The sequence below is a fragment of the Mobula hypostoma genome, chromosome 11 (genome assembly GCF_963921235.1).
Source record: "Mobula hypostoma chromosome 11, sMobHyp1.1, whole genome shotgun sequence".
In the NCBI taxonomy this organism is placed as follows: Eukaryota; Metazoa; Chordata; class Chondrichthyes; order Myliobatiformes; family Myliobatidae; genus Mobula; species Mobula hypostoma.
In genome coordinates, this window is record NC_086107.1 from 89567169 (window position 1) to 89639257 (window position 72089).

Here is a 72089-nt window from a genome sequence, read left to right on the forward strand (position 1 = left end):
ATCTCGCCTTGCTTTGCCAGAAGCCTTGCCTTGTCTTGCCGGTAACTCTCGCCTCGTCTCGCCTGCAGTCTTGTCCAGGAGCCACACTGTACCTAGCTCCCTTCCTGTCCCTTGCCTCCGCCCAGGTAAGCCAGGCCATCTTGCCGTTACGTGGGGTTGGTTCTGTCCCTTCCTGTCCCTTGCCTCTGTCGGGTGGTGTTCCGTGCCCTGCACAGGAATACCATGCCCTGCCCAGGTGGAGCCTGCCAAGCCTCGCGTCAGGTCTCCTGCCTCCCGCCTCGCCTTGCATCAGGTCTCCTGCCTCCCGCCTCGCCTCGCGTCAGGTCTCCTGCCTCCCGCCTCACCTCGCCTCAAGTCTCCTGCCTCCCGCCTAGCCTCCAGCCTCGCTTCGCCTCAAGTCTCCTGCCTCCCGCCTCGTCCTTGCCTAGTTCTGGGGTCCGAGCCAGAGGCGAGACCCAGGTACTGGGTCCTTTTTCAGTCTCTGTCTCGGAGTCCATCCTGCCTCCTGCCAAGCCTCGCCTCATGCCTCAAGCCTGCAGACTCCAGCCTCTAGCCTCTTGCCAAGACAAGTCTCTAGCCTCTAGCCTCTTGCCAAGACAAGTCTCTAGCCTCTAGCCTCTAGCCAAGCCAAGTCTCTAGCCTCTAGCCAAGCCAAGCCAAATCTCTAGCCTCTAGCCTCTAGCCAAGCCAAGTCTCTAGCCTCTAGCCTCTTGCCAAGACAAGTCTCTAGCCTCTAGCCTCTTGCCTAGCCAAGCCAAGTCTCTAGCCTCCATCCTCTTGCCAAGCCAAGTCTCTAGCCTCTTGCCAAGACAAGTCTCTAGCCTCTAGCCTCTTGCCAAGACAAGTCTCTAGCCTCTAGCCTCTAGCCAAGCCAAGTCTCTAGCCTCTAGCCAAGCCAAGCCAAATCTCTAGCCTCTAGCCAAGCCAAGTCTCTAGCCTCTAGCCTCTTGCCAAGCCATGTCAAGTCTCTAACCTCTAGCCTCTTGCCAAGCCAAGTCAAGTCTCTAGCCTCTATCCTCTTGCCAAGCCGTCTCTAGCCTCTAGCCTCTTGCCAAGACAAGTCTCTAGCCTCTAGCCTCTTGCCAAGCCATGCCAAGTCTCTAGCCTCTATCCTCTTGCCAAGCCAAGTCTCTAGCCTCTAGCCTCTTGCCAAGCCAAGTCTCTAGCCTCTAGCTTCTTGCCAAGACAAGTCTCTAGCCTCTAGCCTCTAGCCAAGCCATGCCAAGTCTCTAGCCTCTATCCTCTTGCCAAGCCAAGTCTCTAGCCTCTAGCCTCTTGCCAAGCCAAGTCTCTAGCCTCTAGCTTCTTGCCAAGACAAGTCTCTAGCCTCTAGCCTCTAGCCAAGCCAAGTCTCTAGCCTCTAGCCAAGCCAAGTCTCTAGCCTCTAGTCAAGCCAAGCCAAGTCTCTAGCCTCTAGCCTCTAACCAAGCCAAGTCTCTAGCCTCTAGCCTCTTCCAAGCCAAGTCTCTAGGCTCTAGCTAAGCCAAGCCAAGTCTCTAGCCTCGAGCTTCTTGCCAAGACAAGTCTCTAGCCTCTAGCCTCTAGCCAAGCCATGCCAAGTCTCTAGCCTCTATCCTCTTGCCAAGCCAAGTCTCTAGCCTCTAGCCTCTTGCCAAGCCAAGTCTCTAGCCTCTAGCTTCTTGCCAAGACAAGTCTCTAGCCTCTAGCCTCTAGCCAAGCCAAGCCTCTAGCCTCTAGCCAAGCCAAGTCTCTAGCCTCTAGCCAAGCCAAGCCAAGCCAAATCTCTAGCCTCTAGCCTCTAGCCAAGCCAAGTCTCTAGCCTCTAGCCTCTTGCCAAGCCAAGTCTCTAGCCTCTAGCCTCTTGCCAAGACAAGTCTCTAGCCTCTAGCCTCTAGCCAAGCCAAGTCTCTAGCCTCTAGCCTCTAGCCAAGCCAAGTCTCTAGCCTCTAGCCTCTTGCCAAGCCATGTCAAGTTTCTAACCTCTAGCCTCTTGCCAAGCCAAGTCAAGTCTCTAGCCTCTATCCTCTTGCCAATCCAAGTCTCTAGCCTCTAGCCTCTTGCCAAGACAAGTCTCTAGCCTCTAGCCTCTAGCCAAGCCAAGTCTCTAGCCTCTAGCCTCTTGCCAAGCCATGTCAAGTCTCTAACCTCTAGCCTCTTGCCAAGCCAAGTCAAGTCTCTAGCTTCTAGCCTCAAGCCAAGCCAAGTCTCTAGCCTCTAGCTTCAAGCCTGAAGATTCCAGCCTCGTCCTGCCTGCCTGCCAAGCCTCGTCCTTGGGGGTCCGAGCCAGAGGCAAGACCCAGGTACTGGGTCCTTGTCCAGTCTCTGGCTCAGAGTCCAAGCCCGGGCTCCTAACTCTCTTGTCCAGTCCGGTTCCAAGTTCCTGGTTTTCCTGTCCATGTCCTTGCAGTCGCCCTGTATCCTAGTCCTGCCCCTAGTACTTCAGTGTCTGTGTCTTGCACTTGGGTCCGTTCCCAGCCACCCACCTTATGACATTGACTTGCTGCGACATAATTGCTTGATTAGATATTCTTCGCAAGCTGTGGGTTTCTGAACCAACTGTGCGGCCTAGCACTTCGATATCATGCCTGGAAGACGTGAGCCCTCGTGGCCGAGGGGTTCGAGGTCGGGGCAAAGGCCTGTGGGCGACCCAGTTTCTCGCTGATTTTGCCGACTGAAGCATCGTGAGAGAATAAAACATCGAGACAGCAGGCGGTGTATTTGCTAATCGCTGGCTGCTGTCGGAGGAAAGCTCGGAGGCGGAGAGAGATGAGGCAGAGAGAGAGAGATAAGATGAGATGAGATAGAGAGAGAGTGAGAGAGAGACTGTCGTTCTCGAGATGCGAGTCTTGGAGTAGTGACGTGGAAAACTGTAACATTGAAACAGTGAGTTGCTGGTCTCCACTCGCGTTGTTGCAGGAGTCACCTCTCTCTCCCTTGCTGGAGAGTGAGATTCTGTCTGAGATACCGAAGTGCTGGCTTGTGATCAGTAGTTTGAAGGACTCTGGATCAAGAACACTTTAGACGCTTCTGCTGCAGCTCGCATGGTGGGGGTCTGGGAGGGGGGTGTTTGTCAGTGATTCTGCTGGTGTGGCTGAGGGTTTAAGGGGTTTTGATGCATTTGCTACTGCTTGTGCAAATGGACGGAGGAGGGAGAGATTCAGGGTCACTCTATGGGGTTTCGTTGTTTCATGGATGTCTTTGAAGAGGATGAATTTCAGGTTGTCCACTGTTTTCATACTCTGATATTAAACATGCTTGAGATTTTGAACTTTATTTGCATTAACAAGCAGGTGTAGAGGTGTACCTAATAAAGTGGCAGAAGATCAAGGAGTGGCTCAGCCCCGCCCATGTTCTTGCCATCAATGCCAGTCAGAGATTTTTGAGATGAAATAAAGTCTCCATTTGTTTTTTCTGAATTTGATTCTATAGTCTTGGAAATGAAATCAATTCTCATGTGCAAGACTTACCATTGCTGGAACCTGCCTGCTAAATTTTCAGTGCAGTCCACCTCTGGCGAGAATATATGGAAGGGCACTGAATCTTTCACTGTAACCCCACTAGTTCCCTTTCACTGTAACTCTCTCGGGGCCCTTGTTCTTTTCCCCATCGTTATAACCACACAGATCTACCCCTCTCTCTGAAATTACCACCAGCTCTTACACTCCTCCTTAGCAACGTAATGTCCTCAGGCACTAAAACTCCTTCAGTGTTGTAAACTCCTCCAGCCCTGACACACATCCCTGTCTCTGTTCATGTACTGTGTTGAAATAACTATCAAGTTTAGATATGAAAGTCTCTAAGCTATTACTCTGTGTAAAGAAATGCTTCCTGATGTTGGTCTGAAATCTTTAACCAGTCTCCATCTATGGCCCATGACCTTGATGCTGAATTAATTTTGAAGTAGCAGCTGGCATCCACCTTACTTATACCCTTAATGATTTGGAACACTACTGACATGTCTTCTCTCATTCTGCGTCTACTTAGGCTGAAAAGATTTAATTCTTTCAATTTTTCCTCATAGTCCATACCCTTCAGACCTGGAATGAGTCTAGTTGCCCTTCTCTGAACTGCATCCAGTGCCATCACATCCCGCACACATGAACAAAATTATGCACTGTATTGAAGGAGCAGCCTCAAAAGCACATTATGCAGCTTAAGAAGAACATCCAGACTTGAACTCCACTGAGCACAATATATTGCCCAACATTCTATTAGCCTTCCTAATCGCTTCTGTGCATTGTCTAGATGTTGATAGTGATGACTCTACCGGATGCTCAAATCCTTCTCATACAGTGCACCTTCTAACTCAAGACCCCTATTTTATATTTTTATATCCAATATTTCCACATCCTATATGTAATAATTTAAATTTTATCTGCCATTTAACTGCTCACATCTGGATTTTGTTTAGATCTAACTGAATTGATACTCTTTCGTGAATGTGATCAGCCCATCCCTCTAGTAATGTGTGTGACGAGAATACACATAGATGTTAGCTGTCCTGTGAGATCAGCAGTTGGTCTGCCACCTGTCCTCAGGGGAAGGAGAGATAAGAAACAACGGAGCAGCGTCTGGAGATGTGTAATGAAGGGACGGGAGAGAGAGAGCTGTCTGGAACGGCTCCACCTTTGAACCTTGAACTGTTTGAAGTGATGGACAGACGATCTGGAGAGGTGTAATGAAGGGACGGGAGAGAGAGAGCTGTCTGGAGCGGCTCCCCCTTTGAACCCTGAACTGTTTGAATTGATGGACAGGCGATACCCCAGCAGGGGGATAAAAAGGGACAGGTTCGCTAAGGCAGGACACACACGACACCCGAGGTAACGAGACCCTGGAAGCCGTGCGCCTCTCACAAGTCGGTGGGAAGTATCGGACAACGCACAGGGTGGAAAGGTACGATCAGCGGGAACCCGGTGTGTGTCCGCCCTTGCTTGGGTGCCGGGTTCACTGCAGAGGATCGACCGCATCTGGAGGAGGGGTCACAGTCGGTGACCTCAGGTGACATCACCAAGGACCTGCCCAAAAGCTGCTTGTGAGCAATTATCGCCGGTCTGTGAGTGGAAGCCGTTTCTGAATGATCAGTCGTTCCCGTTCTCTCTCTCTCTCTCTCTCTCTCTCTCTCCCCCCACCCCCCACGTTGTCCATCGCCATGGCAACGATTACTGCGAACTGAACTATTAAATTGGACTGAACTTTGTGTCTCTTTGAAATTGGTCATTTATCCCTAGACAACGATAGAGCTTGATGGACGCTGTTATCTTAATTCTGTGCACATGTGTGTTTATCATTGCTGAACTGTTGCATTTATTATCCTTTCGATTACTGTGTTGCTTGTTTCTTTAATAAAACTTTCTTAGTTCTAGTAATCCAGACTCCAACTGAGTGATCCATTTCTGCTGGTTTGGCAACCCAGTTACGGGGTACGTAACATAAGTGGGGTTCTCGTCCGCGATTTTGAACGCTAAATTTGGGACGGAGTAAATTGATTGGGTTAAAATTCCCGAAAGAAAGAAAAGACAAACAGCAGAAATGGAGGCTGAGGAATTTATAAAGCGCCGACCTTGGAGGCATTAGAGGATGCCAGGAAATCGGAATTGGTAGCTGTGGTCAAACGGTTGAATCTTGCTAAGGTGAAGTCGACAATGAGGAGAGAGGAGATACACAGAGCTATTGTAGAGCACTATGTATCTAAGGGTGTGTTTCCCCAAGGCGAGCTGGGGGTGGTGTCTATTGAAAAACCTGCTGGAGACGCGGTACAGGTACAGCTACAAAAACTGAGACTCGAGCACGAGTTCCGGGTACGGCAGTTAGAACACGAAGAGAAGCAGTTAGAAAGGCGGGAGAAGGAGAGAGAGTTAGAAAGGCAGGAGAGAGAGTTAGAAAGGCGGGAGAAAGAGAAAGAGGTAGAAAGGCAAAAGAGAGAGAGACAGTTGGAGAGAGAAGAGAAAGAGAGACAGAGACAGTTGGAGAGGGAGGAGAAAGAGAGGCAATGGGAGCGAGAAGAGAGAGGGAAACAGAGGGAAAGGGAATTTGAGCTGGAGAAGTTAAAGATAAGGGCCGAGCAGGGGCTCGTGCTGAACCAAGGTGGAGGGTTCCGGGCGACCCAGGAGGTTAGGCTGGTTCCCCCATTTGACGATACCGACGTGGATCGGTACTTTCTCCACTTCGAAAAAGTGGCTATAAGTCAGGACTGGCCGAGGGATAAGTGGTTTGTCTTACTTCAGAGTGTACTGAAAGGGAAAGCCCAAGAAGCTTACTCCGTTTTGTCCGCGGAAGATGCCCAGAGGTATGAGGTGGTAAAAGAGGCCATCCTCAGGATTTATGAGTTGGTCCCGGAGGCATACCGGCAGAGGTTCCGGAATGCGAAGAAGCAGTGGGACCGCACGTATTTGGAGTTTGCCCGTGAGATGCAGACATATTGTGAGCGTTGGTGCGCCTCGAAGGGGGTAGAGGGGGATTATGACAGTCTGCTACAACTGATCCTGATTGAGCAGTTTAAAGGTTGTGTCCCTGAGGGTATGAGACCCTACCTCGATGAGAAAGAGGCAGCCACGTTAGCCGCAACTGCTAAGTTAGCGGATGAGTATGCGTTGACGCATAAAATGAAGTTTACCCCGAGTAAAGGCTACCAGAAGGGTAGTCAGGACGGCGGGGAGAGTCCGCCGGAAAAGTCAGAAAGTAAGCCGGGGACTAGTGAAAAGGATAAGGTAGACCGGGAGCAGTCTGGTAGGAAGTCTCCTGGGGTCGCCTGTTATAATTGCGGGACAGTCGGACACTTTGCGTCCAGGTGCTTTGCCCCAAGGAAGGAGACGGGGAAAGGAAAAACGGAAATTTGGAATGGCTGTATCGAGCTGTTAAGCGAACCGCTAGGGAAGGACAGGTCTGAAAAAGTCCAGGAAGGGCGCGAGAGGTTTATCTCGGCCGGATTGGTTTCAGTGAAGGAGGGGTTAAAACCAGTTCCAGTGTGGATCTGGAGAGACACGGGAGCGTGTCAGTCACTAATACTGAAGAGTGTATTAGAGTTTAGCTCAGAGACCCAGACTGGGGAGGTAGAGGTCAAAGGTGTTGGGGAAGGGACAGAGTCAGTCCCTTTGCACCAGATACACTTACAAAGCAACGTGGTCTCTGGACTAGTCACGATCGGGGTGCGGTCCGAATTACCGATGAAAGGCGTGGAAGTCTTGCTCGGTAATGACATCGCCGGGGGAATCGTGTTCCCAATCGTGAGATTGACAGGTCAGCCTGCCAGCAGTGAGGCCCCGCCCATGGACTCAGGGGTTCATCATGGGGCTGCGGTGGTAAATTTAGCTGAAATGTTTCTGCCAGTCTTGTACGAGACGGGGGTGGAAAATGAAAAGAAGGAGTGTAGTGAGACAAGAGATAGTGAGGGAGCTGGGACAGACGTAGCAGTAGCCAGGAAAGAATTTGTGCAGACGCAGGAGCGAGACCAGGGGCTGATGGTTTTGGCAGAGACAGCTCTCTCTGACACAGCTTTAACAAGGGAACTAGTAGGCTATTGTGTGGAGGAGGAAGTGCTAAGGAAAAAAGGGAAATCAAGTACAGTACTCGTAGATGAGGAGTGGGGGGTGGTGCAAAAGAGTTATGGGGATGAGGTTTTTAACATGGCCCACGAGGTACCCCCCGGTGGACATTTTGCGGTGCTGGAGGAAACAGTTGGTGGAATCATGAAAGAGATTTACCGGCTGCCCAGGGGGAAGAAGGTTATTGATCATGACCGACGCGAACTGAGATGGTCACCGGCTTTTGATATGCTAACAAACCTAGTCGGTGTTAGTGTGGAAATCAATGAAGCTAGGAGCCCCCGATAAGAGAAAAAAAACATTTTGAAAAGATTAGTATGGGATCGATCAGATGGGAGAAGGCTATTGTTTTGGCCAGGTCTACTGATAAGGTCTCTCCCTTAATCCCCGAACAAAGCGACTCTTTAGGAGAAATTAAACGACTCGCACCCGTGTGGTTGATTGTCCCGAAGCGATGCAAAGAACTGGGACGTTGGGTGATGTCTGTTACAATAGGTCAACCTAGCAAACAACAGCCATATATAATGAGTAATTCAGTGACTAAAGGGCTGATGAACACAGAGGTGTGTATTGGCAATTTAATCCGGCTGTCTGAAGCTAGTTTGATAGTGAACCTTGAAAAAAATAAGTGCGGCCACGTGAAGGTCACTTACCTGGGAATTGTGGTGACACAGGGGCAGCTGGCAGCGATGCAAGCTACAGTGCGGGCTATCTCTGACATCCCAACCCCGACAGACAAGAGGGCCCTCAGAAGGCTCTTGGAGATGGTGGGGTACTGTAGGAAGTTTTGCCATAACTCTGCGGTCACTACCCCTCCCCCTCCTACTAAGCCCTTGCGAGAGGAAACTAGATCGGAATGGGACGACCCTTGTTATTGTGGTCCGGGACAAAGCCAAATGAGAGGTTACATTGATCGCAATTCATCAGTGTTTTTGGCCACTATGAAGTTTGCTGAGTTGGAGCCTGGTCTAAGGAATTATTAATAACACCTACAAAAGGAACAGAAAATGTGATGACTGTCTGTCAAGGTGTTGACAACTTCAAATTCCCTGTATTAGCCAAATAGCTGATAACGATGTATATTTGTGTGTATCAAATAATGTATTCATGTTTGTAATTTTTACCTCCCGGTAAAAATCCTTAACGGGGGAAAGTGTGACGAGAATACACATAGATGTTAGCTGTCCTGTGAGATCAGCAGTTGGTCTGCCACCTGTCCTCAGGGGAAGGAGAGATAAGAAACAACGGAGCAGCGTCTGGAGATGTGTAATGAAGGGACGGGAGAGAGAGAGCTGTCTGGAACGGCTCCCCCTTTGAACTTTGAACTGTTTGAAGTGATGGACAGACGATTTGGAGAGGTGTAATGAAGGGACGGGAGAGAGAGAGCTGTCTGGAGCAGCTCCCCCTTTGAACCCTGAACTGTTTGAAGTGATGGACAGGCGATACCCCAGCAGGGGGATAAAAAGGGACAGGTTCGCTAAGGCAGGACACACACGTCACCCGAGGTAACGAGACCCTGGAAGCCGTGCGCCTCTCACAAGTCGGTGGGAAGTATCGGACAACGCACAGGGTGGAAAGGTACGATCAGCGGGAACCCGGTGTGTGTCCACCCTTGCTTGGGTGCCGGGTTCACTGCAGAGGATCGACCGCATCTGGAGGAGGGGTCACAGTCGGTGACCTCAGGTGACATCACCAAGGACCTGCCCAAAAGCTGCTTGTGAGCAATATCGCCGGTCTGTGAGTGGAAGCCGTTTCTGAATGATCAGTCGTTCCCGTTCTCTCTCTCTACCACGCCCCCCCCCCCACGTTGTCCATCGCCATGGCAACGATTACTGCGAACTGAACTACTAAATTGGACTGAACTTTGTGTCACTTTGAAATTGGTCATTTATCCCTAGACAACGATAAAGCTTGATGGATGCTGTTATCTTAATTATGTGCACATGTGTGTTTATCATTGCTGAACTGTTGCATTTATTATCCTTTCGATTACTGTGTTGCCTGTTTCTTTAATAAAACTTTCTTAGTTCTAGTAATCCAGACTCCAACTGAGTGATCCATTTCTGCTGGTTTGGCAACCCAGTTACGGGGTACATAGAAACATAGACACATAGAAAATAGGTGTAGGAGTAGGCCATTCGGCCCTTCGAGCCTGCACCGCCATTTATTATGATCATGGCTGATCATCCAACTCAGAACCCCGCCCCAGCCTTCCCTCCATACCCCCTGACCCCTGTAGCCACAAGGGCCATATCTAACTCCCTCTTAAACATAGCCAATGAACTGGCCTCAACAGTTTGCTGTGGCAGAGAATTCCACAGATTCACCACTCTCTGTGTGAAGAAGTTTTTCCTAATCTCGGTCCTAAAAGGCTTCCCCTCTATCCTCAAACTGTGACCCCTCGTTCTGGACTTCCCCAACATCGGGAACAATCTTCCTGCATCTAGCCTGTCCAATCCCTTTAGGATCTTATACGTTTCAATCAGATCCCCCCTCAATCTTCTAAATTCCAACGAGTACAAGCCCAGTTCATCCAGTCTTTCTTCATATGAAAGTCCTGCCATCCCAGGAATCAATCTGGTGAACCTTCTTTGTACTCCCTCTATGGCAAAGATGTCCTTCCTCAGATTAGGGGACCAAAACTGCACACAATACTCCAGGTGTGGTCTCACCAAGGCCTTGTACAACTGCAGTAGTACCTCCCTGCTCCTGTACTCGAATCCTCTCGTTATAAATGCCAGCATACCATTCGCCTTTTTCACCGCCTGCTGTACCTGCATGCCCACTTTCAATGACTGGTGTATAATGACACCCAGGTCTCGTTGCACCTCCCCTTTTCCTAATCGGCCACCATTCAGATAATAATCTGTTTTCCTATTTTTGCCACCAAAGTGGATAACTTCACATTTATCCACATTAAATTGCATCTGCCATGAATTTGCCCACTCACCCAACCTATCCAAGTCACCCTGCATCCTCTTAGCATCCTCCTCACAGCTAACACTGCTGCCCAGCTTCGTGTCATCCGCAAACTTGGAGATGCTGCATTTAATTCCCTCATCCAAGTCATTAATATATATTGTAAACAACTGGGGTCCCAGCACTGAGCCTTGCAGTACCCCACTAGTCACCGCCTGCCATTCTGAAAAGATCCCGTTTATTCCCACTCTTTGCTTCCTGTCTGCTAACCAATTCTCCACCCACACCAATACCTTACCCCCAATACCGTGTGCTTTAAGTTTCTACACTAATCTCCTGTGTGGGACCTTGTCAAAAGCCTTTTGAAAATCCAAATATACCACATCCACTGGTTCTCCCCTATCCACTCTACTAGTTACATCCTCAAAAAATTCTATGAGATTCGTCAGACATGATTTTCCTTTCACAAATCCATGCTGACTTTGTCCGATCATTTCACCTGCAGGGTACGTAACATGTGTCATCGGCAATCTTTACTAGTTTAGTTGTTATGTTCATCCAAATCATTACTGTAAAATAAAAACAGCAGTGACCCCAAAACTGATCCCTGCAGAACCCTCCCTCTGACATCTTCTAGGTGTGAAAACAAGCCTCACCATATCTTGTTGTTTTCTGTTTTTTGAGCCAATCCTGCGCCCATTTGCACACCCAACCCTGAATCCCTATCTCTTGTAATTTGATTATTAACCCCTCGTGGGGTACCTAGTCAAATGCCTTCTGAAAGTCAAAGTAAATGTATCAACCGCTCTATTGTTGTCAAAAAAATTAGTTGCTTGTTCATAGAAGTTCAGCGTATTTGTAAAATGTGATTTCCCTTTTCTGAACCCATGCTGGCTTTCTGCTAACATGCCTGTTGTTATCACCTGCTTTTCCAGCTCATTCTTTGTAATTGTTTCCATTATCGTACCTACGATACACGTTAAACTTACTGGTCTATAGTTACCAGTGTTAGTGTGATTACCCTCCTTGTAAACCAGGACAGTGTTAGTCTTCACTGTCATTTCAAAAATAAGTGTTAGAAGTTTGTACATATAATCACAGACCTCTTTAAGTACCCTTGATATATGTTGTCTGGCCCTGGAGATTTATTAACTTTCAGCCTTATCAGTTGAAGCAGAATTTACACTTTCTAAGTCACTTAAATCAACCTTTCTTTTCTACCCTTACTGGCATATTGTGATTATCTTTGCAGGTGAATACTTCCACAAAATATGAGTTAAGAGTATCTGCAATGTCCTTCTCTGCATAATTCATCACCCTACTATTATTCCTTATGCATTTAAGTTCCTCTTTGATTTTTCTTTTACTACAAAGTATTGAAAAAATCCCTTGGGTTAACTATAGCATTATCACCAATCTGCTTCTCAACCTGCCTTTTGGCAATCTGAATTTCCCTCTTGACTGTAGCTCTCATATTTTATATGCCCTATGGTTAACATTATTACTATTTTTTCTGTATTCCTTATATAGCTGTATTTTCTTCAATAATTTTATGTATATCTTTATTCATCCATGTAGTTGACCTATTGATTTTATTGCTTTGTCCGACCTTCGGTATGTACATTTCCTTCACTGTGTATTACCTCTCTAAATTGACCCCATTGTTCCCCAACTGACTCAACGTCAACACTTCCTTCCAGTTTATTTTCTGAAGGCTTTGTCACGTCTGCATAAACTTTGCCTTTTTGAAATACAATTTGATGGCTTTGGTTTTTACTGATATACTCTCCCAAAAATACTTTGAGACTAACAATATTATGATCAGTTGTTCCTCAAGGCTCAATGACTTCCATACTCAAAATTCTATACTGATTGTTACAGAATATCAAATCTAGACAGGCCTCCCCTCTTGTTGGTGCATTAACATACTGAGTCAAAAACAATCATTCAATAACTCAATTAATTCACTTTCCTGTAATCTATTAGTCATTAGGTTCTCCCACTCAATATTTGGGAAATTAAAGTCACCCATAACCATAACATCACTCTCAGAACTTGCTTTTCTCATATGGTGTTTTGATAGTTTTTTTTATTAAAATCACTGTTAGCATTAGGAGGTCTATAACATGCACCCAGTGTTATTCCTTTACTCCTATAGTTTTCAATTCTCACCCAGATATCTTCACTAAGTCTTGATCAGCCTCAAGTTTAAATTCTCTCATGTATATGGCTACTCCTCCATTATTTACGATCTTACCTATCTTTACCAAGTAATTTTTTTTCCTTTAATACTATATTCATCAGCACCCTTTGAGGTCAGCCTTGTTTCAGTTATTGCTATTATATCATATTTATACACAAACTACCAGCTCATTTATTTTATACTTAGTACTTCTTGCATTTGTACAGGCCATCCTTAGACTATTACTAATGTTTTTCATCCTAATCCGACCCATTTTTATACTCTTAAAGCCTATAATTAGATTGTGTCATAACATGTTACTCTCCACTGAGGTGTTTGAACAATTGAGCCTGGCCTGTTCTGTGTTCCCTGTCCCACCCCATTCCGTAGTTTAAACAGTCCTCAACTCACTGAAACATAAGCCTGTCGGTACATTAGTGCCCCTCCGGTTCAAATGCAACCCATCCCATTGGTACAGGTTCCATCTGCCCCAATAACCCATAAACCAATGCCCCTCTAACCTACACCATGATCTGAGCCACACGTTAAATTTTCTAATCTCCTCCATTTTACCTGGACCAGCGCGTTGCACAGGAAGAACTTCCGAGAAGACCACCTTGTCAGTTCTGTCCCTAAGCTTCCCACCCAACTCTTTAAATTTGCCTGCCTTTCACGATGTCATTTGTCCCGATGTGGATAATAAATGCAGTACTGTATCTTCCCCATCTCTGGCCAAGAGCTTATCTACTCGTCCAGAGAGGTCTGTAACTTGTTCTCCAGGTAGGCAACACACTGTACGAGACTCCTTGTCAGTACACATCTGATTCTTAACCCCGCTGACAACTGAGTCCCCTCCTGAGTCCACTTCCTTTTTACGAAGTTTTGGTTTAGGATTAGGATCCTGTGGGGCTCCTCTGTTCTGCCTATCATCTCAGAGGCTGCATGTTGGTTCTCTAGCATTGTTAGATGTTCTAAATGTTTGAGCATTTCCAAGTCTGGAGATGATGCCCCCGGACAGTGTGCACTTCGTACCCTGCGCTTCCTTCTCACGGTCACCTACCTCTCTCTCTCTGGTCTAGAGTCTCAAACCCGTGGTTCTCTTGGGGTGCACACTACTTCCCTAAAGGACGTCTGGAGGACTTCTGCCAATTCTCTACAACATCGCAGGTCAGCTATCCCCTTCTCGCGTTCAGCCAAACCTTGTTCCCGAGGTGTTGGATAAGCGGACATTTCTCGCATATGAACTCTTCAGAGAGCAAACTGTCCGTGAGTCCGAATACAAGGCAAGACTGACATTGTAGAGACTGCATATGGGGCCGGGTAACTACTGAGGATTAGTGTTTGTATTTATTTAAATTCTTAAATGTAAACTACCACTATTACCAATTTGCTCCCGATGTACCAGATAACGCCGAACGCCGAGAGTGTGCTTGGATCTTCTACATATGCGTCCCCTGATCGATGAGCATTCTCCGCCGGAAAACTATACCACGAAGTGACTCTTGGTCCCGCCATGTGAGGCTTACAACAACTTCCCCACTATCTAAATATCGGCTCAAGTTAAGCGCCTGTATTGCCGCTAGCACTAGCGAACAGTTTATGCAAAGGCGAAAAAAAGGCCCGTCCAAAACAGGGGATAGGCGGGGAGGGAAATCCTTTACGAGTCCTGTAAGGCGACCAAACACAAGTTATAAAAGTAGCCGCGACCAAAATTTAAAACGGAACAAATGAAAACAGAATAAATGAGCGCCACAACCAAACTTTTTCTTAAATTCTCACACTGAACCAATCAGCGCCCACGGTATGGCTACATCAAAAACAGCACAACACGGAAGTGCCGGGAGAGAAAATACAGTACTGTATCAGCATTAAATTTCCCTTCTAGTTGACTCCACGCTAGGTTCCGAGGGAGAGAAGCTGCCGGCAAGAGAGCGCGTTGTCTTTATGTTCAAGATATTCAGGTGAGAGAAGCACGAAAAATTATCTCATGGATAGTCTAATTCAGTGTTTCCTAACCTTTTGTAGCATAACGCCCCCTAAAGCACTTTCATACTTGCCAACGGCCGAAGCATAATATACATTCCGGGCCCCTATAGTGTAAAAATATGTTTACCATATACAGTACTAGCATGAGAAAAATTATTCTGCTTTAAGTTTTTGTCTTTAAGCCGAATTTACGCGGTACCTATGCGTTTTACAGCAACTTCAATATCGATGTGATCCTTGAGCTTGATGGTTTTAGCAAAATTTGAAATATCTGGTTCAATTTGTGACAGCAAAAGCCTTAACTCCCCACATGTAACAATGTCCAAGCGGTTTCTGTTTTTGTTTGTAAGTATGCGGTGCACTGTATTGAGTCTCTATCAATAAGGAAGGAGGACGGAAATACAACGAAGAGCAGTTTGGCTCTTCTGCAAAGACCAGGAAACTTCCTGTCACAGTGTAGCCACACAGCACAAAAGCTGACATTTCTGAAAAGCATTTTTACTTCTTCATCATTCTGAATTTTGATCATTTCCTCTTGCAAGCTCCCTTCCTGTTATTCCACCTTGCAAAGAAATGGGTTAATTACCCAGTCCGGAATTTTCAGATGGTTCAAATCCTCGAATCAATTCAGAAAATCCTTCTTCAGTGACTGCAGGTGCCAGCAGTAATCTGGCAAATCAACGTCTGTGAAAGTGAGTGTCATACTTTCCATGCAGGGAAACTGAGAACATCCTCTCCCAATGTTTTGCTTCTACATTTCCTGTTTGAAAAAGTAGCTGGATAAGATGTATGGCTGTGAGATGTTGACAATGATTCACCCAATGAATTGCAAACAGACTTGGAATTTCTTTTTTTTCGACTCGACTTCCGGGTCATCAAAGGAATGGCGGCCTAAGGAAAAGGTCTCTCGACAAAAAAGAAGGTAAACGGCCCCAAAATCGAAATTAGACAAATACTTAATATTGTATAAGTATATCAATAAAAGGGGCAAGGATTATGTCTAAGAACAAGATTAAAAAGTCCACTCAGAAGGCTGATAAACACAAAGAGATGCAGCAAAGCAACGGGCCTAGCTCCCCCATGGCAAGCCAGGATGGAGATAATGAGGAGGAATCGGTGAATCTGTCTTTGATTCTCAGAGAGATTCGCGAGTTCCAACAAGATAACAACAAACAGCTGGAAGATATTAAAGGAGAAATAGTAAAAACTAATTCGAGGATAGATGAAGCAGAAGCGAGGATTGTAGGAATTGAGGAGAAGCTACAAAATGCAGAGGAAGTGATAGCAGAAATGCTGAAGCTACAAGACCAGCTCCAGTGGAAGTTAATAGACCAAGAAGGCCACTCAAGAAGGGAAAATATGAGGATCTACAGAGTTCCCGAAGGAACTGAAGATAAACCCAGATTGATGATTCCCTTCGTGGAGAAGCTGCTTAAAGAGAACCTTGATATACCGGCCGCAAAAGACCTACAGATAGAAAGGGCTCACCGCGCGTTGGCACCACAGCCTCCGGCAGGCGCCCAGCCCAGATCGATTCTGCTCAGATTTCTCAGTTACAGAACGAAGGACGAGGTGCTTAAACGGGCATGGCAAAAGAAAGGTTTCTTGCGTAGCAACTGTAAAATCAGTTTAGACCACGATTACGCACCAGGGATCCTTGCCAGACGGCAGGAATATGCAGAAACGCGGAGGGTCCTGAAGGAAAACAACATCAGATTTCAGACCCTGTATCCAGCTCGGCTGAGAGTCTTTTACGATGAAGGGACAAAAACTTATGCTACGGTGGAGGAGGCAACATCGGACTTGGCAGACCGGGGACTACCTATTAAAGTTATCACCCAACCGGAGTCGCTACTGGAGAGGATTCGGCTGAAGTCGTGGCAACCAGTGCGGCGAGAATGCTCCACACGAACCAGAATGTCAAACTACAAGGAAAAGCTGCAAATATTCAGATGCGAATGTACAGAGAATACAGATTAATTAAGAGAAATGACTGAAAAGAGTAAATCGGACTTAAAGGTAAAATGAAAGCTGGCAACTGAAAATAAACTAGACCGAATAACTTGAATGATAGCAATATGGTTGAGACATAAACAGGAGAAAATTCTCTATGATTATTCAAACTGCGGAGGGCCCTCTAACACAAGGTAAAGATAGAGGTTATCCCTCTGAACTGAGGCGGGTCGGTGCTCAGGCCTCACTGTAGGAAGTCGGGAAAAATTTTCAAATGTTATACGTTCAAAAATGTCTAGGGTGTGGTTATATGTCTTGGTTCACTGTTGAGAAGGGATTGCTTACTGTTTGGTTAGAAAAGGAGAGTGTTTTTTTTCTACTAGAGAAAAATGCAAATTGAACTGGTAAAAATAATTTCCTATAATGTTAATGGGGTTTTGAATCCAATTAAAAGAAATAAGATTATGTCTAAATTGAGAAAAGAGAGGGCACAAATAGCTTTCCTCCAGGAAACACATATGAGCCAATCCGAACATGAAAAATTAAGAAGAATGGGCTTTAAGCATGTATTTTATTCATCATATAAATTGAGTCACAAAAGAGGGGTAGCTACTTTAATATCAAGTACTCTTAATTATGAACATATTTCAGAGACTAAAGACAAAGATAGAAGATATGTAAAAATTACAGGAAGAATAGAAGGTACAGAAATAACATTGCTGAATGTTTATGCTCCTCCAGGTTGTGAATGGTCATTCTATAGACACATTTTTGACCTAATGGTCAGTTCTCAAGGGGTAGTAATCTGTGGAGGGGATTTTAACATTAGGTTAAATCCTGCATTAGATTCTTCAAGAATAGTTACCCAGAATAAACCTCTGACTCGGAAAATGAATTTATTGATGGAAAAGTTGGGAATTATAGATGTGTGGAGGGAATTACACCCCACTAGTAAAGATTATACACATTACTCTTTCCCTCATTCAGCCTATTCAAGGATAGACTATTTCTTTATATTTAATACAGATAGACTCAGGATAAAAGACTGTAATATTACAACAATTGATCTGTCGGATCATAGCCCAGTCTCTATGTCTGTAATCCTGGAAAGGAAAATGAGGAAAGCACTATGGAGGTTAAATTCACATATACTTAATAACCCAAAAGTAATGGAGAGATTAAGGGGAGAAATCAAAGAATACTTAGACCTTAATGACATGGGAGAAATATCACCAGTGATCTTATGGGATACATTGAAAGCTGTACTGAGAGGAAAAATTATTTCCATTACCACTCACACGAAAAAAATCAGTGCACAAAAATTAGCAGGCCTTCAAGGAAAATTAAAACAATTTCAAGTTGTAGATAGCAACAAAAGTAATTCTAATTTAAAGCAGGAAATTAAGAAATTGCAAAGTGAAATTGATGATATTTATACATTGGAAACTCAAAAGAAATTTTCTTTACCTGAGACAAAAGAATTATGAAGCAGGAGGTAAATCAGCTAAATTATTAGCATATAAATTCCGTAAACAACAAGCAGACAATACAATTCATAAAGTAAAGAATCCAAAAACAAAGCTTCTGGAGAGTACAATAGGAAAAATTCAAGAGAGTTTTGAAACATGTTATCGAGAGCTGTACTCTCAACCCCAGGCCTCCAGTGAGCCCTATATAGACACTTTACTGAATTCTTTAGATCTACCCAAGCTTACAGATTTACAAAATGAATGCCTATTAGAACCAGTAACTGCCAAAGAACTGAATGCGGCCATCTTTAGATTAAAGGCTGGAAAGTCTCCAGGTTCTGATGGGTTTACCTCAGAGTGGTACAAATCGCTGAAGTCACAGTTAGCCCCATTACTACTTAACACCGTTAATTGGATCTTGCAGAGAGGAGAAACTCCACCTTCCTGGAAAGAAGCGATTATTTCAGTTATTCCTAAAGAGGGTAAAGATAAACTAGAAATGTGGTAATTATCAGCCAGTTAGCATTCTTAATTTAGATTACAAACTATTTACATCTATATTAGCACGCAGATTGGAAAAACTTTTACCTGGCCTAATCCACTTAGACCAGATTTGATTTATTCAACAAAGACAAACACAGGACAACATAAGGAGGACTCTACACATACTAGAACAGGTTACTAAGAACGGGACAGAGATAATGGTAGTGGGATTAGTCGCTGAGAAACCTTTTGATACAGTTAGTTGGGTATTCCTATACAGAGCGTTAGGAAAACTTAGCTTTCAAGAAAAGTTTATTAAAGTAATCCAGACTTTATATGACAGCCGTACAGCTTGAATTAAGATAAATGGGGACCTCTCTGACTCCTTTATTTTAGAGAGAGGAACTAGAGAGGGATGCCCAATTTCTCCTCTCCTTTTTGCTCTATACATTGAACCGCTTGCCCAACTAATAAAGACAGTGCAAAATTGTAAAAGGTATCAAGGTGGCAGGGATTGAACAGAAAGTGGCCTTATTCGCAGATGATGTTTTAGTCTATCTGAGTGAACCAGAATAGGATTGTTTACACTATTGGATGACTTTGGGGAAATATCAGGTTATAAAATAAATGTAAAGAAAATGCAGGTTATGTCCCTAAATTATACACCATCCAAAAAACTGCAGGATACATATGATCTTAAGTGGGAAGCTAAATCATTAAAATATTTAGGAATAACCCTGCCGAAGAATCTTTCAACGCTGTCACAGGTAAATTATGGGCCATTAATTTCAGAGATAAAAGCAGATGGAATCTTATCCCCTTTTTAAGTTTAAATTCAAGGATAAGTACCATAAAAATGAATATTCTCTCTTGGTTACTCTATCTTTTCCGGACTTTACCTGTGGAGGTGGATGATAATCAATTCAGGGAATAGGACAAATGGATTTCCGGCTTTATCTGGCAAGGAAAGAAACCTAGAATTCGATATAACACCTTACAGTTAGGGAAGAAAGGAGGAGGTATGGTACTTCCTTGCTTGAGAAATTATTTTTATGCTTCACAGATAACCCCTTTGTTATATTAATGTAATAGGGAATATAAGGCTAGATGGAAGGAAATAGAAATTGGATTGGTTGACAGTTTTCCTCTACAGGCCTCGATAGCTGACAAAGGATTGATGGCCCAATTGGAAAAGTTTAAAAACAGCTAGATAGACCTTACATTAAGAGTATGGCAGAAGGTGGTTAATTCATGTGGAATCAATAACATGTTAAAACCTTTCAGAAGGTGTGCATATGATACCGAATTCCTTCCCAACAGAGGAGATAAAAGATTTGAACTATGGATAAAGAAAGGTCTTACAACCTACCTCTCATTTATACATAAAAGAGTATTACAAAGTTTCCAATTCCTGCAGGACAAACATGGCCTAGAACACAATGACTTTTTTGGGTACCTTCAAGTACGACATTATGGAAACCAGAGTTGTAGATATACAGATTTATCAACAGTAGAATTAGAATTTTTCAAGATTCTGAATTTGACTTACAGTTCAATACCAAGTAAATCAGTTTCTCGATTATATAATGCACTCTCCCATGCTAAAAATGTAAGCACATTTTATATTAAAGAGAAGTGGGAGAAAGAAGCGAGGTTGGTACTTCCAGAGGAGGCTCGGGAGAAAATATGCAGCTTTCAGTGGTCTTCGACTAACTCTTTGATTCGGAGAGAACATTGTTGGAAAAATATTATAAGATACTTCAAGACCCCATATCAGGAAAAATATAAAGACACAAACGTGATGTGTTGGAAAAGGTGCAGCTCCAAGGAGGCAAATCATTTCCATATTTTCTGGGATTGCCATAAATTAAGTTTATGTTGGAAAGGTATTCAATAGAACATTAGTTAAGGTACTTAACCTCTGAACTTTGAGATGCTCTATTTGGGGCATGTATTGTTTTTTGAACAGAAGAAAGATATAAAGTTGCTGCAGGCCCTTTTAGGGGCAAGTAAGAAATCAATCCCTAGAAAGTGGCTAAATCCAATACCACCTACATTAGAAGATTGGCACAAAATTATCTTGGAAATATTTAAAATGGAAAAGTTGACTTACTCTCTGAGAATTCAAAAGGAAAAATTTTATCAAATTTGGAATAAATGGATTGAATATATAACCCCAAAGTGAGCAGACTTTAGATGACTCTCCTAATGATTTATACTGCTCTCCTCATCAACACAGTAATATTGCTAACGTAAGCACCCTTGGTCCAAATGTTTACTTTTTTTTTCTTTTTTTGGAAAACGGAGAATTAACACAAGTAAAGGAAAAGATTTGGGAAAGGGGAAAAAATGATAAAATTAATTAAATAAGTACAAAGTGATTGGATAATTATGTTTGGGGGTAGGAACAAACATGAATGAGTTAGGATATAAACACCTGCAATGGTAGTTACATAGGCTTACATACAATATTTTGGACCAGAAAGAAATGGTCCACAAGGGATATATGGAAATTATTATTAATCCACTATTATTACTATTTTTCTTAACAACTAATATTATTACTTAGCCTAATAGAGTAGAACTACAACTGCACATAATTATCTATTTAAGTGCCTAATTACTTTTTATATCATCTCAATGTATACTTAGGAGTGTATAAATAATTATAGATTTATACATGTATAAAAAAATGGAAAAGGTTCTACATGTGAAAAAAGTTCATGATACTTGCGAATTCCTTATCCAAATAAAAATAAATTTTTTTCAAAAAAGAATTTCTTCTTTTTCATAAATGCCACTAAACCAGCATGACGATCTGCCATGTGTGGTGCTCTGTCTGTTGCACAAGAAACCCTGTTCCTAATCGGAATACTTTTATCCTCAATATACATTTTATACATTGATTGTTCGTTGATATTTGTTTTCAACCTTTTGTAAAAGAGAATCTCTTCATAAACTTTTCCATTCTTGATAAACCATACATAAGCCTCGTTGTCTTGCACACTTGACTTATCCAGTTGAATCCCAAATTCTGTTTTTGTAGCTCTGTGCATAGTTGATACTCAATATCTTCACTCATTTCATCAATACGACGAGCTACAGTTATTACTTAGAGGAATTGATTTTAAAATACTGGTATCCATTTTGAGAACAATGGTGAGCACTTCTGAAACAGCAGGCATTATTAATCTTTCACCAGTTGTATGAGATTTTCCACACTTTGGAAATGTTAGAAGAAACAATGAGACCACGATCAAGCTTTTTTTTAGCTTTCCTGGAAAATGACTGGAGTGTGCAACGCTTTTCAAATGCTTTTTTTTCATCTTCCGGAACTGAGTAACACCATAAGTAGTCTTTTCAGGGTGTCTTTTGCAGAAGTGTTCCTGCAATCTTGATGGCTTCATTAGATGTACACTATTACAAATTAGACACATGGGACATTGGTGCTCTGATGGGAACAGACTATAACCATACTCCATGGACTTAACATTGTATTGACACACTTTCTGTAGTTTCTGTTTCTGAGCAGGATTAGAATTCAAGGCTTCACTGCCTTCAGACTTGTAGAGATCACGCCGAACGTCTTTATCCATCATTAACGCGGCTAAATTAAAATAAAAAATAAGCCCAAACTGGGAATTCCTATCGGATGTTAATGATGGCAACGAGTTCACACGAATGGAATGATGGTAGTGGTACGCAAAGGAACGGCGAGACAAAGATGAAGACGATCACATTCGCAAAAATTACGTTGACAAGGATTCAGATTCGAATCTGAATGTTAGTCTGGATAGAGCTAACGTTCGGCAAGCTACCTTTGTACTATTCCAGTTAGCACGATGGACCAATCACGTAAGGTCTCGTAATCCCCAGTGAGATTTCTTGACCGCTTATATGAAGCCGAGGTCGCTTTGAACGCCTCAATATGAATCCTCGGGGAAGGCAGGTTCACTAAGGTTTTACCGTTTGGCTCTGGCCAGCGCTGTATCGTTGCGCGACCTATTTTCCATAGATCTGAAGAGAAAGGTGAGAGGGTGTACTTGACTTACCAACGGTTAAATTGCATGAACTCGTTCCGTGTCTTGAGTCAAGGGGAACTGTTGGGCTCCATGGCTGCTAATTTAAGCATCCCCAGTAATGTCTGTTTGGTTGGTAAAGTCGGATGAGATTAGCGAGTTTCAGACGAGTTATGACGATGAGTGCTCACTGACTGCAGAGCTATGCTTTTTTTCCTGTATTCCAGAGCCATGTACTTCTTTGTAAGTAAGTGCTCTACTAATGGTCGGTCAGGTCTCTTGCCTCAACTTTGGCTGCCGCTTACCGCCCCCTCCCCCAAGAATCTTGAATGCTCCTTGACGACGTCTATTTCCCCCGAATAAGGGAAATAGGACACGTAACCGCTTCCGCTGGAAATCACTGATCTCAGTCCATCCCTACATATGTAGTTAACCGGCTATTTAACGGTTAACCGGGTCTGGATGACCTGAGTTATAAGGACAGATTATGTAATACTCTCACCGGGGCTAGTATACAAACCCGGCTCGTTAGGCAACTCTACCAACAGCTGCCTCACTCAGCTGTGAGAAGGTCACCTTTCGTAAGCAATATACATCTTGGGTCAGTATGATTTGGGGTTCAATCAAACAGGAAAGTTGAGGTGTTCCGGGGAGGAACATTGATTGTAGCAAATGGTGTGTATGTACTGTTCCATGTAAAGTTATCACTCGCCCGAAAACTAACAGATCGTATTCCGGCATAAAATTAAAACGGAAATATATTTACCAAAATTTTAACTTCAACAGTTACGGAAAAGGAAAAGAAAATTAAAAGCACCCATTAAAGTTAAACGTTGAAGCTCATTTCTGGAGAAGTCAGGGTTATCGCTTTACTCGCGCTCTGAACCCAAGTTCTGGGTCAAGGACAGCGGCCACAGTTCGAACTTCCCTCGAAGACCATCGCAAACGAACTGGCTCTCTCAGGAGTATTGGCTCTTCCTCCTTGGAGCCACTCAGCTGCACAAAGCACTTCTTACAACGGGGTCTCTCCTTTGAAGGGTATTCTGTGGCATCTTCCCTTGTGTCCCGCAAAGACCCCAAACCAGAGAACTGCCCTTCGATCTCACCCAGCTCTCCCAAATCTTCCACTCAGCTGAAAGTTACAACACGTATCAAGACAGACCTGCTTGACTGACACAACATACCTAAGTTGGACAGCATGGCTCTTTATCTTTAGCCAAAGCCAAAACACTATCACCAACAGGACACACTGCTTTTGCAGAAAACTGCTAATTCAAAACTTGAGAGCCTGTGTTAAGTATGGCTCCAGCATCGACACCTTCAATCAGTATGGGTACATCAGAGCTTGGTTCCAGAATCCTTCAGGAATAGCGTTTTGCCTTTAATACACTGATTGGAACGTGTTCTCTCCGAATTGTCAGGCCAATCCTTGACTGGGTCCCTCAGTAGTTTTGCTTCTTGGTTAACCGCTGACTTACTTTCCAAAGATTTTCTTGTCCCTCACAGTCTCGCGAGAAATATTTACTTCTCCACATTTGTCATAGAAAGTACTGGTCGCTCTTTAGGCAAAACACCCTTTTCAGCAGCATTACAAGTTCTACAGGTGGGCTGGGTTTCTCAACAGACGTGTCATGTTCAGTTGAAACATTATCGAGTAAGATTAGCTCGACAGGTTTTCACCTCATTCCTGAGAGGCTCTATCATTGTGGCATCAGGAGTCCCTTTAGCAGCAGAGTTGACCACTGAAGACATTACTCAGCTTTCGGAAATGTTCCGCTCCTCAGTCACTGCACTCCGAGTAGCAGTTCATTGGGAATTGGAAAATCGACCCTGCACAGAACAAAAGCATTACTTGTGGATATCTTCTTTGAATTGCACCAAACCTTAAGGCCCACAACATCCATAATAAAGTACCTTAATTAGTACACACCACACTTCCCACAAACACCAGTTAGAACACTAGCTCAGCACACAAGTAAACAACTAAATGAATCTGTCACGGTCCGGTCCATCAATCCGTATTCCAGGTTTTCCTGTTTTCCCCGTTTCTGTTGGGTGCTCTAATTGAGGCACATGATGCTTTTTTGGGCAGACACATAAATACCTCTGGAGACCAGGGCTTGGCTGCTGGATTGTTCCTGTCCAAACCCCCTGTCTGAATCCCTTCTCTGCTCCTTCCTCCTGAAGTCTTGCCATGCCCCTGCAATCTGTGCCTGGAGACTCGCCTCGCATGTAACCCTTGCCTGCAACTTTCGCCTGCACTGTTGTCAAGTTCAACAGGAAAATCAGGAACTGTCTGTTGTTGTTTTGAACTGTCTCTGTGTCCATGCCTTCACTACGTAGGTCTGGCCGTATGCCACTACCTAGTGTTGGGAACTGTCTCTGTGTCCACGCCTTTGCAAGGTAGGTCTGGACGTTTGCTGCTACCTTGTGTTGCAAACTGTCTCTCTGTGTTCTGTGCATGAGTCCCGGCCCTAAGTCCTGCTCCCTAGGAGGGGTCCTGACTCTGAGTAGAGCCCCGGCCACAAGTCCTGTTCCCAAGGAGGGGCCCTGGATCTGTTTTCCATGTCTCTGCGTTCCTGTCCTCTCAAGACCAAGGACCTGCGTTCCTGTCCTTCCTCAACTAAGGTTCTGTGTCCCCGCCTCGAGGAGCCCAGGCCTTGTCACATCCCTGCCTCGAAGAGCCCAAGCCATATCCAGTCCTGTAGCCACGTCATGTCCTCGCCTAGTTCCGGGGTCTGAGCCCGAGACAAGACCCAGGTTTCAGGTCCTTGTCTAGTCTCTGGCTCGGAGTCCAAGCCCAGGCTCCCAGTTCCCAGTACCTAGTCCTGGTCCCGCTTACCTAGCCAATGTCCTAGCCCAAGTCTGTGTTCATGTCCCAGCTGCTAGTCTGCATCCAGTCACGTCCCTAACTCTAGTCCTGTCCTGTTCCTCGTACTTCAGTGTCTATGTCTTGCATTTGGGTCCGCCACCAGTGCCCCCCTTATGACTGAATCCTTGTACAACATTCAAGCATTCACACGGCAACTGAATCCCTGAAGAACCCCCACAAATGTAACCCCCTCACTGGGTCTCATATACAAACTTACAGTAAAGGAAAAGAAAATTAAAAGGGCCCATTACAGTTCATCCAGTGCAATGTGCACATAAACAATGGAGCTCATTTCTGGAGAAATCAGGGGTATTACTTTACTCACCCGCCAAAGCCAAAACATTAATATTGACAGGACACAGTACTTTTGCAGAAACCAGCTTAAATAAAAATACACAGCATAGCAGTAGAAATTTTAACCAGGGCATTATAACTAAATAGATTAGGACTGTGTTCTTTAGGACATAGAAGATTGAGAGAAAATTTGAAAGAGGTTTATAAAATCTGCTAAGTTTTTTGCACTGGAGTTGGGTGGGATAACAACCAGAGGACATGGTTTAAGGGTGAAAGGTGAGTTTTCAGGAGAACATAAGGGGAAGTTGCTACACTCGGAGGTTGTGTGAGTGTGGATTCAGCTACCAGCACAAGCGGTGCATGTGAGCTCAATTTCAACATTTACAGAATGTATGGATTGGTACATTGATAGTAGGGATATGGCACACTATAGTCCTGGTGTATGTTGATAGAAGTAGTCCATTTAAATGTTTTATCCATGAATTAAAAGGGCCTGCTTCTGTGCAGTACTTCTGTTTGACTCTAAAACTGGAAACGTTTCAAACAGCAATTAAGTATATATTTAGCAGCAGGTAGAGACAGAGGGGTGGAGGAAAAATTGAAAGTGTCTATCTTTCTACACTTAATTGGTGAAGATATTTTGGCATCTACAACAGCTTTCAAATTGATGAGACAAATTTTAAATTGGACACTCTGATGACAAAAATTAAGGAGCATTTTTCCCCAGTAGAAGAGTCATGTTTGAGTGATACATGTTCTTTTCCTGTTAAAAGAAACAAGACATTAGATTTAACCAATACTTATCTGCGCTTCACACACTGAGGTAGTCTTGTGAGATTGGAGATGGCAGAGACTCTCAGATGGAATATAGGAATTTGCTCCTCCATATTGTGGGCGTCCTCATCTTGGCACAAGAGCAGGTCATGGATGGATTTGTCAGAACAGGAATGGGAAATGGAACTTAAATACTTGGCCACCAGAAAGTACCATATCTGGCGGATGGTGAGGAGGTGCTCAATAAAACTATCCCAAAATTTATGCCAGGTCTCACCAGCTGAGAGGAGTCCATGTCGGAAGCAGTGGACTAAATATACCAACCGAGCAGATTCACAGATGATGTGTTGCCTCACCTGGAAGGACTGTTTGTGGCCCTGAATGGAAGTAAGGGTGGAGGTATATGGGCAGGAGTAACACTTAGGCCATTTGCTGGAAAAAATGCCTTGAGGGAGATTGCTGGGGAGGGAGGAATAGACAAGGGAATCAAAGAGACAGTGATCCCTGCAGAAGGTGAAGAGGAGAAAGTAAAGATATGTTTGCTGGTAACTTCCCTTTGAAGACAGCAGATGTTGCAGTGGATATGTTGGATACTCAGGCTGATGGGGTGGTACACAAGGACAGGAGGAACTCTATCACTGTTAGGTTGGTGGGAAGACAGGGTGAGCTTGAACGAATCAGTAATGGAGATGTGGGTGAGGGCAGCATCAATAATAAAGGGAGGAAAACTCCAATCTTAAAAGAAGGATGACATCTCTGATGTTCTGGAATGGAAAGCCACATCCTGGGAACTGGTGAGGCAGAAGCAAAGAAACTGAGAAAGGGGAATAGAATTTTTACAGGAGGTATTTTTAAAAGAGGTATATGATATAGAAGAGTACTGCACAGAAACAGGCTCTTCAGCCGACAATGTTGTGCTGAACTAACTAAACAGCAAATCAGAAAAAAACCCAAACACTAATTCCTCCTACCTACACCATGCCTATATCCCTTCATCTTCCTTCCATCCACGTGCTTATCTAAATGTCTCGTAACAATCTGTAATGTATTTGCCTTTCCCACCATACAAGGCATTCACCACACTCAGTAACAAACCTACCCCCTATATATCCTTTGAACCTACCCCCTCTCACCTTCAACACTTGCCACATCCCATTCCCATTCTGACATGTCTATCCACGGCCTCCTCTACTGTAAAGATGAAGCCACACTCAGGTTGGAGGAACAACACCTTATATTCCGTCTGGGTAGCCTCCAACCTGATGGCATGAACATTGACTTCTCTAACTTCCGCTAAGGCCCCACCTCCCCCTCGTACCCGATCTGTTACTCATTTTTATGCACACATTCTTTCTCTCACTCTCCTTTTTCTCCCTCTGTCCCTCTGAATATACCTCTTGCCCATCCTCTGGGTCACCCCCCCCTTGTCTTTCTTCCCGGACCTCCTGTCCCATGATCCTCTCGTATCCCCTTTTGCCTATCACCTGTCCAGCTCTCGGCTCTATCCCTCCCCCTCCTGTCTTCTCCTATCATTTTGCATCTCCCCCTCCCCCTCCAGCTTTCAAATCCCTTACTCACTCTTCCTTCAGTTAGTCCTGACGAAGGGTCTCGGCCTGAAACATCGACTGCGCCTCTTCCTATAGATGCTGCTTGGCCTGCTGCGTTCACCAGCAACTTTGATGTATGTTCCCTCTTATTTCAACCCTGTCTATTTTATATATGCCTCTCATATTCTTATGAACCTCTATCAGATCTCCTCTCAGCCTCCACTGCTCCAGCGAAAGCAACCCAAGATTATCCAGCCTGTCCTGATAGTACATGCCCGCTAAACATCCTGGTAAACCTCTTCTGCACCCTCTCCAAAGTCTCAACATCTTTACTATAATGGGGTGACCAGAACTTAATGTAATACTCCAGATATGGCCTCACCAGAGTCTTATAAAGTTGCAACACAACCTTTTGACTTTTGAACTGAGTACCTTGATTAATAAAAGCAAACATTCAATAGCCTATTTAACCACCATATCGATCTGTGTCGCTACTTTCAAGGAGTTATGAACTTGGATCCCAAGATCACTCTACACAGCAGCACTGTTAAGGATCTTGCCCTTGACACTAAACTATCTCCTTACATTCGCCCTACCAAGATGCAACACCTCACACTTATCTGGGTTAAACTGCATCTGCCAATTCCCTGCCCATATCTGCAACTGATCTATGTTGTACTATGTTCTTTGCCAGTTTGCTACACTATCCACAACTCCACGAATCTTGATATCATCTGCAAATTTACTAACCCACCGAACTACATTTTAATCCAGGTCAGTTGCTGTACATACTTCACAAACAGCAGAGGCTCCAGCACAGATTCCTGTGAAACACCACTAATTACAGACCTCCAGCTCGAGTAAGCCCCTTCAACCACTATCCTTTGTCTCTTATGCACAAGCCTGTTCTGAATCCAAACAGCCAATTTGCTCTGGACTTCATGCAAATGAATCTTCTAGATTAGTCTTGCATGAGGGACTTCATCAAATGCCTTACTAAAATCCATGAAGACATCATCCACTGCCCTACCGTCATCAATCTCTCTTGTCACCTCAAGAAAAAATCAGTCCATTTAGAAAGCATGATCCGTACCGCACAAAGCCATGCTGGCTCTCTCTAACAAGAGAAAATCTGCAGATAATGGAAATCCAAGTAAGGCATACACAAAATGCTGCAGGAACTCAGCAGGCCAAGTAGCATCTATGGAAAAAAATACAGTCAACATTTCAGGCCGAGACCCTTCAGCAGGACTGGAGAAAAAAAGATGAGGATTAGATTTAAAAGGTGAGGGAGGGAAGACAGAAACACAGGTTGTAGGTAAAACCAGGAGGGGGAGGGATTAAGTAAACAGCTGGGAAGTTGTTTGGAGAAAGAGATACAGGGCTGAAGAAGGGGGAGTCTAGGAGATGAGGATAGAAGGCCATGGAAGAAAGAAAATGGGGGAGGAGCACCAGAGAGTGGCGATGGGCAGAAGGAGATAAGGGGAGGGAGAATAAGGGGGGATGATAAAGTAAAGATCTGAGAAGTTAATAGGTGAAAGGGATAGAAGGCCAAGGAAGAAGGAAAAGGAGGGAGGAGCACCAGATGGAGGTGATGAGCATGCAAGGAGATAAGGTGTGGGAAAGAAAAGGGGATGGGAAATGGTAAAGTTGGGGTGGGGTGCATTAATGGAAGTTTGAGAAATCCATGTTCATGCCATCAGCTTTGAGGCTCCCCAAATGGAATATAAGGTGTTGTTCCTCCAACCTAAGTGTGGCCTCATCACAGAGGAAGAGCCCAAGGATGGACATATCAGAATGGGAAAGGGAAGTGAAATTAAAATGGGTGGCTACCAGGAGATCCCACTTCTTCTGGTGGGCAGAGTATAGGTGCTCAGCGAAATGGTCACCACAACTACATTGGGCCACCCATTTTAATTCCACTTCATATTCCCATTTCTATAAGTCAATTCATGGCCCCTTTCTATTGTCGCGATGAGGCCACACTCAGGTTGGAGGAACAACACTTTGTATTCCATCTGGGTAGCCTCCAACCTGCTGGCATGTACATTAATTTCTTGAACTTCCAGTAATGTCCCCACCACCCTCTCCTTCACCAGTCCCCATCCCCTTTTCCCTCTCTCACCCTTATCTCCTTGCCTGTCCACCACCTCCCTTTGGTGCTCCTCCCTGCCCCACTTGTCTTTCTTCCATGGCCTTCTATCCTCACCTATCAGAATTCCCATTCGCTAGCCTTGTAACTCTTTCACCAATCAACTTCCCAACTTTTTATTTCATCCCTTCTGCTCCCAGTTTCACCTGTCACCTTGTGTTTCTCTCTCCCCTTCCCCAGCTTTTAAATCTACTCCTCATCTTTTTTTCTCCAGTCCTGTTGAAGTGTCTCAGCCTGAAATATCGACTGTACTTTTTTCCATAGATGCTGCCTGGCCTTCTGAGCTCCTTCAGCATTTTGTGTGTGTTGCCTGGCTCTCTCTAATTATGCCACGAGTTTCCAAATGCTATTCCAAAGAATTTTCTCCAGCAATTTCCCTACAACTGACATGAGACTCACTAGTCAATAGTTCCCAGGATCTTCCTTTTTTCCCTTCTTAAATAGTGGTACAGCATTAACCACTCACCAGTCCTCCGGGATCTCACCTGTGACTGGAGAGAACATGAAGATACTGGTCAAGGCCCCAGCAATCTCGCCTCTTGCCTTCTTCAATAACCTGTGGTAAATCCCATCAGATCCTGGGGACTTACCACCTTAATGCTCATTAGCAGACCCAACACTTCCTCCTCCTTGACCTATAAATGCCCTAACATATTTATGTTCTCAGCTCTGATCTCCTGGTCCTCTGTGTGCTTTTTTTTTGGTAACTATTGAGGCAAAGTACTCACTGAGTACCTCACTCACATTCTCCGCATCCAAACATGATATTGGTTCCCCTCCAGTTCAGGTGCAACCCACTCCTCTTGTACAGGTCACTCACTCCTTCCCTAGAAAATGTTCCAGTGATCCAAGAACTAGAAACCCTGTCCCCTGCACCATCTCCTCAGCCATTCATTGATCCGTGGTATCACCCCATTCCTACATGCTCTAGGCATGACACCGCTGGTAATCTGGAGATTAGTACCTTGGAGATCCTTCTCTTCAGCCTCTTTCCTAACTATACGTACTTACTAAATGGGATCTCTTTCCATTTTCTGCCTCTGTCAATGATGTGAATATGCTCCACAAGCTCTGATTGTTCAGCCTCCCCCAGGGAATATCCTGCTGCCATTCCAATACATCCTGGACCCTAACAGCCTAGGGTACACACAATCCTGGTATCTTTTTTGTGGTCACTGAATCTCCTTTCTGACTCCTAATGAGTCCCCGATCACAACCACACTGCCTGACTTTAATGTCGGCTGTTTACTCTTTTCCATGGATGCTGCTTGGCCTGCTGAGTTCCTCCAGCATTTTATGTGTGTTGCTTTGATGACTAGCATCTGCAGATTTTTTTCTTGCCTGTAAAGCCAAAGCCTTCCTACTCTATCTCTGGCACACTCCAATATTAGCCACTCTGCTTGACCTGATCTTCATCGATCTGCAGCTGAGTTTAAGCCTCTGATGCCAACACTTACCATGTCCGTGAAGCCAAGAAATATTGTCCTAACCCAAATCTGCACCTCCTATATTCTCTCTCCCAAATTCCATACGGCTCTAACGGTAACACTCATTGCGCCTGAGCCACTGAAAAAGTAAAGTCAAGAATCACTAGGTTTATAAAAGATGTTGGTTGTCAGTTTCTCTCCAGATATGGAGACAGGGAGAGCAAGAGAGTGAAGAGAGGTGTCAGAGATGGACCAAGTTAAATTAAGTGTACGGTGGAAGTTAGAGGCAATATTGATAGAATTGACAAGCTCAGTATGGGTACAGGAAGCAGCACCAACATGGTCATCAGTGATGTGGAGGAGGAGTTGGGGAGTAAAACTGGGCAAGGTTTCAAACTTAAACTGTTCTACATAGCCGACAACGAGGCAGACCCATGCAAGTGTCCATAGCTACCCCTTGGGTTTAGCGAAAGTGGGCATTCAAAGTTCAAACTGAGTGTATTATCAGTGTACATAGATGTCAGCACATACAACCCTGAGATTATTTTCCTGTGGGCATGCTTAAAACATCTATAGAACAGTAACTGTAAAGATCAGGAACTGCAAACTGGAGGAGCTGAAGGGGGAAAAAATTTCAGGATGAGGACCAGTTCTGTCAGACAGAGGAGGGTGGTGGTGGAGGAGAATTGGCTGTTTTTTTTTGGCAAGAAAGAAGCAGGGGGCTTTGAGGCCTTCCTGATGAGGGATAGACGATTATTGACAGTCTCTAGGTTGAACAGGCCTGGAACTGGCAGCCACTCTGGCCGAACTTGGATACTGCCTACTGGAGTATGACAGTTTCTGCAGAGTGGTGAGGAGCTCCTGAAGCATGTTGTCAGGTCTGCCTACAGTTGCTCCCTGGTAGGACAGTGTGGTTTACAGACATTCGTACTTTGCTGAGTTCATGATGGCTCAATCATGCTGTAACGAGAGACCTATTGATGGTGATTAACCCAAGTGCAGAGTAAGGTCCAGAATTAATTCAGACTCAAAATAAGCAAGATGATACAAACAAAATCCAAAGGCAAAAATCACAAACAGTGGTACTAGAAATAGAACTCCTATGATTGAGCACTGAGTGTTCAGCATGAGGCCTAGAAGTACGGACGTTCCATGGAGGAATGTGCCAGCAATACTTGGCAGTCTGAGTCTCTAAAGGACAGTGGCAGATAACCATACTCTGGGGAATTGGAGCGCTGGATCTTGGATGCCTGCTGCTGTTCAGTCAGGACCATGACAATATCATAGCAGATTCCTTGGTTTGGGGTTTTATATTGTACAACAACAGACAGGAGTGAGCTACAGGCTGAGACATAATCCAGGGGTTTGGAGGTTTCTATATAGAAAATAAACAGATCACTGGGAGTGCTTTAGAGGTATGAATCTAATGCAGGGATTTGGGGAGATTATATGTTGAATAACAGATTCCTAGGTGTGAGTTATAGGCCATAGGGAGTTCTAGGTGTTCAGAGGGAGTATATATGAAATAACAGATCTCGGTAGTGATGTAGAGGCTGGGTTACAATCCATGGTTTTCGGGATTGGTATGTACTGTAGGTATCAGATTCCAGTGTGTAAATTCAGGTTTGGGATCTACTCCAGGGGCTCAGGATTAAGATGCAGCTGTTTTGCTGACGTGCTCTGTATTTTGTCTGTTACATTTATTCTGATTCAATCAGCATGTGATTCCCTTGCTCTGATTTTGTAGACACTTCGGGAAAGAACTGTCTGATGTCGGTAACCAGGGACCCTGATGCCAACAAACAGAAGATGGAGAAACCTTTGCAGCTGGTTTGTAACAAGGATGGGAAGCTGCAACTTAACCCAGAGGCTCTGAAGGTCCTCCAGTCCATCGAGGATCCAATGGTTGTTGTGGCTGTGGTTGGTGCTGCTCGTACAGGGAAGTCCTACCTCATGAACTGTCTTGCGGGAGACAAGAAGGGTAAGGGCAGTGGCTGTAAACTTCCACCTCTAACCTTTCACCTCTGTTTACTATCTGTCTTGCAGAAATTATCCTGAGACCTGGGACACACAGAGCACACTTGCATTGTCAAGCTGTCAGTAGTGGGAGATTTACTGGAGACATCTGTTTATGTTGGTGTTCCCATCACTGTTTTGGACAATGGATCTAGAGAGATCTGGGGAATTTAAACTGCATGCTTGCTACATACCTCGGATGCAGAGAGCAAACTGGCCTCGTTAATGGCGACCAGAGTTACTTGCTGTAAAACTGACTCTGTGCCAACCATCAATCGTTCTTTTTCACAAATTCTACAACAATCCAATTTTATTCTTCTCATGTTCCCAACAATTCTGCCTAACCCTCATTAACTATGGATTGGGTACTCAGAAACTGCATGTCTTTGGGCTATGGAAGATCATAGATCCACTTATGTTCTTGCAAAGTTTACCTCTCTGCCTCTCTCTCTCTCTCTCCCTCGGCAGGATTCTCAGTGAATTCAACTGTCCAGTCTCACACCAAAGGAATCTGGATGTGGTGTCGATCTCTCCCTCCGAGACCCAATGAGGTCCTCCTGTTGTTGGACACTGAGGGTCTGGGAGATCCCAAGAAGGTCAGTCCCTCTCTCACAACTATCCTCCTCCTCAGAACAGTGGGTTCATTACCAATTGGGTAACCCACAGACAGAGGAATGATCCACAGACCAGAGTTCAAATCTCACCAGAGGCAGTTTGGATGGTTAAGTGCTCAAAGTTAAACTTAATTAAATTTGTTGATTAACTAACATTGTCATTACAGGTACATATTCTGCCATAATTCTGCCATATTTTTCATTGGAACTGTATGTGATCCAAAACCATTACCCACTCCATTTCCTGTCCAATCCACACCAATTTCCATCCCCATCCTCCCAAATGAAAAGGATGTTAAGGTACCATGACAGTGTGCTCTCCCGCAGCACTGTATTGGTGAGCACTGGCTGAGACTCGGGTCTGTAAGGCTTCCCTTGGCCATACACCTGTCACTGGTGGCATTGACAGGAAGGATGCTGTGGAGGGAAGCCTCACCCACTAACCTCTGTAAACACTGAGCAAGAAATGTCCAGAAATGGGATGGTTATTTATTCGACTCATCTCTGAGCAAAAGCTCTCACTAACTGCTCTGTTCTACCTGCAGGGAGACAGCCACAATGATAATTCCATCTATACACTGGCTATCCTTCTGAGCAGCATCCTCATTTACAATGGTCAAAAACAAATAGACCAGCAATCTCTGCAAGACCTTCAGTATCCTTTCAGCATGATATCTGTACAGCGTCTTTCAGTTCCTCTCTCTCAGGAATACCTGCACAGTGACCAGTGTCTGTCAGTTCCTCTCTCGGGAATGTCTGCACAGTGACTGATGTCTCTCAGTCCCACTCTCTTAGGGAGATATTGTAGTCTGATCAGTTTATCTCAGCCCCTGTCTCTCTCAGTGGGATATCTGTGCATGGACTGATGTTTCTCTGTCCCTTTCTTCTGGCATATATCTGCACACTGTTGTCTCTCAATCATGGAGTCATTGAGCTATACGGCAGGAAAAGTATCCCGTCAGCCATGCTTGTCTATACTGACTAAAATGTATTCTCAAACTGATCCTGCTTTCCAGCACGTGCCCATAACCCTCTGAATTCTCGTCATCTTCATACCTGTCCACATACTTCGTAAATGTGTCTCATGGACGTGCCTCACCCACTTCCTCTGCTGGCTGTTTCAATATAATCATCATCCTTTGTCAATAAAGAAATGACATCGCAGGTTCTTATTAATCATTTCACTCTAACCATAATACTATATCCTGTAGTTTTCATTTCCACAACCTTGCAAACAAAGACCACTGATCCTATCAATGCCCTTCATGATTTTGTTATTACAGCTGTGAAATTACCCCTCAATCTTCTATGCTCCAAAGAATAAAGGCCACTCTGTTCCCAGGCTCCTGGCAACATCCTTCAAATGTTTCTTTACTCTCTTTCTGGTTTAATCACATCTTTGCTATAACTGCATAATCAGAACTGTACACAGTACTGCAAGTGTGACCACACCAACAGTCTGTACAATCAAAGTGTAACCACCCACTTCAAACTTAGCACACTAACTGATGAACGCCAGCATGCTAAAAACTTTCTGCACACCCCTATCCTCTCAACATGCAAGTCCCCTTTAAGGGACTCCTGCACCTCTACACTGAGCTCTTTCTGTTGTGCAAAGGTGCCTGGAGCCCTTGCAATTAATGTAAAAGTCCTACACTGAATAGTCCTTCCAAAATGTAACTCTACTGTTACATACTCCGTAACGGGTTAAAAGAACCAGCAGAAATGGAACACACCTGGAGTCTGGTATTGCTGTTACGTAAAGCTATTCTATTAGTAACTACACAATACAGTAATATAAAAATCAGATAAATCAAACAGGTTAGCAGAATTTATGCATATACAGGTGTGTAAATATAAAAGCCAAGCTTCTTCAAGTTTAGGAGGTAATGGATACAGTCTTACGATGATGGGTAAATGAAGTCAGTTCAGTTCGTGTTATTGAGTTGAGTAGTGTTGGAGAGAGAGAGGTGTTGTGGTTGTCCAAGTAAGCCGATGCTGTCGATCCTCCATTGTCCTCCGAAATCCTTTAAAGTCACCGAATGTGACCACAAAAAGGAGACCATCTTCTGTGGCAAAGTTATCCACCCAGGTGAGGGTTGGACACACTGATAACTTTCCACCGGTCACCCCTTTACACACTGTGAGAGCCACTGATCGATTCTCCTGATCGATCCTCCAAAACCCACCTTCCTGTGAGCACACAAAACTCATCCAGTGTCCGAATCCGTGTGTGTCTGTCAGACAATCAGCTGACCTTGTATTTATTCAAGCATGCTGAACACCAGCTGTCCATCAATTGACACCGCCGTCAGTCACCATGGCGACTCACGAGCTGCTCGTTGTTCTCTCTCTGTAGGAACTCACAAGCAGGCAGCGTCCTTGTATATTCAAAACAAACTGCAGAGAAACCATAACATCGATTGTCCATCAAATAACTCCACCTATCTCTCTCTCTCTCTCTCTCTCTCTCTCTCTCTCTCTCTCTCTCTGGAGCAGCTCAAACAGTGTCCGAAAGTCAGTCTCATTCTACCGACGTTTTAAAGTGACAGTCCACAGAAAATATGAACCCTAGTGGTACATAACAATACGTACTTACCTGAATTCCATTTGACATTCCTGAGCCCAGCTGCTCAGCTGCCCAGCTGACTGAGATTCCATTGTACTTGCTGGTACTCCTCTTCACTGTCCTCTGTGACAGTGAAATAATGCTTGAGAACTGTGCCCACCTCTAGCAGTTCCACAAATACATTTCCATCTTTTAGGGGCCCCATTCACTCCCATGTTACTGTTCTTTCATTAATATATTTGTAAAATCACTTAGAATTCTCCTCAATTTTCTTAGCTAAAGTTACCTCATTCTCCCTTTTGCCCTCCAAATCTCCATCTTGAGTTTACTCTGGCCTCCTCTATATCTATTCAATGATTCACTTGATCCCATCTGCCTGTATCTGGATGAAGACACCTCCTGTTTTCCTGAGCAAAGTTACAATACTTCTTGACATCCAGGGTTCTCAATTACCGGCAGCTTTGCCTTTTACTCATCGAGACCCCCTCTCTCAGGGAGCTATCTCCACAATGACATGTGTCTCTTAGTCACCCTCTTTCTGAGGGGGAGATCTGTACACTGACCACTGTTTCAGTCCATCTTGCCAAGGGGAGGTCTGTACACCAGCCAGTGTTTCAGTCCATTTTGCTGAGTGGGAGATCTGTACACTGGCCAGTGTTTCAGTCCACCTTACCAAGAGGAAGATCTGTACACTGACCAGTGTCTCTCAGTCTGTCTCTCTCAGTGAGATATCTCCATAATGACAGGCATCTCTGAGCACACTCTCTCAGTCTCTCTCTCTAAAGGGCAGAGATGTACTCTGACAAGTCTCCCTCCCTCTCTCCCCCTCCCCTCCCCCTCTCTCTCTCCTCCTCACTCCCCCCTCTCTCCCCCCTCTCCCCCCTCTCTCCCCATCTCCCCCTCTCTCTCCCCCTCTCTCCCCCTTCTCTCTCCCCTCCTCTCCCCCCCGTCTCTCTCCCCCCTCTCTCTCTCCACCCTCTCTCTCTCTCCTCCCCCCCCTCTCTCTCTCTGCCTCCCTCTCTCATTTTTAAACTGACTCGTGTCTCTCAGTGTATCTGTCTCGGGTGCAGATCTGAACAGTGACTGATATTCCTCACTACTTTCCTGCCAACCCTTCATTCCTTTTCCTTGATGTTGCTCCCAGTTTTGTGACTGAACAGTGTAAGCTGATCCAGATGAAGTCTCAGCCCGATGACTATGACAGATGGGACTTTGTCCGTTTCTTCCCTGAATTTGTCTGGTTGATTCGTGATTTCACTCTGGACCTAGAGATCGATGGAAAAGATGTGACTCCGAATGAGTACCTGGAGCACAGTCTGAAACTGAAGGACAGTGAGTATGTGGCAGTGCCAGTCTCTGAGGAGATAGGGTGAACTTGGAAAGGGGCCAGAGAAGGGAGGGAGCAGGGTTGAATTCAGTGTGTGAGGGGGTGGTGGAGGAAGGGGCAACCTGTTACCTTTGAGAATCTGTGCACACACACAGTCCAGTGTTTCCCAGCCCCTTCACATCTCTCATTCCCCACTTACTCTGCATTCCCCTGCCCTGTTCACATTCACATTACCTCACAATTCCCTGCAACAACTTAACACCAATGTACACTGTCCTCTGGTTTGATGATATAAATGCACCACTCTCACCTAGCTGACAATGCTTTCTCATCAGAGTTTCATTTGATTGGCAGGGTGTCACTCTCCCACACACACCCCTCAATCAGTATGACCCTCAACTACCCTTTCAATGTCACATCATTCCCCTCCATGACAAGTCACCCATGACCCAACTACAATGCACTTGATGCCCCTCCCACACATCCTGTCCCTCACCATCAGATCTCGCAAACTGCCTCCCCCCTGTTTCCTTCCATTCCTTCCCCTATTCCTCCCCACAGCCCCGTGGGTAACAGTCACCATGTTGGGAATGGGAGAACAGACTCAGTAAGGGTGACTCCTGCCTGATTCCTGGTTCTTTTTTACAGGTGAGGTCAGTGAACAGGACAAGGAATATAATGAACTCCGCAGGTGTATCCGTGATCATTTTCCCTCACTTTGCTGCTTTGCATTTCGACCTCCCGCAGACTGGAAGAAACTCAAGCATCTCCAGGAACTGGAGGACAAGGATCTGGATGAGGATTTTGTCAAGGAGCGGAAGAACCTCATTCATTACATTCACACCCACAAGAAAGTCAAGAGAGTTCTTGGGGGTCAGCTGGTCACGGGCAGGAGTGAGTAACCTGGCAAAACCTCCCACCTCTCTTCAGTATAACACACTAACCTTGCATGAGAAAATCTGCAGATGCTGGAAATCCAAAGCAACACACACAAAAAGCTGGAGGAATTCAGCAGCCCAGGCAACATCTATGGAAAAGAGTAAGCAGTTGATGTTTCATGCCAAGACCCTTCATCAGGACTGGAAAGGGACGGGCAAAATCAGAATAAGAAAATGGGGGAAGGGAGAAGAGGAAAAAGTATAAGTTGGCAGGTGATAGGTGAAACTGGGAGAGGGGGAGGGGTGAAGAAAAGAGCTGGGAAGTCGATTGGTGAAAGAGATAAAGGCAGGAAAAGTGTGAATCTGATTGGAGAGGACTGAAGACCATGGTTGAAGGGGAAGGGATTGGAACACCAGAAGGAGGTGATGGAGAGGTGAAAGGAAAGTGTGAGAGGGAAGAAAGAATGGGGAATGGTGAAGGAGATGAGTGGGGGGTATTACTGGAATTTAGGAAATTGATGCTCATGCAATCATGTTGAGCACCTTCACTCCGTCTGCCACAAAAGGCGAGATTTCCTTTTGGCCACCTATTTCAATCCTACTTCCCATTCCTTTCCAACCTGTCTGTCCATGGCCTCTTTTGCCCCGAGGGGGCCAGGCTATATTCTGTCTGCGTAGTCTCCAACCTGATGGCATGAAGATAGATTTCGCAAACGTCTTACCTGCCCATCACTTCCCTCTGTTGCTCCTTCCCTTTCTTTTATTCCATGATCTTCAGTCATCTCCTACCACATCCCCTCTACTCCAGCCCTTTATCATTTTCACCAATCAACTTCCCAGTTCTTTACTTCACTCCCTCCTCCTTTCCAGGTTTAACCTATCACCTGCCACCTTGGACTTCTTTCTCCCTCACCTTCCTATCCTGATTTATCGTCTTCCTTTCCAGCCCTGGTGAAAGCTCTTAGTCTGAAACCCTCACCTGGAATAGGAACATACTATCAGAGTATATGGGAATGTGGACAGTGGGACTGAATGGGAAGGGAATTGGATGCCATTAGAAACGTGTATACGAGGGAAGTGAACGGGAAGGGGTTGGGATCCCATTGGGAATGAGTAGGATGGTGTGGGATACCAGCATGTGCGTAGAGGGTAGAAGTGAATGTAAAGAGATGGAGTTCACTACAAGTGAATGGGGAGGTGTGGGGACCCATTGGGAATATGAACTGTGTGTTTGAATGGGAAAGGGGTAGGGTCCCATTGGAAATATAGTCTGTGAGATTGAATGAGAAAGGTTGGGGTCCCATTAGCAGCGTGGACTGTGGCATTGAATGGGAAAGGGGTAGGGTCTTATTGGGAGTAGGAATGATGGGAGAGAATTGGAGGGAATGGGATCCCATTGGAAGTGAATGAGAATGGGTTGGGTTCATTGTGATATGGAGAGTGGGAATTGAGAGTGTGATCAGATCCCCAGGCACTGACCTCCAGAAACATACCACACAGGATTTGTTGAATTGACGAAGATATACGTGGGCATGATGGTGGATGGGGTCCTACCGTGTGTGGAGAGCTGTGTCGCCAAATTAATGGACGTGGAAAACCAAGCAGCAGTAGATGAAGCCCTGAAATTCTATGATGATGAAATGAAAAAATTCTCAGAATCTGACGATGTTACTATGAACAAACTCACAGAGTATTACCATATGAAGAGCAAAGCGGCATTCAATATCTTCCACAAAAGTTGTATGAACAACAGTGACAAACACATCGAACAGCTGGAGGTGAGCTTCTAATGTTCAGTGATTTCCAACTGTCTCAACTGTACAACAGTCCCTGGATCCAACTCTTAAGAGTGAGAGACAAGGAGCACAGATACTGTATCATCCTGAACATGAAGGACTGAGAGACACCGGATAGTATAGTTCACTTCAAGTGAGAGTGGCAGAGAGTCACCAGTTTGTATACAGGTCACTCCTGATCAGTGTGTAGATCTCTCCCTGAGAGAGAGTGACTCAGAGATATAATTAGTGTACAGATGTCTGAATGAGAGAGATTGACTGAGAGACAGTGGTCAGCGTACAGATCTCTCTCTGAGAGACAGCGACTCAGATCTCAGATATATAGTTTGTGTGCAGATATACCACTGAGAGAGAGGGACTGCGAGACACTGGTCAGTGTACAATACTTTGTTTCCTAGTTTACTGTACATCTTTCCTTCATTCCCAGGAGATAATGAGTTCTATTTACAAGTCTCTCATGGTGAGGATGAAGAAAAAGTCACAAGAGAAATGTGAGGCACATCTAAAAAAAGTAATGTCATCAATAAAAGAAAACCTGACATCTGAACATTACCTGAGTCCTGGCGGTTTCCAGGCACTGAAGAAGGATCTTGATAAGGCCATTGAGGAGTATGAAGAAAAGACCAAGGATGAAATGGAGGTGTGATCAATATTTTACAGCAATGTGTTTACTTTTCAATTCTCATGGCTTTTCCTTCCCCTGCCTTACATGGATTCAGAAAATTTCCCCCCCACCCCCACCACCTTCTTCCATTAACCCAACAAAATTGAATTTGATTTCCGCTCTCCGTATCACCTGGAATGGGATTAACTGGGTAGATTAGGTCTATAACCGAGGAATGAGTGTTATAGGTTGTGGGAAGATTTTCAGTGGGTGGGGTCAGTTCCTGTGAGGCTGTGGGAGGGAATTTCATGGGTCAGGAGAGTTTGTGATGGGGAGATGTTCATGGGATGCTAGAGGGGATTCAGTGGTTGGAGAGTCAGTAATGGGGCTGTGGGAATTATCTTTTAATCCTAGTTTTCAAGGGCCTTCCAATCTCTCCCTTAAAAATCCTAACTCTCTGCTTCCACTGAGCTTCAATGGAGAGTTCAAAAAACTAATCACACATTGAGAGAAAAATGCTTGTCTCATAACTTGGTTGATCAAGCTACCTGTTTATCTCACTCAGCTTTGCGACTCACGACCTTCTTCCCTACACTAACCATCCAGTCTGTGACTCCTAGTTCTGGGCTTTCCCACAGAAGTGTCTAGACCCAGCCTGTCCTACCTTCTTGAAAAAGGTAATCTGTGTTTCCAGGTATGAGTCTAAGACCCATCTCTAATCTGTGTCCAGTGTATTAGTGTTAAAGCAGACCTATACTGTCTATGTTCCAGATGTCATCTCACCAAAACCAGATATAACTGAAGTATTTCCCTTCTGATTTTGTTACACACTCCACCTCTCCCATTTAATTGCACACAAACATTTTGCAAATCTTGCACTAGGATCCCTCTGCATCTCAGAACATCGCAAATTCTCCCATTTGGATAATATGCTACTATTTATCTTTCTGCCACAATAGATATTTTGCATTATCCCACATTGTGCTCGATTTGCCTGATCCTTGTCCATTCACACAATCAATTCTCTGTACTTTTTGTCACCTGTGTGTGTCATTTTTACAATTTAGCCTTGTGTCATTGAAAAAAAAGGATTCTGCCTTCATTCAAAGCCCTGATATAAATTGTACACAGTTTCCAGTTGTGGTTTTACCAACTTCCTGTAGATTGGTAAGAGGAGCTCCTTAATTGTTTATCAGTCCCCAGCACTAGTTATTTGATCTCCTTTGGTCTCCTGTGGACTGCTGTGATGGGAGAGAGTGGGACATGAATGATTGTATCTTCTCTTCTCTGTAGGGCTGGGCTGTCCTCACCCACTTCCTGGGAGAGGAAAAGCCTCATCTAGACCATGTACAGAAAATGGACAGCAGCCTGACGGAGGAACAAAAGCATGTCTCTGGTGAGAAAATAAACAAAACGTCAAGATATTTTGGTCAGGGTGTATCTGTATATTTAAAATTAACTCTTCAAGTCTGAAAACTAAAAATGTGATACACTCTTGCTGGGTACTTCACCTCAGAGTTCATCAGAAGCAGCAAAGTCACAGTGAGATCAGGGAGAGGTGTGTCGATGTTCTTGGACATGTTCACATGAAGAAGTTGATGTTGGGTCTCTCAAAGAACATAAACAGAAATCCAGATTAGGTTGCCCAATAGTAGGAGCTAGATTTGAGGCTGGAGTAGGGGTCATCAGTGAGGAGTGGGTAATTCTTGTTGAAGAGATATAGGTGCAGGGAAAACAGAAGGGCTTGGCATATGATGTCAGTGGAACTCGAGCATAAGTACCTACATTTATACAAATGGAGAGTCAATAGTTTGATACAAGATCTGGTGTATTATGCCGAAACAAGGGAGAATACCACAGAATGACAGAGGAGTTTGATAGCGTAGATTAGAAACACGGGCTGCATGGTGGGATGATGGCTGCAGGAGTCAGACCCCAGCATTTACCCCGATCTTGGTTGTGGGTGATGGGAATGGAAAAAGGCCGTGGAACACTGAACCCTCTCATGAGGTAGAGTAAGGATGCTCCTGTGGTTGGGAGACCTCCCAGTGATGCTGCTGGGGCAGTGAATGGGGTAACAAGGAGGACGCAGACTATAAAGGTTGTGTTTTCTGTTCAGACTCCAGAGTAAGCCAAGAGCTGCCCATTTCTGAATGAGGAATATTTTCCATGGACTTGTTTACCAGGTTTCAGAGACTGTACAAAGGGTTGCAGTGAGGAGACTTGCTCCTCTCTACCTCAGGATGTGGCTCTGCATGAACTTCCAGAGCCAGGAACAATGATCCATCCTTCAGTCTCATGCCTGTTGTGGAGAGGGTCCCTCTCCTCTGGTCAGCAAGAGGTCCAGATTCCCCTGAGGTGCCTCAGGATTCCTCCACCACTGATCCTGGGGTTAGGATTGTGTTGGAAATGGAACAAGCTGGTGGGTTTGGGACACGCACTGCAGAGAGAGGAATGCACGCATCAGCTATGAGTGCCTTCTGCCTGGAGGGGGACAGGCACTTATGGTAGTTGGGGAGCTGGGGTCCACACTTACCCCATCTTCCTGCAGGTTTAACAATGATAGAGTTCCTCTTGTCCTTACCTATCACCCAGGAGTCTCTGCATCCAACACATCATCTTCTGCAACTTCCGCTATCTCCAAAGGGATCCTACCACTAAACATATATTTACCGCCCTCTCCCTCCACCTTCTGCAGGGATTACTCCCTCCACAATTCCCTTATCCATTTGTCTCTCCAACCCCTCCCCCTGCTCCCAAATATTTCCCACCTGGCACTTAACCCTGCAAGCAGTCTAAGTACTACACCTGCCCATACACCTCCACCATCATCTCCATTCAGGACTGTCCTTCCACGTGAGGCAAAACTTCACCTGCAATTCTGCTGGGGTCATCTATTGTGTCTGGTGCTCCTGATGTGGCCTCTAGATTGGTGAGACCATTGTAAATTGGAAGACTGCTTTGTTGAGCACCTCCGCACTACCCGCCACAAGCAGGAATTCCCAATGACCGAACATTTTAATTAGAATTCCCATTCCCATTCTGACTTGTCGGTCCATAGGCTCCTCTTGTGCCAAGAAGAGGCGATGCTCAGAGTAGAGGAACAACACCTAATATTCCATCTGGGAAGACTCTAACCTGATGGCATGAATATCGATTTCTCCTTCGGGTAAACAAACTTTTCCCACTCTTTCCTCTATTCCTCACTCTGACCTTTTACTTCTTCTCACCTGCCTATTACTAACCCCTTCTCCAGTAGTCCACTCTCCTCTCCTATCGGATTGCTTCCTCTCCAGCCCTTGACCTTCTTTACCCACCTGCATTCACCCATCATGTTCCAGCTAGTATCTTTCCCCTCCCCCCACTTTTTTATTCTGACATCTTCCCCCTTCCTCCTCAGTCCTGAAATCAGAACTCAGGTGAAATATTAATTATCTATTCATTTCCATAGATGCTGCCTGACCTGCTGAGTTCCTCCAGCATTTTCTGTGTGTTGTCTTAGGCTGAACAGTGAGTGAATCTCCTTCTCAATGTCCTGTCTCACACACACCTCGAGAAATGACCCCTTCACCACTCTCTGCACGGACTAACCAATTCATCCTCTGCCCCTTTTGTCAGCTTTGGAAGAGGAGCTCTCAAGGCTGAAACAGGAGATGAAGATGATGGAGCAGAAGAGGAAAGCATTTGAGGAATGCAGGAATAAGGAGATCATGGAGCAGATCAAGAAGAGGTTTGAGGAGGGTAAAATGTGCAGCGTGGAGGAGCTGAAGGAAGCCATGGAGCATATGAGGAGTGAGATGAAGAAATATGAAGTTGAAGGCAGGATGGAGGATGCAGTAAGGGCTCGGCAGAGGTACGAGTACCTGAAGAAGAAATATGAAGAGGCAACAGGATCGAGTTTCATGAAATTCATAAGGAGAGTGCTGAGATTATTTCAGATCAGGTAACTGTGGTAGGCGCTGTGGTAAAATTGTATCCATAGCAGGAAAGCAGTCAAAAAATGCATGCATTTAGAAATGTGTCCGCAGCACCAATCTGTGACATCCCGAACAGCTTCCACCCACTACCCTCCCCAGTCTGATCAGTGAACTGGACCCCAAATATTGTCCACCACACACATTCCACATCCAATCCAGAGCCGGATATCAGAGACACACACTGGAACATTTAAAGTGGGGTCAGATTCCAGCTGGTGAATCTCAGAACCCCAGGGATGTGACTGAGCCAGTGTAATATGTCCCACTCACTAAATCCCCTCACACAGCCCACGGACACTCTCACCCATGACCGACTCTCCCCACTGACTTAATCCCCTACCACAGTCCATGCACACTCACCCCCACTCACTAAATCCCCTCCCACACCCCATGGAAACTGTCCCCCATCACTGACTCCTCTGCCCATGAAACCCCCTCACACAGCCCGTGGACATTCTCCCCTATCACCGACTGTCCTCACCTACCGAACCCCCTCCCACAGCCCATGGACATTCTCCCCCATCACCGACTGTCCTCACCTACTGAACCCTCTCCCACAGCCCATGGACATTCTCCCCTATCACCGACTGTCCTCACCTACCGAACCCCCTCCCACAGCCCATGGACAATCTCCCCTATCACCGACTGTCCTCACCTACCGAACCCCCTCACACAGCCCATGGACATTCTCCCCCATCACCGACTGTCCTCACCTACTGAACCCCCTCACACAGCCCATGGACGCTCAGCCCAATCACTCTCCCACCATCCACTGAACAGACCCCCACAGCTCACGGACAATCTCAGCAATTACCAATTCCCCAACCCCCACCGAATCACTTTGCACATTCCATGTATGCTCTCTGTCATCACCAACTCTTCCCCCCAACTCACTGAATCCTCTCCCCCAGCTGACGGACATACTCTCCAATAACAAGCTCTCCCCACCCACTGAACCACTCCACAATCTCGCAGACTGTCTCCCTCATCACCAACTCCCCTACCTACTGAATCCCCTCACACAGCCCACAGACTCTTCCCAATTACCAACTCTCCCCATCCACTGAATCCTCTCCTGCAGCCCACAGTCACTCCCCCACCACCAGCATTTCCCCACTCACTGAATCCTCTCCTGCAGCTCACAGACACCCTCCTCATCCTTGAATTCCCTCCGACAGCCCGTCTACATTCTCCCCCACCACCTACTTCCTCCACTCCAACCAATGAATTCCCTTCCACAGCCCATGGACATAAAGCTATAAAGCTACATGTCCAGTTCTTGTGCATGTTTTATTCAATTCTCTCATATACCTGTCCACACTGTACCACAATTACCTGAACTATCAATTATAAGGAGCTCTGTTTATCCTTGAGCAATTCATCAAACTCTCCTTGGCACAGAATGTCACCTCCCACAATGTCCTTATCAGCTGGTTCAGTGTTCTGGGTCAGCGGTCAGCTCTATTCAATACTGACCTGTGTTGATAATGTGTCCTTCCTCCACTCTGCTCTGTGTTCTGTGGATCTCTGTCTCACCAGCAGAGTTTCCTCCCAGATGCTGATGGGAGCTTGTCATCCCCCTCTGGCTGTTACATTCCCACCATCAATCCACGATCAGTGTGATTACTGGATCACACTAATTATCCAGGCAATAAATCTGACCACCAGCAATGAACAATTGGAAGCTGAAATGCAGGAACAGATGTACATTCAGCAGAGATACGTGAGACTGCAGGTGCTGGAATCTGGAACAACAACAGGAAGATGGAGGAATCTCCAGTGGGTTGAGCAGCATCTGTTGGTGGGGGTGGGGGTAAGGAATTGTTGACACTGGGTCAAGATCACGTATTAGAACTGATAGAGGTATCCTCAGCACAGGGTCTCAGCCCAAAATGGTGACAATTCCTTTCCGACCACAGATACTGCTTGATTCACTGAGTTCCTCCAGCAGGTCATTGCTTTATACACCAACATTTGTAAATTGAGTAAATAGTTTTAGCTAATAGATTTGTTAAGTAACATAGTTGCTACATTTAACCACAATATAACTTTATGAACAAATCAGTAATCTTTCCAATTAGCCAAATCAATGTCACTGCAATAATAAGAATCAGGATATATACGCGTGGATGAACTTAGATATTGAATCCTTGTCCCAACACATGGAAGTGTGGATTTAAATGCTAGCAGTTTGTATATGCTGGTAAATCTGTGAAATTTCAATAAAACTTCTGTGAAGAAGAAAGTTGTTCTCTATTGCACTTAGGACATTCTGGGAGTAGAAGAATGTGATGGCCGTACCTTTGTAGGCAAGATTAGAGATTATTGGTTCAAAGCTTCATTTATTATCAAAGCACGAGGGGTGATTGATAAGTTCGTGGCCTAAGGTAGAAGGAGATGAATTATTAACTTCAAACTTTCTGCATAATCACTCAAGGAGTTGACCTGCATGTGCATGTAATGAGAGCTGTATAACTTATTTCCTTCTACCTTGGGCCACGAACTTATCAGTCACCCGAGCTGTGGACACTTTCTGGAGGTCCAAGATCCATATACTCCACGACCGCTGGACTAAGTGTGTAAATGTAGGAGGGGACTATGTTGAAAAATAAATGTGCTAGGTTTTCTAAAATTGACTCCTTCTGCTTTAGGTCACGAACTTATCAATCACCCATCCTATGTATGCAGTATGGAACTCTGATATTCTTATTCTCAAGATAACCATGAAACAAACCAAAATGCATGACCATACACTTCCCAGCACTATATTCCATCTGCTAATACTTTGTCCATTTCTCTCATCTAAGTCTTTCTGCAAATTCCCTTCCTTCCTCATTTCAACCAGCCCTCCACTTATCTTTGTATTATCTGCAAACTTGGCCACAAAACCAACTATTCCATCATCCAAATCACTGACATATAACTTGAAAAGAAGCAGTCCCAACATCAACCCCTGCAGAACACCACTAGTCATCAGATCATTGCAAGTATCTCCACAATCTCTTCAGCTACCTCTTTCAGAACAGTGGGGTGTCGTCCATCTGGTCCAGGTGACTGATGCACCTTCAGATCTTTCAGCTTCTCAAGCAACTTCTCCTCAGTAATAGCAACTACATTCATTTCTGCCACCAACACTCTCCAATTTCTGGCACAGTGAAGACAGACACAAAGCATTTAGTAAATCTGTCCATCATTTCTTTGATCCCATTACTACATCCTCAGTGTCGTTTTCCAGCGGTCCGATATCCACACTCTGCTCTCTTTTACTCTTTATACAGTATATGTGAAAAAAATTATATCCTCTTTTATATTATTGGCTAGCTTACCTTCATATTTTATCTTTTCACTCCTTATGGCTTCTTCAGTTCCGTTCTATTGATTTTTAAAAGCTTCCCAATCCTCTAGAATCACAGTAATTTTTATCATATTACATGCCATCTCATTTACTTTTATTCTGTCTTTGACTTCCCTTGTCAGCTTTGGATGTGTCATCCTCCCTTTAGAATACTTCATCTTTGGTCTGCATCTGTCTGCACTGTTACAAGGATCATCCCTTGTAATAATGATTGGAGAGGCACAGAGAGAATCTGTGATTACCAACAAGCACCTTCATTGTCTAAACTAACAAACAAACAAACAAGTACCTGCGTGTCCACACACTCGGTTTCCTGACTCTCCTGAATAGCCAAACAGCAGAAAGGGTCTGTGCAGGCCAGGTGTTCCTTGTAACCCCAATCCACTCTCCATGTGTTCCATGTAGGGTCTCTCACCCTTGTTCTGTGATGGTTAATCTTCGAAGTTATCACTATTTTGCCTTTGAAAGCCTCTGCTTTTATATTCATTCCTTATCAGATGTTACACTTCAGTGTCATTGGCTATGGATCATATGACTGACCGTCAACATCTTCAGGCCAGTATCTGTTTCAAAGATTCAAAGAGCATTTATTATCAAAGAATGTATAAATTGTACACCTTGAGATTTGATTGCTTACAGGCAGACACAAAGCAAGAAAACTGAAGAGCACAATTTAAAAAACGACCATAACCACTGCACTGAGAAAAAGAAAATAAAACACGCACACACACCATGCAAACAATCGGAGCAAACGACAGCATTCCGAACCAGACTGAGTCCTTAGATCCGCTCCCCGGAGCAGCCAGAGCAGCCCCAAGCCTTGATCTCAGTTGTTCATCTCTCACAAACTCTCAGATTATCAGCTCACAGCCTCGGTGCCGCAGAGGGAGGAATGAACACCACAGGAGAGCGAGCAAAATCAGCCAGACCCTCGCCTCTGGTCCTGACATTTGGACTTCCCAGTCTAAATGGACCATCGATTAAATCTCCAGGCACCGGGTAGTACCTCGCTCTAGGACCCAGATCCCAGTGCAGCGACAACCTTGGGCTACACAGGCCAGAACTGTACTCATGCTCACCAAATTGGCTCAGCATTTGGATCAATCCAAGCTCACACACTGATTAGATGAATGGGCATTGAAACACTTTCACATCGACTCCTCTCCGAATTGCTCACTCTAACTCCAACAGCGTTACCAAACTCCAGCCGCACCTTGGCTTTGAAATGCACATGCACGGCCCTTCCTTTCAATCAGCATCACCTCTTCACCATTTTTTGCTTCCTAATTAAATCCAGTTCATTACATAGCACCCAATCCAGAATGGCTGATCCTCTAATGGGAAATGGGAGCAATCATGAGCTGCTCTAGAAAGCCATCTCATAGACATTCTACAATTTCCCTCGCTTGTGATCCAGGACCAACCTGATATTCACAATCTACCTGCATATTGAAACCACGCCCCCACCCCCCCCCCAAGACTATCACAACATTACCCTTCTGATGTCCCTGTTCTATCTCCCATTGTTATTTGTAGCGTATATCCTGGCTACTGTTCTGAGGCCTGTATACAACTCTCAGCAGGTTCTTTCTACACTTGCACTTTCTTAACTCCAGCCACAAGGATTCTGCATCTTTAAAAAATGAAATTAAATCTTTAGAAAGAGGTGACATAGGATCAGAAGACAGAGCCACGCTACCCATCTTCCTCACTGCCTGTCATTCTGATCCAATATGTATTCTCTGCAGTGGTAAGTGAATATCATGCAAAGGCCACGGATTGGTCACTTCATCGCTCATAATATGTGACACGACTGCACCTGTAAGACGAGGCATCACAGGCAAGCTTCTCTGGACGATGTGGATCATAATGTGTCAGTACAGTGTCTGATATCACCATTTCCTTTACCTGTTTGAAAGCCACCTCACATTGCTTTGTTCGTTGCCATTTCTTCCAATCTGCAGTAAGCGAGAAGAGGGGAGGATGAGGGGAGTGATGGGGAAGAGGAGGAGGAAAGGTGGGGAGGATCAGGGAGAAGGAGGAGAAAGGGTGGGAGGAGGAGGGGGTAGGATGAGGGAGAGAGATGGGGAGGATGAGGGGGAGAGATGGGGGATGAGGGGGAGAGATGGGGGATGAGGGGGAGCAGGGAGGAGGAGGGGAGAATGAGGGGGAGGATCAGGGAGAGGATGGGGGAAGAGGGAGAGGAGGATGGGGAGGATGAAGCGTAGAGAGGGGGAGGATGAGGGGGAGAGATGGGGTGATGAGGGTGAAAGATGGGGAAAAGAGGGTGTGATTTAGAGAAGGGGAGGATGAGGGGGAGGAGGGGGTAGGATGAGTGGGGGGAGGATGTGGGGAAGAGAGGGGGTGGACTGGTGGAGAGAAGGAGAGGGTGAGGGGGAGCGATGGGGATCAGGGGGAGGGGAGGAGGAGGGGGAGGATGGAGGACGATGGGTTGAGGGGGAGAAATGGGGAGGATGCAGGGTGAGGGAGGGAAGGGTGATGAGGGGGAGGATGAGGAGGAGCAGGGGAGGAAGAGGAGGAGGAGGGGAGAGGATGAGGGAGAGGAGGGGAATGATGAGGGGGAGGAGGGAACAATCAGGTGGAGGGATGGGGAGAATGAGGGGGAAGGATAGGGAGAATGAGTGGGAGAGATGGGGGACGTGGCAGAGAGATCGGAGAGGAGGGGGAGGAAGAGTGGGAGGAGGAGGGGAGAGATGGGGAGGAGTTGGGGGAGATTGGGAGGATAAGGGGGAGAGACGGGGAGGATAGGGAAGGATGTGGGGGAGGATGAGGGGGTGGATGGGGAGGACGAGGGGTAGGAGAGGAGGATGTGGAGGAGAGGGGTTGGATTGGTGAGAGATGGGGGTATGAAGGGGAGAGATGTGGGATGAGGAGAAATGGGGGATGATGGGAGAGATGTGGAGGGAGGGAGAGATGTTGAGGATGGGGAAGATGATGGGGAGGAGGTGAGAATGAGGGGGAGAAGGGGGGAATAGCGAGGATGAGGTGGAGAGAATGGGAGGATGAGGGGAGAGACAGGGAGGGTGGGGGAGGATGGGGGATGAAGGGGAGGAGGGGAGGATGTGGAGGGGAGAGGGGTGGATTGTGAAGAGATGGGGAGGATGAGGGGGAGAGATGGGGGGATGAGGGAGAGGAGGGAGAAAGAGGGGAGAATGATGGGGTGGGGGAGGATGAGAGGGAGGTGGGGGACGATGAGGGCGAGAATGAGGGGCAAGAGGGGGGAAGGAGGGGGAGGATGAGGGGTAGAGAGGGGGAGGATGAGGGTAGAAGATGGGGATTGAGGCGGAGAGATGGGGAGGATGCAGGGTGGGGGAGGGAGATGTTGATGAGGGGGAGGATGAGGGGAAGCAGGGGGAGGATGAGGGGAGGAGGGTGAGGATGAGGGGGAGAGATGGGGGATAAGGGGGAGCAGAGAGGAGGAGGGGGAGTGAGGGGGAGTAGGGGAGGATGAGGGGAAAGAGGGGGAGGATGAAGGGGAGGAGGGGAGGATGAAGGGTAGAGGGGGAGGATGAGGGGGAGAGATGGGGTGATGAGGGGAGGAGATGGGGATGAGGGCTGAGATAGGGGTTGAGGGGGAGAGATGGGGTTTTGAGGGTGAAAGATGAAGGGGAAAAGAGGGTGTGATGGAGAGAAGGGGAGGATGGGGAGGGGAGGGGTAGGATGAATGGGGGGAGGATGTGGTGGAGAGAGGGGGTGAATTGGCGGAGAGAAAGAGAGGGTGAGGGGGAGAGATGGGGATCAGGGGAGAGGGGAGGATGAGAGGGAGGAGAGGATGAGGGGAAGGAGGGGGACGATGAGGGGGAGGGTTGGGGAGAATGAGGAGGAGCAGGGGAGGATGAGGAGAAGGGATAGGGAGAATGAGTGGGAGAGATGGGGAGGATGCGGGGGAGTGAGGGGGAGGATGTGGCAGAGAGATCGGGGAGGAGGGGGAGGAAGTGTGGGAGGAGGAGGGGAGAGATGGGGAGGAGGGGGAGGATAAGGGGGAGAGATGAAGAGGATGATGGGGAGAGACGGGGAGGATGGGGAAGGATGTGGGGGAGAATGAGGGGGAGGAGAGGAGGACGTGGAGGAGAGAGGGGGTGGATTGGGGAGAGATGGGGGATGAGGAGAAGAAATGGGGGGTGAGGGGAGAGATGAGGAGGGAGGGGAGAGATGAGGAGGATGGAGAAGATGATGGGGAGGAGGGGAGAATGAGGGGGAGAAGGGGGAGTAGGCAGGATGAGGGGGACAGATGAAGAGGATGAGGTGGAGAGATGGGGAGGATGGGGGTGGATGAGGGGGAGGAGGGGAGGATGTGGAGGAGAGAGGGGTGGATTGTGGAGAAATGGGGAAGTTGAGGGGGAGAGATGGGGATGAGGGTGAAATATGAGGGTAAAAGAGGGTGTGATGGAGAGAAGGGGAGGATGAGGGTAGGAGATGGGGTTGAGGGAGAGAGATTGAGAGGATGCAGGGTGGGGGAGGGAGGGGTTGATGAGGGGGAGGATAAGGAGGAGCAGGGGAGGAGGAGAGAGGATGGGGACGATGAGAGGGAGGAAGGGGACGATGAGGGGGAGGGATGGGTGAATGAGGGGGATGGATGTGGAGAATGAGGGGGAGGGATAGGGAGAATGAAGGGAGAGATGGGGAGGATGCAGGGGGGAGAAAGGGGGAGGATGAGGGAGAGTATGGAGGGGGAGGAGTGGGAGGGAGGAAGGGGAGGAGGAAAGAGCAGGGGGAGAGAGGGGAGAGAGGAGGAGGCAAGCAGGGGACAGAGGAGGGGAGAGCAAAGGGAGGAGTTGGGGAGGTTTGAGGAGGAGGTTTGGGAAAACTTCTCTGGATGATGTGGATCATAATGTGTCAGTACAGTGTCAGATGTCAGCATTTCTTTTAACTTTCTGAAAGGGGTAGAAAGGGGAGAAGAGGTGGAGGGGGGAAGAGGGTGGAGGGGGAAGAGGGGGTAGGGGAGAAGAGAGAGAGGGGGAGAAGACTGGGGAGGGGCAGGTGGGAGAAGATGGGGAGGGGAGAAGAGGGTGGTGGGAGAAGACTGGGGAGGGAGAGGGGGAGTTGGGTGAAGGGGAGGGGAGAAGAGCGAGAAGAGGGGGAGAGGGGAGCAGGGGAGGAGGTGAAGGTGGGGACAAGAGGGGGAGGCAGGGGAGGTGGTGGAGGAGGGGCGAGGAGGGAGAAGAGGGGGAGAGAAGAGGGGAAGGAGGAGTTGAAGAGTGAGGAGGAAGGGGTAGGAGGGAGAAGAGGGGGATAAGATGGGGTCAGAGGAGAGAGAAGGGGTTAGGAGGAGTAGGAAGGGTTAGGAGGGGAGGAGAAGGGGATAAAGGGTGAGGGTGGAGGGGGAGGAGGAGGGGAATAGAGGGCGAGGGGGCAGGTGGAGGAGGGTGAGAGGGAAGGACGGCAGTGGGGGAGGGTGAGGAGGGGTGAGAAGGGGGAGAGATGGGGAGAGAAGAGGGTAGAGGGCGATGCGTGAGGGGGTGTGAGGGGTGACGAGGGGGAGAACAGGTGGTAGGAGGGTCGGGGAGAAAAGGAGAGAGGGGGAGTAGAGGAGGAGGAGAGAGAGAGGTAGAGGGGAAGGAGGGGGAGAAGAGGGAGAGGAGGGGAGAAGAGGGGGCGGAGGGGAGAAGAGAGGGAGGAGGGGAGAAGAGGGGGGGTGATATAGTATGTAAAAGAGTTAACACGTTAGTTAAACAATAGCAGCCTGTTCTTTCTGAAAGAAGCCGCTGATGATCAACAGTTGTGCTAAACTATGCTGAATCATGCTGAGCCATATTTCTTCTCGGAGTTAGACAGTGTTTCAAGGTCTTTGTCTCTTTGTGCAGTCATGCGTAGAGATAGGACAACTCCAGCCTGTTTGTGCATGAGGCCATTGTACCGATTCTGCAATTTGTCTCTCGGTACTGTCAAGCAATAGGTAAGTCTGACTCCAGCTTGGTATGTGTGGGGGTATCTGAAAACTATATCCCTTCTGTAAGGGGAATTGTGAGTTAGTTGGTGGATCGGGCAGCAACAGTCATAGACTTTTCCTGATTGAGCGACTAACTGAGTAAGCCCGGGTGTTTTGAGTAAAGAGGTTGTACTTATAGGGTCTCTGAGTGAGTTTATCCGGATTCGACTTCCACATTTGACGTTGCGAGCAGGGTACCAACACAGGAACTGTGACACGGAAGCGGGACATCCTATTTTCGGGGACCGATCGGGCCCGAAAAGACGAATTGTCTTTGTCGCTCCCTGCGATACCGGTGTGAGTATCTGCCCCTCACCTGGACCTCAGCACAGGACCTTGACGGGACCCGGATCGAATCTGCTGAGATTATAAGGTAGGACAATTATTTGAAAATTGTACAGCTGACAGGTGTCGGGCAAAAGTTAAAATCAGGTAACAGTTAAAGTCGAGCAAAGAAAAACCAGGAGAATTGAACAGTAGACACCATGTCTGGAAAAAAAAAGAATAAAATTGGACAGGTCGGGTGAAATTTGAAGTCGTCTAAGAATTAAAGTTGGGTAAAGAATCAGGAAATTTGAACAGTAGATACCATGCGCAGGTATGGGGTAAAAAGTTAAAGTCAGTTAAGAATCAAGATCTGGTAAAGACACCAGAGAATTGAGCAGTAGACACCGTGCCTGATAAAAAGACAAGAACATGGGACAAGACCTATCGTGTGATACAGGAACTTCACTAGGCAAAATGTATGAGTTGTTTCATGATAAAGAGAGAGAGTTACGTGTCTTTAGTGGTATTTTACGGAATAAATTGGGGGACGAAGTGTGGCCATGGGGAGGGACTTGGGATGTGACAAGCTGTGACCGAGCTGTAAAAATGGTCCGGAAAAGATCAGTCGTAATACCTTGATCAAGGAACAAAACCGAAGGCTAAAAGCGACACACGCAGGGACAAATGGGGAATGAAGTACGGGATCCCGGGAGCATGTCTGGCTTACCGACCCTGTTTGATGAAAGTGGTCGCGATAAAGACTGACTAATAATAAGCCCCGGGGACCTGAAATTTCTCCGGGGTTCTCTGATACCGTGGGACGATGGGTGAAACAAAGGGGGAGGGGGAAGACAGAGCCCCTATATCCAACCATCTCGCGAGGTGATACTGAAGAACGGATAAGCTCAGTCCCCGAGAAATGTCCCCCGCCCGAATCTCAGAGACAGTAACCTACCCGAATGATGCCTTACCCCAGGTCGGGGGAGCAAGATCAGCCGGCGGTTATCCCTGTCTGTGCCCCATGGAAGCCACAAGAGATGATCAGGATAAAGAATCGGGCCCCTGACAGAAAGGAGAAACCGGCGCTTTTCGCCCAATATGCAAGGAGCACAATTCAGATGTATAACGCTACCCCCCAGGGTCTTTTCGGACCTTGTTGCATGATATCATCTGCGGACGAGGGGCAGAAATGGAACGCAGAACTGGGATACCAGACTTGCCAAGAACTGAGAGAGGGGTTGCAAAACGATGAGGATCAGACCAACCAGATAATCCAGGGCTTGGAAAGGCCACCCCAACGACCTTATCCCTTTGAGCGAAATAAAATGCGCCCATGCCTGGGGGTGGTCAGCCTGGACTGTGTTTTAACTGTGGCCGACCAGGACACTGGAAGGTAAGGGGCCCCTGTGACAGCAGAGACACCCAGTTTCAAACCGGACAGTCACCCCATTTTCCATGAACAGTCTTTATGCTAACTGACCCTCGGAAATGTTGCCCGTTGTAAGTAGCGACCCGCAAGAGGAACCCAGCATAATCCTTCAGCTAGCTAGAATTCATCTTCCATTTATGATTGATGCGGGGGCAACCACTTCCACCCCCGATCATGAGATAGTATCGGAACATGGATTCCGGCTTTCCGGGGCCACCATTGCCCTCTCGGGGTTCGAGGGGTCTGAACGAACATACCAACGGACGCGACCCCTATGGGTGAAGTTGCAGGGAAGGCAGTATATACCCTGGTAACTGCGGCTTCTAATATTACCCTACATCATTCCGTAGATGTGCTCTCTTTCCACTCAGTGGTGGAGCTTTTGACCTCTCGACAGACACAGCACTTCACTCAGGCACGACAAAATCGCTATGACACAGCTTTACTGAGCAACCCGCTGCTGACATTTTCTCACCGCTCCACTTTAAACCCGGCCACTTTCCTAAAGTCGCCACCCCAGGTTGCAAACGATTCTGAACACGATTGCGTGCTGCGAAATCAATTCCTTACCACAGCCCACGAGGACTTCACGGACCAACCGTTACAGGACCCCGACATAGCCTTGTATGTCGATGGTAGATCTTCCGTTGGTCCTGAAGTTCAGAGATATTCTAGCTATGCTGTGGTCACAGGTGATACGGTGCTCGAGCAGGCAGCCTTTCAACCAGCAATGCCAGCACAAAAAGCTGAATGAATTATTTGCCCTCATTTGTGCATCCTCGCCGCTAGTTAAATGACGAAATCTGCAATCCCTTATCCATTAAACAACAATTCCATCGCTCTCACCATCCCCAGGCTGCAGGTATAGTGGAAAGGGCAGATGGCAAGTTAAAAAAAAACAAATTGGCAAAACTTACGGAGGAAACGGGGTTTAATTGGTTAAAGGTATTGCCCTTAGCATTATTCCATATGAGGGTTACCCCCGAAAAAAAAAACGGGATTGTCACCAGCTGAAATCATCTTCGGGAAGCCCCTTAAGGACTCCATGGAGTTCCGCGCGGCCTTCCACTCTTGATATAAACGGGCTACCTAACTGAGACTCTCCGACCCTTACATTCACAGGTGCGTCAGGCATACAAGGACGAAGACGATACAACAAGAGAAGGCGACTGCCCCAACATTGAACCCGAGGACTACGTTCTGGTTAAGAACTGGAGCCGTGGCAAATTAGAACAACGACGGAAGGGACCATTCTAAGTACTGCTCACCGCGCCCACGGCAGTCAAGTTGGAAGGACAGCTGCGATGGTGCTGACTGTAAAACACGATGGACCAAGGAGGCTATTACGGACTTCACCGTGTACTGGGACGTTGTCTTTTGCCTTCTTTTGCGGACTTCCAGTCAACTCGAGTCATGTATAAGGGCCCGAGCAGTGGCCACCGAAGACGTGGCAGCTCCCCACAGGTTAGAAGCATCTTTTTCCCCAAGGCCCCCACACGGAGTAGTTCTCCAAGTGCATTGGCCGAAACATCCCTTGCTGTCTGATTTTGCCCATAATACTTTCCTGTCCTTTTACCACAACTATACCAAACACTGAGAAGCAGGGGAATGTTGAATATGTGCGCAACTACCCTCGCATGGACAGACTATGGTATAGTTGTCAGTGATCCCCCTCAATTCCAGTGAGGAACTCTCTCTGCTTGGGGATTCTCTAATAACACCCGGGGTAGTGGTCCAGAATTGCAAGGGGACCCTGAGCGGTTGCAAATGTCAGTATTTTGAAGGGTGGTACCTCAGGTCCCCATTGAATATGACCTCCTCCCCTGAAGCCTCTTGGCAACACTTACGTGTGCCCCGTGCCCGAGTGACAAATACAACTTGTTACTGTAATCGCCATTGGAAATTTTTCCTGGGAAACAGCACTTGCAGCATCTATAATTATAATGTTAATGGCAGGCTCCTCCCTCGGCCTTTGAATAGCACCTATTGGGTTTGTGGGGATAAAGCCTACTTGTGGCTACCCGGGGAAGCGACCAATAGGTGGGACCCGCAGCCGCCCCAGAAGAAATGGAGTGGGTGCTGTTATCGAGGTTACCTAGTTACCAACCTAAAAGTAGTGCCCGAGCTGCGGGATCATCCCCACTGGCAGAGGCAGAAACGGGGAATCACAGAATCAGAGAGGTTCTGGATGATTGCCTTCCCATCTTAGGCCACGACTAGGAACTCCCAAGAAATCATTAAGCTGGCAGCTGCCCTGGACGAATTGGTAAATGAAACTGCCAGTGCTCTGTTAGGCACCTAGACTCAGGTGGCTGAGGTGATCACGGAAATGTTAGCCAGCCGACAATTATAACCAGTTCAAGTCTCTGCCGCGTTTGTGATACTTTGTGACATACTAGTGACCGACCTGAACAAATCCAAATGTGAGTGCTATCTTTAAAAATACTCACCCACTCAGACTGCTAAAATTGCTGCCACACGATGGATTACAGATATATCCTGCATGAGACCCCAGATGCTGTAGAGTGAACAGTTCCTGGAGAGACACTGAAGCTAGTGACTAGTGGGTATAGAAGAGTTTTATTCAGCAAAATCATGCAATGGGCTTCATATTCAGACACTTTTGTAAGAAGAGGCCTGCTCGATCCACTATTACATGATGTTTTTATATGCTGATAATCAAAGGAAACAGCAGGATGATTCTCTAGTCACAATGTACCTACAATGCTTCCTTTGAATTACATATAGTTTCAAACACCTCATTCTTTGCACCCACACTCCAGTCCCACAAAATCAATGTTAATCCCCACTAACTTTTGGCCACATTCATCCATATGCAGGCATCTGAGGTCTAATTGTTCTGAGTGTCACAACCACAGATTAGGCAGCACAGCATGTACGGCAATTGCGCTCATGAATATACATGTGTCAGCTAATTATTATTTCATTGTGATATTATTTAACTTCATTCATTCTGTCGTAGTATTTGTCGAGACTTGGACACAGCAACGCTTCGCTACCTGCTTGCATTCCGCCTTACTGAGAAATTGGGCTGTCAAGTCAACCGACTCTGAAGACTAGCAGAATTCATTCTATTCTTAGTAGTTCTTTTCAGCTGCACTGTAGGCTTCATTTTCCATTTGAGAGTTTCAGCTAACGACCCTGTTTGGCCTAGCATTTATTGTTTTCTTTTCCCTTTAGCACTGTTCGCAATAAAGTCTGTGAACTATCGACCTGCTTCAGTGTCTCTCACTCCACACTTGGGCCATATCCGAACCTGGTGACACTGTGTTATGTTTTAATTTGAATCTGCAATCTACATTCAAATCTGGAAATTGGTTGCTGGTGAAATTAATATTTCCTATATACCCTAACTCCAGAATATACCAAACAGAGGAACATCCATTTTGAAAAGAGATGATGAAGAGTTTATTTAGCAAGAGCGTGCTGAACTTGTGGAATTGATTGTCACAGGTGGCTGTGGAGGCCAGCTCGTTAGATGCATTTAAGGTAGAGATTGATAGGTTCTTGATTAGTCAGGGCGTGAAAGGTTATGGGGAGAAGGCAGGAGAATGGGATTGAGAAGGAAGTGAATCAGCCATGATGAAATGACGGAGAAGACTTGATGGGCTGAATGGCCTAATTCTGTTCCTATGCTTTGTGGTCTGTTAGTTTAAGAACGCTAAACATAGAACATAGAAAAGCACAGCACTGTACGTGTCCCTCAGTGTTATGCCAAACTATATAAACCAATTCCACAACAAATCTAATCCCTGCTCCCACATAGCCCATAACCCTTCATTTTTCTTACATTGAATTCCCTGAGATCCTCTTAAATGTCCATATTGCATATGGATATTCATCCTTCCTGAAGCAACAAGAACCAAATGCAATGATGTTACAGTATGTAAGATGTTGTTGAAGTTGAATTTGGAGTATCTTGTGCAGTTTTCAACACCTATCTACATGAAAGACATCAATAAGATTGAAAGAATACAGAGAAAATTTACAAGGAAGAAGATGGTACCAGTGAACAACGTGACTAAAGACAACATCTCCAGAAGGTTCATGAAACTGCTTCTTTCACTTCTTTTCCTTTCAGAGGTGGTTCTGTTATTGTTGGAGCTTGTCATCTACATGCTGGTGGCATGTTTTTGGGCCAATCGAGTGACTTGGCACTTTGGTGTCATTGAGGGATTTCGGTGAGGTGTGTGCCCTTGAGGGCAAGAAGCCTGGAGACCGGATCAGAGCCCATGATCGAATCCATTTCTTACCGATTAAAGCATTGAGAAAGATTGAAAACATCGAGGACAAGAGCAGAAGGCGAGGGGGTGGCCAGCACCCTCTACCAGCTTCTCGCTCACTGCTACCAGCAGAAGGTCCGTGCTTTCGAATAGTTTCTTTCTCCCTCATACTTCATGCTGCCAAAGGATCGTGCTAAAGACCACGGTCCTGGGCAGTCTTAATCAACATGTTATGAATTGGACTCTGTAGTCCGTGTTATGATGTGGTTGTGGTTCTGGTTTCTGGTCGCTCCTTTCCTGTTGCTGTTTTGGATGACTTTGATCGGGGGGCCTGCAGGTGACAAATGAAGCTGAACAGAATTTGCCTGGACTCTTTCAATTTTGTGTTTTATATTCTATGTTTCTTTCTCATTTTTATTTCTTTTTTTTCCTGTTTGCACAATTACTTTTTTTCATGTGGAGGGTGTGGTTTGATGTTTTTCTTTGAACAGGTTCCAGGGATTTCTTTGTTCCAGGTCTGTCCGCAGGAAGATAAATCTCAGGGTTGTATATTGAATACATACTTTGATAATAAATGTACTTTGAATCTTCTAATCTTTGTCTGTTGCTGGGACTTCGGGACCTCAGTTATAGGGAAAGGTTGTGTTTTTTATTTTATTATCAGATTCCTTGTGTTTTTTTCTGTGCTGCATCAGATCCAGAGTTACAATTATTCTGTTGTCTTACACTTGCAGGAGAGGAGAATGAGGGCAGATCATGATATCCCTGCACACTTGTGTACTGGAAATAACATTAAACAATATTGAATCTTGAGAGGTACAAAATTACGAGAGGTACAGATAGGGTGAATGCATGCAGGCATTTTCCCCCTCAGTTGGATAAGACTAGATCTAGAGGTCACAGGTTTAGGGTGAAAGGTGAAATATTTAAGGGGAATCTGTTGGGGATCTCCTCCACTTTAGAGAGAAATCAAGGTGGGAAAAAGAAGTATGGTATAGATCTGGAAGGCAAGGTTAAGGAAAATTCCAGGAGATTCAACAGGTATATTAAGAACAAAAGGGAGGCTACAGAGAGAATAGGGCTCCTTGAGGATCCTCATGGCTGTGTCTGTGTGAAGCCGGAGGAAATGGATGAGATTTATTAATGAATATTTATCATCAATTTTTACTGTGGAGAAAGTGGAGAGTGTGAAATAAGTGAGGATATGAACATTGACGTCCTGGACCACATTTGAATTATCGAGGAGTAGGTATTGGAGTCCTTGGGTACATTAAAATGAATAAGCCCCAGAGCCTGACCAAGTGTATCGTTGGACCTTGCGGAAAGCATCAAATGAAATTGTGGAGGCCCTTAAGGAGATGTTTGCTTCAACTGTAGCCACAAGAAGACTGGAGGCTGGCTAATGTTGTACTGTTACTGAAGGGCAGCAAAGACATAACAAAAGGTATAGACAGGTGAGTGTGACATCATAGGACACTCGAAGCTGCTACGTGGGTTGACTCTGTGGTTAAGAAGGCATACGGTGTATTGGCCTTCATCAGTCATGGGATTGAGTTTAAGAGCCAAGAGGTAATGTTGCAGCTATTTAGGACCCTGGTCAGACCTCACTTGGAGTACTGTGCTCATATTTAGATAAAACACTTGAAAACTTCTATAGATGTACCATGGAGAGCATTCTGACAGGCTGCATCACTGTCTGCTATTAGGGGGCGGGGGGGTGGGAGGACTACTGCACAGGATCGAAAGAAGCTACAGAAAGTTGTAAAATTAGTCAGCTCCACCTTAGGTACTAGCCTCTGTAATATCCAAAACATCTTCAAGGAGCGGTGCCTCAGAAAGGCGGTGTCCATTATTAAGCACCCCCATCTCCCAGGACGTGTATTCTTCTCATTGTTAATGTCAGGAAGGAAGTACAGAAGCCTGAAGGCACACACTCAGTAATTCAGGAACAACTTCTTCCTCTCTGCCATCTGATTGGACACTGAACCCATGAACATTAACTCACTTTTGAAAAATATATATCATTTCCATTCCTGCAATATTTTTAATCTTATATATACACACACACATACATGTACATACACACACTGACTGTAATTGATTTACTTATTTTTTTTCTTTCTATATGATCACATATTGTACTGTACTGCTGCTGCTAAGTTAACAAATTGCACGACACATGCCGGTGATAATAAACCTGATTCTGAGTTCTGAGAATAGTACAGCACAGCACAGGCCCTTTGGTCCACGATATGGCACCAACCTCTTAACCATCTCTAGGACAGTCTAATGCTTCCCTTCCATACAGCCGATCATTTTTATCTTTCATCCATGCGCCTAAGATTATCTCAAAAGTCCAAATGTATCTCCTTCTAACATCAGCCCCAGCAATGTGTTCCACACACCCACCACTCTCAATGTAAAAAGAAAACTACCTTTGACATTCCCCTCTGTATTCTCCAATTACCAGAGATTATGCCCTCTCAGATTAGCCATTTATGCCCTAGGAAAACTGTATCAAAGCCTCTTTCTCCCCAGTCACTCAAACTGCCTTCAAAGGGAGGCACAGGTCCTAATGACTACCCCTCTTCCTCCACATATCTTGCCTGACCCACTGTTTTCTTTGCTTTAAAAGGACCAACACACACACTCTGTTTTCTGTGTGGTTCTGTTCTATGTTCACACAGCTTTCTTTCCACGTGACCTAAACTGCAGCTGGCTGCACTGCGCTGCACCTCTCTTTTTCTGCAGATTCCCCCATCTGATATCTCTTTCCCCTCCTCCTCCCAGAATTTGTCAACTGCTTGGTAAATAAACCACAGCAAAATTATCACAGTGAGCTGCCTCATTCTGTTTTTTTTTGCCTGCTGCACACCCTGTCAAACGGGACAGTGTGAAGTAAAACTCACCCACACCTGCCGATGTCTGTGACTTGGAGTTACAGCCATGCATCAGTGCATTTCAGGATGCATTTCTCATTTTAAAAAAACATACGAAGTAAAATAGAAACATAGAAAATAGGTGGAGTAGGCCATTCGGCCCTTCGAGCCTGCACCGCCATTTATTATGATCATGGCTGATCATTCAACTCAGAACCCTGCACCAGCCTTCCCTCCATACCCCCTGATTCTCATAGCCACAAGGGCCATATCTAACTCCCTCTTAGATATAGCCAATGAACTGGCCTCAACTGTTTCCTGTGGCAGAGAATTCCACAGATTCACCACTCTCTGTGTGAATAAGTTTTTCCTAATCTCAGTCCTAAAAGGCTTCCCCATTATCCTCAAACTGTGACCCCTCGTTCTGGACTTCCCCAACATCGGGAACAATCTTCCTGCATCTAGCCTGTCCAATCCCTTTAGGATTTTATACATTTCAATCAGATCCCCCCTCAATCTTCTAAATTCCAACGATTACAAGCCTAGTTCATCCAGACTTTCTTCATATGAAAGTCCTGCCATCCCAGGAATCAATCTGGTGAACCTTCTTTGTACTCCCTCTATGGCAAGGATGTCTTTCCTCAGATTAGGGGACCAAAACTGCACACAATACTCCAGGTGTGGTCTCACCAAGGCCTTGTACAACTGCAGTAGTATCTCCCTGCTCCTGTACACGAATGCTCTTGCTATAAATGCCAGCATACCATTTGCCTTTTTCACCGCCTGCTGTACCTGCATGCCCACTTTCAATGACTGGTGTATAATGACACCCAGGTCTTGTTGCACCTCCCCTTTTCCTAATCGGCCACCATTCAGATAATAATCTGTTTTCCTATTTTTGCCACCAAAGTGGATAACTTCACATTTATCCACATTAAATTGCATCTGCCATGAATTTGCCCACTCACCCAACCTATCCAAGTCACCCTGCATCCTCTTAGCATCCTCCTCACAGCTAACACTGCTGCCCAGCTTCGTGTCATCCGCAAACTTGGAGATGCTGCATTTAATTCCCTCATCCAAGTCATTAATATATATTGTAAACATCTGGGGTCCCAGCACTGAGCCTTGTGGTACCCCACTAGTCACCGCCTGCCATTCTGAAAAGGTCCCGTTTATTCCCACTCTTTGCTTCCTGTCTGCTAACCAATTCTCTATCCACATCAATACCTTACCCCCAATACCGTGTGCTTTAAGTTTGCACACTAATCTCCTGTGTGGGACCTTGTCAAAAGCCTTTTGAAAATCCAAATATACCACATCCACTGGTTCTCCCCTATCCACTCTACTAGTTACATCCTCAAAAAATTCTATGAGATTCGTCAGACATGATTTTCCTTTCACAAATCCATGCTGACTTTGTCCGATGATTTCACCGCTTTCCAAATGTGCTGTTATCACATCTTTGATAACTGACTCCAGCAGTTTCCCCACCACCAACGTTAGGCTAATCGGTCTATAATTCCCCGGTTTCTCTCTCCCTCCTTTTTTAAAAAGTGGGGTTACATTAGCCACCCTCCAATCCTCAGGAACTAGTCCAGAATCTAACGAGTTTTGAAAAATTTTCAATTTCAATTGTCCTGCCTTTCAATTTGATCACTGCTGATCTGTGGTTCTGTGCCAGTTCCATCACCTTCGATTCCCCAATTTCAATAAAAAATTTAACAGTCTTTAAAAAACCTCTAATGACCAGGTTTCACAATTCAGAGTGTATAAAAACTGAGCAATTCAAGGTAAAAGGTTAGTGCATGGGCAATATGACACTTGAACTGACAGCATACTGTCCTGGTGAGAAAGTTTAACCATGTCACTGCCCAAACTGAACTTGAGACTTAATTTTCTTTGTCCTTATTTCACCATTCCAACTGGGCAATTTTTTTAAAGTGAACAGTGTGGCCAGCAATATCCCCAGCCCCCTCAGCCTAGAACAAGCAAGAGGGGTGTTAACCATTCCCACAACCCCAGTCATTGCCGTCTGCTGCTCGTCTGCTGCCGTCAGCCAGAACAAGTGGATCAACTCATCACTGCTGAATGACTGACCAAGGGTGCAACTTTCCACAACCGCTGAAGAAGTCACAGCACATCGACAGCAGCTCTGAATCGGTGCCAATCTCCAGCGTGTTTTTTTTATTTGAATGAAAGAGTGAAAGTACATTTATTATCAAAGTATACAAACTGAATAAAATGGTTAAGATGGTGCTGGTGATCGTGTGCGACAGCTTTCTGGTGTCAAAAACCTAAGTCCGACTAAAAGTATTACTTAAAATACCTTTTCTGAGGTAAGTTGTATTAAATTATCGCCACAAACAGTGAAGGGGCGGAGATGGTGAGGTGAGTTCGGGGGATGGGCAGAGATAGTGTGTTGCAGAAACGTCACAGATGGAGTTCCGATGCTCGTACAACTGGCCCGTGTGCGAGGTTGGATCGCTCTGGGCACCGAGCTGATTTGAAGAGCTTGAGTGCAGCCTCAGGCTGGGTGGCAAAATCCGGGCCCGGAGCAAGTTGCTGGGTGGCGTGGTCTAGGACCGAAGCCTTTTGCCCGGTGCCTTGGTCCTAGTGCGCTGTTCAGACAATTTAAACGCCAGCCCAGATCAGAGGTGAGAGCCGATTTCGCTCACTCTGTGCGACGTTCACCCTTCTCCAGGGCGCTGAAGCCTTTTGCTGTTCCGTTGTTCAGTCAATTTAAACGCTGGCTCAGATAGACTGAAAAGGCAGGGTGTCGGTTGGGGCGAGAACCCATTTCACTTGTTCCTCGCGATGGCCCTCTCCATAGCGCTGAGACTATGAAGACTGCACCAGCTGCTGTGCTCCATGCCCGCTAGTATGACGAACTGAGAGGCAAGGCTTTGGGCCTACTCCAAGGTTCAGATCTGAGGACTCAATTTTGGTTCGGAATGCTGTTGTTCGCTTCAATTGTTTGCACAATTTGTGTTTTTTCTCTTTCTCTGCACATCAGGTGTTGGTGGTTTGTTTTTTATTTTTATTCTTTTTCTTTAATTGGGTTCTTTCAGGCTATTTACTTTGTGGCTACTTGTGAGCAAGCAAATCTTTGACAATACATGTACTTGAATCTTGAGAATACAACTCTTGAGATTTGTCCTCGGGCAGGCAGCCACTAAACAAAGGAACACCATGGAACCCGTTTAAGAGAACATCAAACACCCAATGAATGAAAAAACAATAAATTACACAGAAAAGAAATTCATCGAACTCTCTTGGAGACAGCAAAGTACCAGATCGCTCAATCACCATCAAAATGTAACTCACAGGTTCCAATCGCACACAGCTTACTGGTAGAATCATATTTTGTGCAGACAGCTTACAACATAAGAGCTGGATGTTATGCTGCAACTTCATAAAAGGATGATTAGGAGCATTGAGTGCAGGTCTGGAAGGAGGTAGCTGTACAGGAGAAAGTGCAGAGGAGATTCACCAGGGTATTGCTTGGGGTGGAGGATTCCAGATATAGAGAGAAATTGGATAGATCAGATTTATTTCCTCTGGGGCAATGGAGGCTGAATTGTGACCTGATAGAAATAGATAAGAGTTATGAGATGTATAGTCAAATATTTTTTTCCAGTGATGGGCATGGCAAAAGAAAAAGAGGGCATGGGTTTGATGTAAAGTTTTAAACGAGATGTGAGAAGTAATACATTTAACAAAGAATATTTTAGCACATTGAAATTTGCGGATGATACTAAGCCAGCTGGGAAAGAGTGGTGGAACATTACAAAATATGGACAAATAAGAGCAGAAAGGAGGCAGATCATTTCTTTAGGAAATGGTTATGTCATTGTTTTTACCAAGTGTGATCAACCTCTGGGATTCTTGGCCCTAGAGGGTTGTGACGGTGAAATCACGAGGTACCTGAAGAGAAGGTTCGACAATTTTTTTTCCAAAGTTCAGAGAACTGAGGACTATTGATCACACTGAGTGGGGGAGAATGACTGAAGGGTCAAGTGACCTACTACATTCATTTGTTTGAATGGTGGGCAATATTTTTCTAAACCATTGAGTACATATTGTTAGGGGTGAGGTCTTGGGATGCACAACAGAAAATAGGCATAAAGATACACCAAGCAATGAGGAAAGAAAATGTTATGCTTAATGATAAGGAAACCAGATAAATAAACTCTTCTTGGGCTTCCAGCCGGGTACAGGTATTCATTTTAATTGACGTTTCAATGATAAACTCTGCCATCTTCATCAGGCATGTCTATATATACACCCCTGTCATCTGTCCCTCCTGATTGGCTGGTCCTCACCCAATCAGGTTTCTGCTATCCTCATGTTACCTTCTGTCCTACATACCCCAGACATTGCCAGCTTTACCCTTCCCTCCGTCCACCAACACACCTGCCCCCCACTCAGTCCACCACCCACCTCCCCCTCCCTCCAAATGTCTACTAACCCACTGCCCAGCTCCTCTCATTTCTGAGCACCTCCCCCCTTTCTTGGTTCACCAGCCCACTGCCATTTCTTCCCCCACTTCATTCATCAGCACACTGCCTACCTCCCTCTCCCCCACTCTCTCCACCCACAAGCCCTCTCCCCGCCTCCCAGCTCCGTCCACATGTCCGCTGCCCGCCTCCCAGCTCCGTCCACATGCCCGCTGCCCAGCTCCATCCACCAGGTCACTGCCCACTTCCCAGCTCCTCCCTACCTAGTTCATCAGCCCATCACCCACTTGTTCAATCACTGCACAGCAACAGAAAACAATACTGAAATGAAAATCCACAAAGATGCTAGACGCTGGTCAAATTTCAAAAATAACCAAATGGTAAACACTTTATTACAGCACATCAGGTTGATCGTAAATGTGGAAACCAAAGAAAATAGGTTGCCTTAATAAAAAAGCTTTGCGAGAAAATTAACTGACTGCATATTGCCCTGACACTCATCTCCTGAGATTAGAGACACACACATATACACACACACACACACACACACACACACACATATATATATATAATTGTGTAGGTTCGCTTCAAGAATGATATGATTCAACAAAAGTGCATAACGGTCAATTGCATAGAAGTTATTTTACAAGATTTCATTTTTAGCTATGTTAGAAGTTGAATATTTTTACACCATGGACTCCACAGGTTCCCTCCCCGTGTGCAATTGAGATCTTGTGGTAAAGAGAAGCTCACAAGATAGTCTGCAGGGATAGTGCAAGTTCCTTGGGCACTCTGACAGAGATAGGGAACACTAATGAAGAGATACGACAGAGGCTTCTGATACTGTGTCACACTTGCTCAGTCATTTCCAAACTCAAACACCAACCAGTGGGTTGTTGATATCGAGGATATAACAACAGATTTACTTCAAGTACATTTGTTTGAACGATAGACAAGCTGAAGGCAAACTACCTGTTCATCTGATGGTTCAAACACTGCTGAAAATTCACTCCATCATCTCGTGTCGCTTGGTTTTTAGTGTTTCAGTCAGTAAGCAGCAAGCTGGATGTTGATAATATACAACACTGAGCAGGGATGCCCAGCCATTCTTAACAGGTGGCTGGCAGGAACGTGCACAGGAGTCTGCAGTCTTCCGGGAGCAGCCGGCAAAGTGACATGGGCCATCAAATCGCAACGCTCTCCTGCACACCTTCCACTGCAAGCAGCAATTTAACACTAAAAGAAAACTTCTACAACTCTGTTTGGAGAGGCCAAGGGCCGGGTCTGCAATGTGCAGAAGTCAGGTTTGCACCATCGACTCCAAGGTAGCAGAACAGGGCTGAAAGGAACAGACCTAGTATAGATAACACCATGGGACGTCTTAACGAGGCAACGCTGGGAGTCACGCTCGACACAGCCTGGGATTCACTTGCTAGTTGTACATCCTTGTCAGTAATTCATTGATTTAATAGCAACCAAAGCACTACCTGTTCATCTTATGGTTCAAACACTGCTGAAAATTCACTCCATCATCTCATGTCGCTGGGTTTTTAGTGTTTCAGTCAGTAAGCAACAAGCTGGATGTTAACACTATAATTTAAAAGTAACATTAGCAAATTTGCAGATGACACAAAGCTGGGTGGCACTGTGAAATGTGAGGAGGATGTTATGAGAATGCAGGGTGACTTGGACAGGTTGGGTGAGTGGGCAGATGCAGTTTAATGTGGATAAATGTGAGGTTATCCACTTTGGTGGCAAGAACAGGAAGGCAGATTACTATCTGAATGGTGTCAAGTTAGGAAAAGGAGAAGTACAACCAGATCTAGGTGTCCTTGTTCATCAGTCACTGAAAGTAAGCATGCAGGTACAGCAGGCAGTGAAGAAAGCTAATGGCATGTTGGCCTTCATAACAAGGGGAGTTGAGTATAGGAGCAAAGAGGTCCTTCTGCAATTGTACAGGGCCCTGGTGAGACCACACCTGGAGTATCGTGTACAGTTTTGGTCTCTAAATTTGAGGAAGGACATTCTAGCTATTGAGGGAGTGCAGCGTAGGTTCACGAGATTAATTCCCAGGATGGTGGGACTGTCATATGTTGAAAGATCAGAGCAACTGGGGTTGTATACACTGGAATTTAGAAGGAGGAGAGGGGATCTGATTGAAACATATAAGATTATTAAGGGATTAGACACGCTAGAGGCAGGAAACATGTTCCCGATGTTGGGGGAGTCCAGAACCAGAGGCCACAGTTTAAGAATAAGGGGTAGACAATTTAGAACAGAGTTGAGGAAAAACTTTTTCCACACAGAGGGTTGTGGTTCTGTGGAATGCTCTGCCTCAGAAGGCAGTGGAGGCCAATTCTCTGGATTCTTTCAAGAAAGAGTTAGATAGAGCTCTTAAACATAGTGGAGTGAAGGGATATGGGGAGAAGGCAGGAAAAGGGTACTGACTGTGGATGATCAGCCACGATCACAGTGAATGGCGATGCTGACTCGAAGGGCTGAATGGCCTACTCCTGCACTTATTGTCTAATGTCTAACATTGAGGAGTGACCACATCATGTAAATGGAGTTAGAGATGGGAGTAGAATTAGGACAAGCTATTACAACGTAACCCAGGCCATCTTTATTCTACTCTCATATTTATTCATCTCTGTCACTTTTTACCATGGAATCTAGCCACATAAGCAAGTTACGCTGTAATGACACTGTCTTAACAGTGGTGGAGTGGTGGCCCTGTTCCAGGACAATACAATAGATCTGTACATTCCATAATCAACGTTGGCAGAAGAATGTACAAAGGACAATGTTGACAAAGTGAAGAGTGAGGTGAGATTTTTAATTGCACATAGAATGTCATTTCCAGTCACCCCACAGGAATAGGATTAGATGCACCAGCATAAGGTTGGAGCTGCTCTTTCTTTGGGTCTAGTGCTCACTTCACTGCGCACAAATCTCCTTGGAACTAAGTGATTTTTAAAAATAATCAGTCAGCCTTAATGCCTGAGCGACCGGGTGGGCTACAACGTCCCTCTACTCCTTCTCCCAGCCGAGATGAGTGGTTGGCACGGGGTTCAAGTGCTGATGTATTTTTACTGGAGTTAGAGGAGGTGCAGTCCTGTGTACGACTGAGAATGGGAATATACATAGTCCACACTGAGCCAGTGGCCATGAAGCTCAATGTCGATTGGCACAATAGTGTTGCAGCCTCCAAGGAATTTGTGTTCACCCTCCAGCCTCTGCAACTAAACTGATTAGCTCATCTCCCTCCAAACGATCCAAAAATCACAGGTGCATTTTAAATACTTCCTTTAAAGTGGTAGTAGGGAGGGGGTGGGTTTGGATTTGGAGTGTTCCTTGCCCGAAACTTTGGTGAGCATTAAAACAACACTGGTAAAGGATGAATAAAGAAAAATAAAGAATTGGGAATAATAGACACTGGCAACCAACAAGGCTCCATCTCTCTCCGCCACTGACTCTCAGCTATAGCGGATTCACTTAAGTTTCCTCATTCTTACGTTGGTGTGTCCTGCCCATTGCACTGTTTCAGACTTGCTAGCCCCTCCCCGCCCCCAGATGTATCAGCTTGGCGATCACTCCCACAAACCAAAAGAAATACCAAATCACAATCGCTCCGTGCAGTCTATATTATACAGCTAATTTAAGTTTTAAAAAACAACCACGTGGCGACCCACTCAGTCTTTACGGAGGTTCTTCAGCCGTTTTTCCAGGTCAGCATCTGCGTCTTCCAACACCACCGGCTCTGCCTTTTTCCCGGCAGCGACACTGAGTGATGCTCCAGTACTTGGCAGATCTGGAAGGCGAAAGGAACATCCTGGGGTTAGCTGCCCGGGGAATGGAGCAGGCCAGAGACCTCTGACAGCTACAGCTGGAGGCGGCCTTCCTACTGTGATCACACGGCTCCACAGACCAGAACTCTTACCCACCACACCCGCACTGGATACAATCCCAACAACAGAGGGTTAGACGCGACACTTAACCTGATACGCTGCTCTCCAAGAGAAATCTACTCTGCGATAGGTAATGGTTTTCAGATGAGACAACTGTCTGCTACCTCAGCTGGACAGGGAAGATCTAGGGCTGCGTTCTGAGCCATGGTCAGCAATTACTTCTCACAACACATCACA

The 72089-nt window shown here is 45.8% G+C and overlaps 2 protein-coding genes across 3 annotated transcripts in view; one reads left to right on the top strand and one right to left on the bottom strand.

The window, feature by feature from the left end:
• The first annotated feature begins 14505 nt into the window (after positions 1-14505).
• Positions 14506-47514, top strand: LOC134354348 (guanylate-binding protein 1-like). Its single transcript, XM_063063285.1, has 10 exons — positions 14506-14564; positions 33327-33560; positions 34064-34191; positions 34755-34864; positions 37923-38110; positions 38754-38999; positions 40484-40761; positions 41207-41419; positions 42677-42779; positions 45002-47514. Exons 2-10 carry the CDS (start codon positions 33350-33352, stop codon positions 45328-45330), a joined length of 1806 nt encoding a protein of 601 aa, XP_062919355.1. The 5' UTR covers positions 14506-14564; positions 33327-33349; the 3' UTR covers positions 45331-47514.
• Positions 47515-71266: 23752 nt separating this feature from the next.
• Positions 71267-72089, bottom strand: part of chmp2a (charged multivesicular body protein 2A) — a 22484-nt gene continuing 21661 nt past the window's right edge. For both annotated transcript variants that reach the window (XM_063062468.1, XM_063062467.1), the window contains exon 6: positions 71267-71755. In XM_063062468.1, coding sequence (XP_062918538.1) covers positions 71637-71755 — 119 coding nt within the window. In that variant the 3' untranslated portion in view covers positions 71267-71636. The remainder of the gene's footprint in view (positions 71756-72089) is intronic.

Bases quoted from the DNA above. Each gene is read 5' to 3' on its own strand.
- LOC134354348 (XM_063063285.1), top strand. From the start codon at position 33,350: ATGTCGGTAACCAGGGACCCTGATGCCAACAAACAGAAGATGGAGAAA. The intron at 33,561-34,063 runs GTAAGGGCAGTG...CTCCCTCGGCAG, and splicing joins TCTTGCGGGAGACAAGAAGG to GATTCTCAGTGAATTCAACT. The intron at 39,000-40,483 runs GTGAGTAACCTG...CATACCACACAG, and splicing joins TCAGCTGGTCACGGGCAGGA to GATTTGTTGAATTGACGAAG.